Genomic DNA, 72,089 nt, shown 5'->3' with positions numbered 1-72,089 from the left:
ATTTGTGAACAATCCAGCAGTTTTGTTTTTAATCCACACCTATATCAGCTCCCACCTTCTCCCACTGCTCCTCTAAGAATAAAAGCAAACTTGAGCCTCTTCTGTCTTATGAGGAACTGATGGTTTTCTTGTTTGAATTCCTTTAGCTTTCCACGCATTCTCAGCTTTCTGGTGGGTTTAAAAACACTTAAAAAGTTATGATCTGACTTGTGTTTCTAGGAAAGATGGAGTAAAAGGGATCAGGTTTACCCTCTCACCTCAAACAACAGCCTTCAAGACACTGGAAATCTGGCAATGGAAGACAATGATCCCTGAGAAACAGGAAACAGACGAGCCCTGCTGTTTCACAGGCTAAATTCCTGAACGCAGTGTCCAGACAGCAGTGTAGATAGGAGGGATCCAGGTAGAGCCCTGTGGTATACATCAGTTGAGGATTAAATCATGATAAAAATTACTGTGTAACTTAAGAATAACAAAAATGCCACAGGTCAAAGCTGTGGAACACAGAAAATGTAATATTTTGATAAATATGTGTAGTCTTATATACTTATAATAGAAAGTAATATAGAGTGATACTTAATAAAGTATACTTCCAACTATATAACTTAAAATAACAACAGAATAAGTCTAAAGAAAAAGGTTGAGAAGATAAGAATAAAAACTAATGAATAGAACACATAGACATAACAGAAAGGTTTAATAAAAACAATTCAGTATTTGAAAGGAACTGATAATATAAAGAAACATCTGGAAAATTTGTTCGTAAAAAAGAGAGAAGACTCTTCAAATCAGCAATATTAGTTTTTAAAAAAGAATATTTGATAAAAACTCACACCCATACACACTTTTAAAATGCTTAGCAAACTGGGAATGGAATTATCTACTCACCTTGCAGATAATCTTATGAAGAATATCTATAAAATGTTTATAAGCTATTCTTTCAAATATTTCAAAATATTGCTTCAATCTCTAGGTGCATTCCCTTTAAAAAATTAGGAACACATTAAGAATCTACTTTTATTCTGTATTCTGAAAATCTTTTCCAATGTAACTGGCCAAAAAAAAAGGCGAAAAATTTGAAAGCAAAAATAAAACTATTTAGAGAACAATTTGAAAACTATCTATAAGGAAATTGTTAGAATTAATGCTACAGTTTTGCTTGGTGGCTGTTTCTACGATTGATGTGCAAAAAGCAACTAAACATCTATAAAACTGAATATATTTAAAGAAGAAATTATTTACTGTAACAAGAAAAATAAAATGTATTTAGAGACAATTGTAACAAAAGATATCCAAGATCTTAATATAGATAATTCCAAAATTTATTAAAATAAAGTTAAAAATTCCTAAGTAAGTAAAATATATACCTTGTTCATCAAAAAAAAGACTTATTATATTTAAGTTATCTATTCTGTTCAAATTGATCTTTAGATTCTATGTAATTCACGTCAAAATCTCAACAAAGTTTAAGGAAATTGATAAGCTGATGCTAAAATATATATGGAAAAAAATTTAAAAACTAGAAGAACCAGGGTTCCCAGGCAAGACCTATGTGCCACTCATCAAGCCATACCATGGAGGCATCCCACATACAAAATAGAGGAAGACTGGCACAGATGTTAGCTCAGTGACAATCTTCCTCCAGCAAAAAGAGGAAGCTTGACAATAGATGTTAGCGCAGGGCGAATCTTCCTCACCAAAAAAAGAGAAAAACTAGAAGAAGCAAGAAAATCTGGAAGAAGATTAAAATGATGTAATATTTTCCTGAAAATATGCAAAACATTATAAAGTTAGTGAATTTATACCATATGGTACTGGTGAAACGATAGCAAAAACTTATCAATAAAACAATCTAAGGAGTATAGAAACGGATCCATGCATATATCAATACTTCTATGAAGTTAGATTATATATTCCTGAGAAAGGACCAACTCAACAATAAATAGTGCTGAGCCAATTGGTTATCCATACAGAAAAAATATAAATTTGATACTAACGTACTTTCATATGCAAGAGGTATATCAAGGTTTTAAATGGAAAATACAAAACTTTATGACATTAGAAAGAGAAAAATGTTTAATAAAATACACAGTAACTGGAAAAGAAAATGTTAGTAAACTCAAGTAGAATTAAGGATATCTATTCATCTAAAAACACCATAAGGTCCAGAATAGGAATGATAGACTGGGAGATTTTGCAACTCACCTACTAAATTAATAATAATTAGATCAGTAAATGAGTAGAAAGTGGACTAGAAATAGAGCAGGAATTTTACAGAAGAGAAACACGGCAGAAAATAAATGTATGAACAGATAATCAGGTAATTATGAATAATCAAGGAAAAATAATTTAGTTCTAACAGTGAAATATATTTTCATATCTGTTAGATTAGCAAAATACAAAAGACTGGGAAATAGCTAGTATCTGTGAAACTGTGGAGGGTCTGGAACACTTACCCCATGCTGATGGAAGTGTGAATTGGCACAGTTACTTTAAACCTTTAACATGCACATAGCCTACAACTTGATATTTCCCCTACTGAGTATTTACACTATGCAAAAATTATGCCCTGTTTTACTGGAGAATATGTAAAAGAACATTCAAACTAGCATTGTTACCCAGAGCAATGAACTGAAAACAGCTATGACCATATACAGAAGAATGTATAAATAAATAGTGCCTGATTCTCTCCATGGAATATTATATAAATGAGAAAAAATAAATGAACAACCATTATGCAATAAAATAGATGAATCTTAGAAATATAATTATGTGTGAATGAGGCAAGGTTGGAGAAAAATATGAATTATACTATGTTAATAATTTTGAAAAGGACAAGCAATACAATAATATTTAAGAATAATTTGATTATTAAGGACCTATGCAGAATCCTATTGAAGGAAGCCCAGCTGGCCCACAAGGGAAATGGAAACTTATTAAGCAGTTAATATCTGTCTCATGCTCACTGGTGACTTTGGGACCACTCATGTTTTGTTGAAAAACAAAAAGTAAAATACTGATAAACACAAAATTCAAGTTAGCCAACACCTCTGGAATATATAGTAGTAAATAGGATGAGAACGAAGCTCACAGGTGTTTTTACTAGCCCTAGTAACATTCTATTTCCTAAAAATTGAAAGGTGAATTTATGAGTATTATTCTTGCTACTATTTTTTAAATTTTAGATAGGTTTATTTTTACATCCAAATATTACTTAATAAAATACAACATGTTCTAAATTATACAGCTAAGAATTAGAAGAGCTGGAATGCAAACCAGAAATCAACTTCAAAACAACCCTATTTCCTCTGCATCACTTTGTCTCATTGTAAAATTTGGAATCTCAAAGTATTACCTAAATTATCACATTGATAATCTATGCCAAATGGTTTCTCAATTAATCATTTGCCGATATATTAATCATTTGAATATACATTGTAAGTCAACATAGTAACAAATACTAAATTTCGAGTCAACCATGGTTTGAGTCAACACGAAGCCACATTAAAGAAAAAAGGGCTGCACTGGAATTTAGAAATTATTTCTAGACTTAACTCAGCCATACCTTAGCCATACTCTCTGTCTCTGAGACAACCCTTGAGAAATGATGCAAAAGGAAATAAATATTTTTTCTTAATGTTTTTATATTTAATAGTTCTTATAGAACCATTTACAGAAACAGCAATTTCCTAACTTAGTTTGCAATGTCTCAACTTGGCGTTGCTTCACCTGTTGGAAATGATTCCAAACAGCAAAGCAGAGAACCAAGGTCAGAGATTTACCTGTTTGACTGATTATTGTAGATTTAAGAAAAAGATAAAAAGTTTCAGTATCTCAGTGTGTCAGTTGCCAACGTACCGCCTCTCAGCTCAAAGTTCACTCCTCAGTGCCCGCTCTGCGACAATGAATTGGACGATTAAGCACATCTTCTTCACAGTGAGAACAAGATTAAGCTTTGTCAGTACAGGGTGCTGGAGGAACATTTCAGGAAGAAAGGGGTTCTCTTCATGGTTCTGGCTTCCTGAGTTGTGCTTTTTCTTCTCCCTGCTGCAGGGTCAGTCAGTGATGCAGGTGTGTGAGGACAGCCAGTGGAAGCTTGCCCCAGCCATGTCAAGAGCGCACAGTTCTTCAGTAGCCACACAGCTCTGGCCCAGGGCCAGTGACCGCCTGGCTACAGCTCTCTCAGCACAGACACCATGTCCTGCAGTCCTCAGGCCCACAGAGGTACTCTGAGTCCCTCTGCATGACTGCCCATCAGCTTCAGTCATCTGTACCCCAGATGACTGTTTCCTGCTTGCCTGGAAACTCTACCCCAGACAACCTAGTAAACTCCTCCACCACCAGTGGGAGGCAACCACATCCTCTCCAATGAAGTCTGAACTGCAGCCCTGGGGAGGGGGCTTCCTCTCAAGTTTGTTCTTCCTTGGGTGCTCTTCTTCAGCCCTAGGAAATGCGTTAAAATGATCTTTATATCTTTATAGTTACTCTACCATAGCTTAATGATTATTAAACTTCCCTCATTTAAATTATTGTGTGATTTCTGCCTCCGGATTGGACACAGAGTGGTACTTTGAGCAACTATAAAATTACCATCTCCATTTGATTTCAGTTTAAAAACATTTCTCCTCATTCACATAGCGTATATTTAATTTGTTTGATTTCATTGCTATTTAGTAACTCACAACAAGAATTGTGAAGGCTAAATGAATAATAAGCTGAAATACATATGTGGACAATAACGGACATATATAGAGGGAGCTAATGCTGTGGATAGCTTTTGTAATGTTAAGGCTAATGTTAACTGTTTTGGGTTTGGCAGGTGAAGGAAAAAATGACGCCATAAATGGTTTTAATAGGAGACAACAATCTAAGATGAAGTCTGGCAGAAGAAACCATTCCAAAGGATTTTGGAAAGAAAGGAAAGATTCCTTTTACGGATGCATCTTACAAAAGTTGTAATGAATTATAAATTGTCAAATAGGAAAGAGAATATACCAAATGTATATGGGTATATGTGTTAGGAAGTGTTGGTGAAAGAGATTAAGATATTAAAATGTCCCTGTGAGATAATTTCCAGACTTACCATAATGGGAGGCTCTTCTGTGTGGGTCCAGTGTAGTGCGGAATCATTTGAATCTTCTAATATTGGAATCCCTTTGGAGGAATCCCAGGACGGTTTTGACTCCTAATTAACCCTTCCCTACAGTGAGTAGGATTATAGGAGTATCCCACTCTAATTTCCCTGTAGAGTTGACTTTATTATTCATGAAGCAGTTATCCTGGTGATCTTCGTCCATTTTCTACCACTTGAAAACCAATTAAACCTTCTTGCATATTTTCTCCTGCAAGTCATTTGCAAATGACACTATCTGGGAGGGTATTTTACAAGGATTGGCAGTAGAGTGTCTTTTATTAAAAAACATAAATTCTCTGAAAGACCCAATATACCCCTAGAAAAAAGCCAATGCTGAAACACTTTAAAAATCCCTGCAGTTGACTAGAAATGACATTTAAACTAAAGGCCCTGAGAGATTTGACAGTGCTTTCTCGAAAGCATTATGACAGGAACTCCTTTAGTTCTATGAATTTTATATGAACCAACATTTTTTTTTCCTGACACTGACAGTTCAAGATAGATTCTGTTATTACTGAAAAGTACAGACGTGTCCTTTTCCTTCAAAATGAAAACAGCCATTAGTGATAGATAAATGTTTCTTTTCTCTTTTACCTCATCTGATTTTAAGTTACTAAACCTCAGAGTAAGTAAGCCTAGAATGTTAACAAAGTTTTTTTCTATAGCAAATGTTACTTATAATGGGATGGTATGTCAGAGATTCACCTAATTCGCTGTCAGGTACTTAACCTGTTCTGCAAATCAGTCATCACAGTGCTACCCTAGCTTATCATGAAACAAAACTAGAACAGTCCTCAACTCATCCTATATTTTTCATGCACTTCCCTAGTTAATAACCTTTCACACACCTTGCAGTTCAGAAAGATGTGACTGACCAAGCATGAGAAAAGAAAACAATTGACAAAGAAAACATATTATACTTAGAATATCTAAAATGAGGATCTAAATATCCGAAAGAAATATTTTTTAGTAATACATATTTTTCCCATTCAAAACAAGTGTAACAATATTCTGGTAAATAACGGCAGTAGACAAAGTGGCATTCCTTTGTCTGAAATGTGCATGAATACATTCCATAATTATTTTTCACCATACAAATAACTAGGGCAAAAATGAACACACCAAATAATAAAACAGGAATCGCCCCATTGTGAGAATGTCTGTGCAATGTTTGAGTTCTCACCATTCGGATGTCAATTTTTATGGTTTACAACCAGCATCTTTATTCCATTTGAGGGTTGATAAATGTATGCCAATCAGACTGACAGCTACTATTTTTATAAATGGAACCAATTGTTTTCTTTCGTGCTTTGCATTTTATATTTTCTAAGCTGAGTCTGTTTTCTCTTGTGAATTTTGTGAAACCAATTTTTCATTCTTGTTTGTAAAACCGTGAAGGTCTGATGAATTTTGAGGTGTGCATTATTGAATATCAATTCTAGATATTATCTTTAATAGGATAGGTGAATAGAGAAGTAGTTTGAAGAATTTCACTTCCAATGCATCTGAAATTTTATTTTAAAGGTTTCTAGTAAAGATATAGTTATCCCATTTGTCAGAAATATTAGGAAATAGTTTTTCATGATTTTAAAATGTGTTTTACTAATAAATAATATACATAACTCAAATATTGATAATAACTAACAAATGTACAGTAATTAAAATAACATATTCTTTAAAGCACACAGCTAATTCCACTTAGTTTACAATTAAAAAGAAATAGATGAACCTAAAATTTTCTAATGGCATTACATTTTCAGTGGATATGAAACAAATGGAAATAACTAGCAATGTAATGAATTCTGTGTGTATATTTCAGAAATAAAATTAGAAATACAGTAAAAGAAGAGACTTCGAAAAACCAAAGTTCAGGCTCCAGCCTGGTTGTTTATATGCTGTTGTGTTGATTAAGCTTTTGTAGAATGCAGCTAAGGTAATATGTAAAATAATGCCATTCAATTGTTTAACAAACAACATGTACTTACAAAGGGGAAAATTTATGATTGAGAACATTATAATTCAATTTGGAAAGCAATAAAATCAAAATAAAGCCTAAGGCCATAATATGATTAGCCATAGCACTGTATCTTTCACTGTTTACTTTAATTCTTAAAATTTCTCTTATCGTACACTTTAAAAATACATTTATGATTTTTCCCTTCATTAATTCCTCAAAAATTAACCTCTGGTTTCTCATCATTTTAGGGCCATAATTTCACCTGGAATAAGTTAAGAAAAAGAAAATTTGCTCATTAAAGATATTTTATGAAATTCAAATGAGGCATAGCCCGGGAATATTGGCTTTACTGCTTAATATGAACTAAGGAATGTCAAGCTTGAGTAGATCATCTGCAAGCCAGGTCAAATCTATTTATGTTTGCGAGTCTCTGGAGATTGAAATAAGTTAAAACCTGTAGAGGGTTGCAGTTTCTGAACTCCTGGATGAATGACCATTCTCAGTTCAAAAGATCTTCTCTTTCTTCCTTTTTTATTCTGCCTCTTTAGCCACATACATACATCAAGTCTCTCCTTCCTAGAAAAGTAACTTTTTACACAATTCTGCTACTGCCTTACCGCCTGTCATTCTCTGCTTTCATTTGATTGTTTTAAGCAAAGTTTGATATAGAGAGATTCAGCTTTCTCAGATCCCCATTTGGATGGGGAGTAGTCTACTGCAATCAGAGAAGACTTAGCTAGATAATCTCTAAATAAAACCTATTTGCATTAGTCAGTAAGCAGTTCTGGAAAAGAAGGGAATGAGCAGAGAATTCAAGAGTCAATGTCATGTGATGAACTGATGCCCAAAGGGAGGAAATAAACTTGGAGGTAATTAAGGCTAAATGAAATCATAAGGGTAGGACCCTAATCTGATAGGACTGGTGTCTTTATAAGAAAAGAAAGACACACCAGAAAAGCAAGAAGGCTGCTGTCTGCAAACCAAGAAGAGAGGCCTCACCAGAAACCACCCTGCCAACACCTTGATCTTGGACTTCTGCCTCTTGAATTGTGAGAAAATAAATTTCTGTTGTCTAAGTGACCTAGTTTGTGGTATTTTGTTATGGAATCCTGAGCAGTCTAATACACCATAGGACACTATGCTACTCAGCATAATTTTTTTGCACTTGCCAATGGACCAGGGAGCGTATTCTGGAATTGGTCCTGGAAATAAGCTCTTTTGTTCCAGTAATGATTACAGAGTGGTAGAACAGTGCTTGTGAACTTGGACGGTTTCTAACATGGCCTCCAAAGTGGGAACGACAGTCAGACATAAGAAGACAGTAAGGTAACAGAAGAAAACCATGTTGATGAGGGAGAATTTGACCACAGCTAGGATGAATAGGAAAACCAATACAGGGGAGTAAGCATGGTGTCAGATCCCTTCCTTCTCTACTACTCGAGGACCAATGTTACAGCATATCTCTCTGTCCTCTTTTACATCATTAAGTTTTCCCTCCACTCTTATCATTACCACAAGACACATACTGTTATTTCTATCACCTAAAATAATCATATAATACTATAAATAGCTTTTATTAAACCCATTTTATTCTCCAACTCCTTAATTGTACTTTCCCTTTATAGGAAAATTCATTTAAAGGGTTTCCTATATTTACTGTATATAGTCTAATATCTTTTCTGCCAATCTCTCTTGAACCTAGTCCTCTGAGGCATTCTTTCTCATCACTCTACTGTACTGTACTTTCCAAGGACACCAATAACCTGCATATTGTTAAACTTATTATTTAATTCTCAGTTCTAATTCTACTTGACTTATTAACAGCATTTATCAAGATTAACCTTTATTTGAGTTCTAGGATATAACTCTTGTTTTTCCTCTTACTCTTTCAGTGCTTCTTTGTCTCATTTTCTCATTTCTTCTATTTTCCTAGAACTTCTAAGTTTGAGGTACCCATATGCTTAGTTCTTAGACCTCTTTCCTTTTCTAATTACCTCCACTCACTTGTTTGGTAATCTCATCCATTCTTGTGTCTTTAAATGTCATCTGTATGCTAACAATGTACTAGGGTTCAAGTGGATCCTCGTCCTTGTCAATACTCAGTGTTATCAGTCTTTTTAGTTTCAGCCTAGTGGGGATGTGTTGGTATTTCATTGTTATTTTAATTTTTACTCCAAGATTATTAATAAATTTGAAACAAATGCTTCTATAAATATTTTCCACTTGTATATCTCCTTTTGTGAAGTATCAGTTTATCTTTTGCCCAATATTATTGTGTTATCTGCCTATTTCTTATTGATATGTAGGAGCTCTTTATATATTATGGATATGAGTTCTTTTTAAGCTTTTTTATTTGCAAATATTTCCTCCTGTTCTATAGCTTGCTTCTTCATTCTAATAATGTCTGTAATGAATACACATCTTTAACTTCAATGTAGTGCAATTTATCAATATTTCCCTCACTGTTAGTTCTATTTGTGTTCTGTTTAAGAAATCTTCACATACTACAAGGCCGTGAAGATATACTCACTATGTGATATTTTAGAAGTTTTACTATTTTACTTTTTCATGTTTAGTTTAAAATATAAATGTAAGCTCATGGATCGAAGTTAGCAAATACAAGCCACTCTTTCAAAAGTTTTTTTTTTTTTATTTTATCTTTTCTGAAAAAGGTAGCAGAGAAATAAGAAAGTAGCAGAAGAGCTAGAGTATCTAAAGGGTTCATGTTTTTTTGTTTATTGGTGTGTTTATTTGATTGGTTGATTGATTTTCCAGACATCAGAGCTTGTTGTAAGCTTATAGAAAAGATTCAGGGGAAAGAAAAAAATAATGATATACGCAAAAATATACACATAAGATTGAAGTCTTTGGGAACGTGGTGAAGGATGAGGAGTTGGGCCAATCACCCAAGCACAGGGATTTTCCACGGAAAGGAGGGCAATTTTAGTGGAGAAAAGATACTATACAGCTATTTTAAAAAATGGGAATGTGACTTATTGCCCTCACCCACTGTTCAAAGCCCCCTATATTTCATGCTTTCCTGTGGGAGTGTTTGAGTCAGTGTGTGTGTGTGTGTGTGTGTGTGTGTGTGTGTGTGTAGACTAAATGGGATAAATTTTAAAGAATTTATCTTTGTTTTCATAAATGATTTCTTACCCACTGTCTATAGCTGCACACACATCTTTCCAGGATAAACAGCACTTTTTATTCTCGAGAGATTTATCAAAGTAAAAATGATGGGTTGAAACATATATGAACTTAAATTGAAGGATAATGGTGCTTTTGACCCAGAACCATGCTGAAGAGCAATGAGAACTGGTTATGAATTACCACTATGGTGTAAGTCCTTAAACCATGACTTGCGGGACCACCCAGTGCTATCAAGTGAACCGTGGCAACAAGGTAATTTCCTACCAGTGTGTTAGTCACATATTAAAAAGGTCCTGGGCATTCTCAGTGTGACCGTACTGTAGCAACTAAAGTTCTGCAGCAGACAGAAAACATTAAGAAACATAAAAAGTTTTTTAAAAAGAATCTCCCAAGGAATTCTTAGACGTAAAAATTGTAAATTGCAACTCAAATGTCTTCAGGACTTTTAAACTTTACTTATTCTTGGGATACGTCGTGGATTATTGCTTTAGAGTTTTTTTCAATTTGTTTTTTTTCTTTAGCATTACTAAGCATTGGACTTATAAAATTACCCTAAAATCACACAATAGAAGAGAATTTTTAAAGCATAGTAAACTTTGTACAAGGAAAGGAAGGAAAGATACTTCTCTTCATATTGATATGAAACTGAGTCCAGAAATTCTTTTCGTTTCTTCTTTATTTTACTTTGTTGGAAGTTTTCTTGATTTCTCTCTCTCTCAATTTTTTTTTGCTCACCTCTTTCCCTTTCTTTCTTGAATTTTTGCTGGATCCCTTAAGTGTAAATCTATAGGTTAAATTTTTAAATACACTTTGAACCTTGAGAATAGGAAAATCAATTGCTTTCTTCCCTTTTTTCCCCTTTTCACACATTTATGTCCTTAATTCTTCATTTCAATAAATAATTTGGGCAAAATTACCCCTATAATTATCTCCCAGATCACCTAGTTAAAGAACATCTAGTTAACAAGTTCATCTAATTAAAAGTAACAGATGAATTACTATAAGTAGTTGCCCTAACATACAGACAACATTTTACTAACTTTCAAACACATTAATTTATTTGTCATATAAAATATTTACTGAGAGGCAACTACATGATAGAAAGAGCAATAATAATTGTTTTCCTACAGCCATAGCTGAGTATCATTCAATGGTTTGAGGCAGTAAAAATTCTGGTGATAACGATGACATCTTGAGCTAGATTGCCTGGGTTTGAATTTTGGCTTTCATATTTGTTTGTATGACAGTACACAAGTTACTGAGACCCTCTGAGACTCAGTTTCCTCATCTGTAAATAGAGATAACACTAGCACTTTCCTTTCAAAATTATTGTGCTACAATCAGATAATACATGAGAAGTCTTACATTGATGACTAACACAGAGTAAGAGTTGAATAATATTACCTAATATTATTATCGAACTGAAAGCATAAATATTTACTTCTTTCCTAAATATTTCCACAAATCATTTTCCTATTTTTTTTATTGTCAATATGGAAGGTAACAATAACAACATTTCTACGTATATTATGTGATTATATGTATTGTTTTTCAATCACCTATCTCTACACTTGTGTTGCTTTCTTTAATGGCCCTATAACTTGAAGTGTAAATAGTGATGAAATATTACTTACTCTGTGAAAGACTGTAAAATCATAAGAATTTCTAATGTTATAATGGATATTATGTTACAATGTGAATTAAAATATACAATTATACTAAAATATTATCTTTTTATGTTTATACAATATGGGGAAATACTGGAATAAAATATATTAATGTTTACACTGATCATTTCTGATTTATGGGAATATAAAAGTTTTTGTTTCCTTTTTGTTTCTTAATAGACTTTATTTTTTAGAGGAGTTTTAGGTTTACAGAAAAAGTTTGCAGTAATTACAAGTTCCCATATACTCTCCCTATCCCTATGTCTGCACACAGTTTCTCCTACTAACATCCTGCATTAGTGTGGTGAATTTGTTATAATTGGTAAGCCAGTATTGATAAATTACTATTAACAAAATTCTATAGTGTACACTATGATTTACTTTTTTTGTTGTACACTTCTAGAGATTTTGCCAAATACATGTCATAAATCCACTATTACAGTATCATACAGAATACTTTCACTGTCATAAGACCCCTGAGCTTCAGTATACATTGTGAAATAACTCCCACAATCAAGTTAACATGTCCATCACCTCACATAGTTAATTCTTTTTGGAGCAGGTTAGATCACTTAAGATCTACTCCCATACTTCAAGTATTATTGACGATAGTCGTCATACTGTACATTAGATCCTCAGAACTTATTCATCTTACAACTGAGAGTTGACTAACATCTCCCCATTTCTCTGATCCCTCAGTTCCTGGCAATCACCATTCTACTTTCTGTTTCTATGATTTGATTTTTTTTATTTTTTAATATTCCACACGTGATACCATATAGTTTTTGTCTTTCTCTGTTTGGTTCATTTCACTTAGTATAATGCCCTCCATGTTCCTCCACGTTGCTGCAAATGGCATAATTTCCTCTTTTTTATGGCTGAATAACACTCAATCGTATATATTTACAACACTTTCTTGATCTATTCATCTGTTGATAGACACTGAGGCCATTTCCATGTCTTGACTATTGTGAATAATGTTGCAATGAATGTGGGAGTACAAATATCTCTTCAAGATAATTATTTTGTTTCCTTTGGATATCCAGAAGTGGCATTGCTGGATCATATGGTAGTTCTAATTTTTGAGGAACCTCTGTACTGTTTCCATAATGGCTGTATCAATTTACATTCCCACCAACAGTGCACAGGGGTTTCCTCTTCTCCACCTCCGTGCCAACATTTGTTCTCTCTTGTTTTTGATAATAGACATTCTAATTGATGTGAGGTGATATCTTTGTGCTTTTGATTTGCACTTCCCTAATGATTAGTGATTTTAAGCATCTTTTCATTTACTTATTGGCCATTTGTATGTCTTCTTTGGAAAAATGTCTATTCAGGCTCTTTGCCCATTTTTCAATTGGGTTATTTGGGTTGTTTTTTTTGCTGTTAAGTTGTATGAGTTCCCCATATATTTTGGGTATTAACCCCTTATTGGATATATGGTTGAAAATATTTTTTCCCATTCTCTAAGTTGCCTTTTAATTTTATTGGCTGTTTCCTTTGCTGTGCAGAAATTTTTCAAAATTATTGAAGAAGAAACACTTCCAAACTAATTTTACTAGGCTAGCATTGCCCTAATATCAAAGCAAGACAACAACACTATAAGAAAAGAAAATCACAGGCCAATACCCCTGATGAACATAGATGCAAAAATCCTCACCAAAATATTAGCAATTCAATAGCATACTAAAAGAATAATATACCATGTTCAAGTGGGATTTATCCCTGGATACAAGGATGTTTCAACATACATAAATCAAATAATGTGTCACACCACTTTAACAAATGGATAGATAAAAATCATATGATCCTTTCAATAGATGTAGAAAAATCATTTTATAAAATTCAACATACATTCATGATAAAAAGTCTCAGCAAATTGGGTATAGAGGGAACATACCTCAACCTAATAAAAGCCATATACGACAAGCCCGTAGCTAACATCATACTCAACAGTGAAAAGCTGTAAGCTTTTCCTCTAAGATCAAGAACAAGACAAGAGTGCCCACTCTCACCACTTCCATTCAACATATCAGTGGAAGTCCTAGCCAAAGCAATTAGTCAAGAAAAATAAATAAAAGTAATCCAAATCAGAGAGGAAGAAGTAAAATTTTCTCTGTTTGAGGATGATATGATTGTATATGTACAAAAATGTATAAAGTCTCCACCAAAAAACCCTTAGAACTGATAAATGAATTTGGTAAAGTTGCAGAATACAAAATCAACAGACAAAAATAATTTACATTTCTATACACTAACAAGGAATTATCAGAAAAGGACGTTAAGACAGTAATCCCATTTACAATAGCATCAAAAAGAATAAACTACTCAGGAACATATTTAACCTAGGAAGTAAAAGATCTGTACACTGAAAACTATAAAACACTGATGAAATAAATTAAAGAAGAGAAAAATAAATGGTAAGATATCCCAAGTTTATAGATTGGAAGAATTGGAACAATTAATATCATGAAAATGTCCAACTATTCAAAGCAATCTATACATTAAATTCAATTTAAATGTAAGACCTGAAACTGTAAAACTGCTAGAGAAAACATAGGGTGATGTGGTATGTATACACAATGGAATACTACTCAGCCATAAGAAACGATGAAATCCAGCCATTTGTGACAACATGGATGGACATTGAGGGTATTATGCAAAGTGAAATAAGTCAGAGGGAGAAGGTCAAATACCCAAATACCGTATGATCTCACTCATTAAGTAGTAGATAATAACAACAACAAACAAACACATAGAGACAGAGATTGGATTGGCGGTTACCAGAGGGGAAGGGGGCAGGGAGGAGGGCGAAAGGGATAATTCAGCACAAGTGTGTGGTGATGGGTTGTGATTAGTATTTGGGTGGCGAACATGACGTAATCTATGCAGAAATAGAAGTATAATGCTGTACACCTGAAATTTATACAATGTTATAAACCAATGTTACTGCAATAAACAAAAAATAAAAATAAATAAATAAATAAAAGCATAAAAAAATAAAAATTAAAAAAAAAGCTCCTTGACTTTGGTCTTGGCAATAATTTTTTGAATTTTATACCAAAAGCACAAGAGAAAAAAACAAAAATAAACAAGTGGGACTTCACCCCTGTACTTTAATCTATCTACATTTTCATTGTTAAAGTAGGTTTCTTGTAGACAGCATAGAGTTGAGGTTTTTTTTTAATCTATTAGGTCAGTCTCTGTCAATTAGTGTATTTAGATCATTCAAATATAAAGTGATTATTGAACTAGTTGGATAGCTAACTACCGTATCTTAACTATATTTATTCCCTTGTTCTTTGTTTATCTTTTGTCTTCCACTCTTTTTCTGCCTTCTCTAGTTTTTAATTGAGCATTTTATGATTCCATTTTATTTCTTCTCTTAGCACATGAACTATTCTTTTGAAATTTTTTTTTATTGGTTGCCCTAGAGTTTGCCATATACATTTACAGCGAATATTAGTGAACTTTCAAATAATACTATATCACTTCACAGGTAGTGTAGATACCTTATAATAGATTATTCCCAATGCCTCCTTCCCAACGCTTGTAATAATGATACCATGTATTTCACTTATCCATAAACTATAATCATCCAATATGTTGTTATCATTATTTTTATCTGTTAGATCCATTAAGAATGGCATCCCTACCACACTAAAATTAAAATTCAGAATTCTTTTTTATTTTCTTATGTTGCAATATATTAGCATTTGTTTAAGTATTTTTTTATATGTTCTCTGGTTTACAGTTTCCTACTCTGATAAGTTTTATTTTAATTTTTAAGGTTTATTTTGTCCATATTGGTTAAGGAATGTTTCTCCCTTGAAGAATAGCATATAATAAAAATTTTCCCAAATGTAAAGGTGGTTCAAAGTAATGTTATGGCATTACATGTGTAAGAATCTCATCAAAAAGCAATTCTAAAAAAGAATTGGAGCTCAACAAAACATCTTTATAGACTGTCCAAAAAAGAACAAGCAAATTGATTAAAACCAGTTCTACAGAATATATGTTGGGGAAGAATGAGTGTGTTTTGAGGTAAAAATTGAGTTTGGATTTGAAAGAATTCTTACCACTATTCAGATTTGTAAACATACTGTGCCCATATTTGACATTTAACTTCTCTAGTAAAAAAAGGATGGTATTAAAATAAAATCCATTTTAGAGAGTAACAGTAAGGAATGGGCAGTGCTAGGCGTGTAACTTGAAGAGCTAACTCCATAAACCAAACTGATCACACTTAAGAATTTAAAGATGTGAAGAAAAGTCAAAATTATGATTTTAACAAGACAATGAATTTTGAAAGAAAGCCAATAAATTCAAGAAAACAAAAATAAAATATCAACCAAAGCAAAGTTTTGGCTGCCATCCTCTTCTCAATTAAGCAATTTAAAATCTATTAACATACAATTACATCTGTGTAGAATACTAAATGCTGCACAAAATAAGCAATAAATAGTGTAATTTATTACAGTATTTATATTCAACAGGATTTAAAGGATTACTTGCTTGTTTTCAGTTTCTCTGTTTTAATGGATGGTAATTACCGTTTTTTTGGAGGAGGAAGTATAGAGAAAAAAAGATCCTCTCTTCATGACAATTTTAAATACTCCCCGAAGTATTTAAACAAGGTCATGAAATCAGTCTAAGAAGAGGAGAAAGTTCACAGCGTGAGAGTTTCGTACGACATGTATGATGGTGGAGCAAAACGTGAGCGTTAGAGACTAAATAAATTTAAAAGTTGTATTTGAGGAAAGAAAATAAAATGATGATGCTAGAAAGACAAAGTTTTAAAGAGGAGGTTTTTTATGTAGTTTTAATTTCCTGAACTCATCGTGAACTAACATTTTTTGAGACTAACGTTGGTGAAGAATCTCAGTAAATCCTCAAACAACAGATGACAAAGAATTAACTAATTCATCAAGTATAGAGAGTATTAATTATATAATTGGGGGAGAGGGTATTGGTAAATGAATTTATCTCTTAAAACACTAAGGAAAAACTTTACCCAGCTTTTTTCACAAAAAAAGTGTTTCCATATTGATTGGAAAGATACGGTTTCAATATACAACATCATTCTTTAGTGTAGCAGGTCCCCAAACTGCTTGATCTTGAGTTCTAAGTGCCTAATAAACAGATCCGCAGGCTCCTTCCCCTGTAGATTCTGAATCAGCTGCAGGGTGGGGGTGGGGGGGCACTAGAGTTTGTCTTTTGAATCACACAAGTGATTTTTATGATCACACATTTCAGAAAGTACCATTTTATAGGGCAGCAAGAATCACATTCACAGGCCTATATATTGTTCCAGTAATGTCATGTTGCTCAGTTCATTTTTCCTTCTGAGACTAGGTCCCTTTCCAGAGCTATGTTCACTTGAATTTCTTTTTATCTTCCTAAAGCCAGATCAGACATCAACTCCCCAAACTCATTTATTCTATGATATCTGTACTTCACACATAATTTTGCTTTTAACGAATAAAACTTTCTCATAAACCGTTAGCTTATATTTGTTTTTATTAATACTAATATCTAATGTCTACTGAGGGCTAACAATATGCCATGAATTGCATATTTTATCTCACTAGATATTCACCATACCTCAATGAGAGAGTGTATCAGTTCAGAGCTCAGTTAGAGAAGCAGAACCACTAGGAGATATATTGAAGGACTTTTTAAGAGATGTATCAGTTACGGATTTATTGCTTGACAGCTCCAAATGCCCCCTTTGGTGTATGCTGTGTAATAAACAACAAAAATCTTTTTAGCATTTCTCCTTTAAAGTGAGCTCAATGTTAAGCTTTCTCAGCAGAGGGCGCTGGAGGGTCATTGCAGGAGGAAAGGGCTGTTCAGGCAATTTTCAGTGCAGTCTGGCAGTCAGTGAGCTGGTAGGGGTAGGAAGACATCCCCTTGGGTTAGCCCCAGCCGCTGGCCCTTGGACATTCTGCAACCATGCACCCTCAGTCTTGCAATAACCTTTCCTCAACCCCCTAAACGTGAAAACCAGAAACTTCCTCTCCCCAATTTTTGTGCTCTGAAGGCTTCCTACCAGCTCTGGCACCCAGACTCCCCAGTGTGGGCTGCAAGCAACTGCCTGTGGCCTGGAGGGTCACATACTGAGCTGCTACTCTTTCTGCAAGTCTCCACATCACCTGCACTCTCTGAAGATCTCTTGTCCCCACAATCTGTCCCCACAATCTTGTCCCCACAATCTGCTGACCAGCTGCACCCCAAAGGGTGGCCTATTGCTTCCCCAGCAACTCTAGCCCAGTTCCAATTCTGGCCAAACCAGTGAACATTTCATTACCCAGTGAAGTGAACCACACTTTCTCCAACAAAATCTGAACTCCTTCCAAGTCTGCCTTTCCTTGGGTACTCTTCCCTTAGCCCTAGAATACCATATAGGTTCCATATAGGTACTCTTGTTATGTTAATAATTTTTACATTGAACTTCCCCAGTTTAACCTATTGTGTGGTTTCTGGCTTCTGATTGGACCCAGACTGCTACACAGGAATTTGTCTTTACATAATTATGAGAACTGGTTATGCAGTAGCTATAAGGCTGTTGTCCTTGTGTCTGAAGCTGGAATTGGAAGTCCTTCGGACAGGCAATGAAAAAGGGAAAATGGATGTAAAGTGGGAAAGAATAAGAACGAGCCAGGACACAGAAGCACGTGTTGAAGTTCAGTTCTAATTTGCTCTGACGTTGATGGCACAGGTGTCCTACAGAAGTTGGGGACCTTCTTCATGGAGCCGGGCATACACATCTTGCCCAAGAGTTGGAGAAACTGAAGGACGATCCTGGGAAGGTGGAACAGTTACAGGCCATCTGCCACCTCATGCCAACCAGGTAAGCCAGCAAATAAGTGACAATGTGTGCAAGCTTCAAAAATGGCTGCTGCTTCCCTTCTGCCCTCCAAATCTCTCTTGTAGTCCACCCTAACCAATCATACAGGGAAACGTAGTTCTGGGAAATTTAGTCCAGCCTAGTCAAGTTAACACTTAACAAAGCCTTCATAGTCCATCCCTTGTCAACATCCAAAAACCTCTCCTTAAAGCATACTTATCTCCAAATAAAGACAAGAGCATAGTCATACTTCTGTCTAATATGATACAGCTATTCCACATACAAACAAAACCACCATACTAAACCTTTCCCGAGAAGACATATAGTTCCTTTTTTTTGTCTTTGGGTAAGGTTTATTCTTCTCCTGACTGATTCACACCATCCTTTTGATATTAAATACTGTCAGAGATAAACAAAGCCAGACACTAGTTAAAGTGATAAGGACAGATTTTGTTCAGTAATTGCTATTGCAATAGAGAAGAGAGTCAAGCATGAACCAAAGCCAATTTCACAGAAACAAAAGGCAGGAGAATTTTTAAAGGCTGGAATGTGCTGGCAAGGGCACTGGAGGGTTAAAAGTGGGGTTTGGTCCATGTGACTAGGCCATGAGGATTTGCTAATTGGTGCTTATTTGAGGAGAAACAAACTTCACCCATCTTTTTCACAGGAGGCAATGGTGCAAGTTGAAGCATGGTGCCCGCTGAAGTTAGGTCCTAACCCTTGCACAGGGTTATTTCCCTGAATGCTTGCATTTCAAAGAGACAAATCTCAGGTTCTTGAAGAGATAGTTCTTGCTGGTGAAAGATTTACAGCTCAAAGGGTTAGAGAAAGGATTTATAATTGTAAGCTTTCTAAAATAACTGTTCTAAGGGTGGTTCAGGGGCCTATCACCAGATTTAGGCTGGAACAAACAGTACATTTGCCTAGTAGCATTGAGCTTTCTTAAGCAGACATTTTAAAGGGTGGCTGGTGTCCTCCTAGGGACATGGCCTTAAGCTGCTAGAATATATGCTTGAGTATGGTCAAGTCTCTTCTCGCAGGGATTTGAAAGAAGTCATTATGTGCCAAGTGGTCTTTTGCAGTTCTCAATACTAAGTTATAAAGTTAACTACTTTTAACAAACATTATGTTAGATTATGAGTGGGGAGAATAAGTGAAGAAAACAAAAATATTTGGTTTTTATATACAAACATATTCTTATGAAAATTAGGAAAAAATACTCATAACAATTACAGTTCTCATTTCTGCAACTGGTCACCACATTGCTGTATTTGGAATTTATAACTACCTTCTTTTGCTACACATTCCACATTCTTTTCACCCTCAGCAAATAATTCATCTGGTCACGGTTCTTTTCTCTGTGAAGTGACCAGAAATTTTATTCCTGAAAGGTCTGGGCCATTAGCAGTCCTGCTTAAACTATATTATTGTAGTTTTCCATTCACTTTAATTACAGGACATAGGACTACTAAGAAGTGTAGAAGATTTTCTGCGTTCCAGACATATTCTTCCTTATTCACACTGTGCAAAAGCAATTTGTTTCTTCTTAATAATCAGAATCAATCTCACCAGCCAGTACAGCATCCCCTTCTTTGCCTGTTCCTTCACTGGCATGAAGAGACCAAGGTATCCAGGTACCATTCTCAAATTCCAATTCAATGGCATCATTGCTGCATTTCTACTCCTTGATTCTATATAATTTAAAAACTAAGTAAAGACATAGAAAATTTTTTTAAAAGACCCAAATAAAATTTCAAGAGATGAGTATTACAATGTATGTAATGAAAAATTCACTGGATAGGATTAACAGCAGAGCAGATGTTGCAAAAGAAAAGTTTAGTAAAATTGAATACATAGCAATAGAAAATATGCAAAATAAAACACATAAAGAAAAAAGAATTTAGAATAAAATGAACATATCATCAGTGACCTGTGAAAAACTTCAAGTAACCTAATATACATAAGTAATTAGTCCATAAAGGAGATGAGAGAGAAAATATTTTTGAAGAAATAATGGGAAAATTTTTTCAAATTTGTTGAAAATTATAAAAAACACAGATCCAAGAAATTCAATGAATCTCAAGGGCAAGACACATGAAGAAAATTACACTGACGTGCATCATATTCAAACTGATCAAAAACCATAAAAAGACTGTCTTAAAATAAACCAGAGAGATTTCTGGTTTCAGCTTGGACATGCAAAGAGCTTGGAAGCTGACATTCCTATTCTTACATTCAACTGTACAAACTGAAAAATCAACAAGAATTACAGCAGACGTTTTGCCACAAAGTATGTAAACAAGAATACAACGGAGTGAAATCTTTAAAGTCTTAAGAGAAAAGAAAAAACTCTTATATATCCCTATATACAGTGAGAATATCCACTAAGAGTAGAGGAGAATTACAGAAGACTTTCTCTGACAAACAAAACTGAGGGAATTAATTGCCAGCCAATCTGCCCTATAAGAAATGTTAAAAGAAGTTCTTCAGGCAGAATAAAAAGATATAGGTAGCAAATTTGGATCTATGTTAAAAAAGAAAAAGGATGAGAGAGAAGGAATAAATGAAGGTAAATTATAATAATTTATTTTTCTTATTCTAAATTGATCTAAAAGATAACTGAATGTTTAAAGAAATAATATAACAAAGTATTGGGTATTTAGGGCATATGTAAAAGTGAAATTAATGACAGCAATGTCACAAGGGATGAGAGGGAGGAACTTGGAGTATTTTCATATAAGTTTCCTGAACCACACATGAGCAGTTTAGTACTATTTTAGGTAGACTTAGATTACTTAACAATCTGTCTTGTATACTTTCTTGCTCCCACTAGTTTTCTAGATTAAATTAAAAGTAAAGAGATTCAGTAAGATATAACATGCTAACACTAATCAAAAGAAAGTTGAATAGCTATAATAATTTTCACATAAAGCCAACTTCTGGCCAAGGAAGATTATCAGGGATAAGACAGGACATTATACAATGATAAAGGGGTCAATTCTCCAAAACAGACATAACAATCCTAAAAATGTACCTACAAACTCTTTTAACCATATTACCTTGGATGAGGTATGGTGAGGCCAGACACACATCAAGAGAGAGAAAATGGAAAAAGTTTTACAGTTTGATATATTTACAGTTCCCTAGGAAGGATACAGTACACCATGCAGGGCAACTCAGATTTGTGTGGAGGGAAAGAGCAAGTCATGGTAAGCAGGTTTAGTAACAACTAATTTGAATAATTTCAGCAGACTCTGGGACATAGGGGCCATCCCTGGTTGTCAGGTACCTCGCCCTGGAGCAGTTAGGGCAGGCGCATAGTGGCCCGGAGTGTGAGAGCCGGATGACTGATAAAAGGGAAGTGGTTGGGAATGTGGACTTAGTTGGCTGTTCAAGAAGAAGGAGTGAGTGGTCTCTCACCAGGGCCTCAAAATTGGGTCAAGACAGTCTTTTAAAAAACTATATTACACCAACAGAGGGTCAAAATACATGAGACAAAAACTGATAGAAATGAAAGAAGAAACAGAGAAATCCATAAATATAGTTGGAAATTTCAACACTTCTGTCTCAATAATTGATAGATCAAGCAGTCCAAAAATAAGTGAGAATATAGATGATCTAAACAGCACTGTCTATCAATTTGACCTGATTGACATTTATGCAACACTCCAAGCAACAACAGCAGAATACATATTCTGCTCACACACAACATTCACCAAGATGGATCATGTTCTGGGCCATAAAACACAGCTTAACAAATTTAAAAAATAGAAATTATACAAAGTACCTTTAAGACTGTAACAAAATTAAACTTGAAATTAACAGCAGGAAGATAGCTGAAAAATTCCCAAGTATTTAGAAACTGAACAATACACCTGTAAATAATCCATAGGTAAAAATAAGATGACTTAAAAGAAAATAAAATTTACTTTAGAACTAAATGAAATTGAAAATATAACATCAAAATTTTTGGAATGCTGCTTAATCAGTGCTTAGAGGGGGTAAATTTATAGCATTAAACGTATATATTAGAAAAGGAAAGAGATATAAAATTAATGACCTAGTCTTCCACCTTAGGACACAGGAGAAAGGTGAGTGAATTAAGCTTAGAGCAGATAGAAGGAAGGTAATAAAAATTAATACAGAAATCAATGAAATTGAAAACAGAAAGAACATAGAGAAAATTGGCAAGACAAAACCTTTGTTCATTGAAAATAAAAATAAAAATCAAGAAACTTCTAACCAAGGTAACCAAGAAAAAAGAAAGATGACACCAATTATCAATATCAGAAATAAAATAGCAGTCGTCACCACTGATACCATGGAAATTAATAAGATATAATGGAATATTATGAACAGCTCCATGTCCATAAATTTGATAACTTAGACGTCATGGAACAATTTACTGAATGAGACAAAGTACCAAAACTCATTCAAGGAAGAATAGAAAAACCGAATACTATAATAACTGTTAAAGACTTTGAATTAGTAATTAAATACGTTTCAAAAAATAAAACAATAACAAAACAACACTAGGCCCAGATAGTTTTACTGGTGAATTTTGGAAGAAATCATACCACTTCTACATCATGTCTTCCAAAACAACAGAAGTGAAAGAAACAAATCTCAACTCATTTTATGAAGCCAGCATTACTTTAATACCAAAACCAGATAGAGGCACTACAAGAAAACTACAAACCACTATCTCCCATGTATTTAGACACAAATCTCTTTAACAAAATATTAGTAAATAAATTTTGCAATATATAAAAAGGATAATACATCAGCAAGTGTGGCTTATACAAGGAATGTCAAGCTTATTCAACATTCATAAATCAATGGATGTAATATATCATTACGAGAAAAACATCAAGAGTTTCTGGAAGGCTTACATGGTTTAGGGGACAAAAAGTGAAGATAATGACCTGCTGAAGAAGAAGGTCCCTAACAAAAGTCCAAGATCTCATTTGGAACTCCTGAAGGACTACATTCTAGGCAGAACTGTAAGCTAGAAATAGACCAGAACACTAAGTCCTATCAATTCAATCTTTGTTTGTATGAATATGACATCCCCATACGCTAGCTGCCTGCCAGAACAAAGTCAACACCAGAGAAAGATAATACTGTCCAAAGGCTCAGATTGTCAACACTAGAGAAAGATAATATTGTCCAAAGGCTCAAATTATTACTTCAATTTCCCACGTACAAACTCTGGTAGTGTGGTGTTCAAATCAAAATACCCCTCTCAAAAAAAAATTATTGAGGAGAGATAATGGCAGAGGGAGTGTAGAATCACTAGACAGCATCCCTCACAGACTACTTAGTGAGGAAATCGGAACTTGAAATGATTCTCACTCCACAGTCCACATATTTGTTTTCTTTATCATGTTACACTCCAACGATGTCCCCGTGGAGTGGGAGACTGACAAATAAGCAAATTTAACTTTTAGCCATGATTATAATTACAAACATATGTATAAGTGAAGAGAGAGACTTGCTTTGCTTTAGATGTCAGGGAAGACTTTCAGTGAATGGAGAGTTTGCTTTATTTGATTCTGCAATTTCCCTGAAAGCTGGCTCTCCAGCAGAATTAATATACTGTAGACTGTTTTCAGTTGAATTTTGTCCCTCAAAAATATATGTTGGAGTCCTAACCTCAGGTACCTGTGAATGTAACCTTATTGGGAAGTAGGGTCTTTGCAGATATAACGAAATTAAGGTGAAGTCATTAGGGTGGGTCCTAATCCAATATGACTGATGCCCTTATAAGAAGAAGAAAATGTCATGTGACAACAGAGGCAGAGATTGGAATGATGCAGCTGCAAGTCAAGAAATGCCAAGGGTTGATAGCCACCAGCAGAAGCTGGGAAGAGGCAAAGAAGGATCTATCCAGACTCTCAGAGGAAGCATGGCCCTGCTAACACCTTGATTTCAGAATTCTAGCCTCCAGAACTGTGAGAGAATGAATTCCTGTTGTTTTTAAGCCTCCCAGATTATGATAATTTGTTACTGCAGACCTAGGAAACTAATACATAGACTGACCAGGGACTCTAAGAATCTGAGACAATTTTATAATGTTGCAGAGGAGCAAAGTATCAATAATGACCAGAATTCTGAGTGGATGGAAGCAACCAGATAGGTCAGTACAGTATCCTGGCTACCCAAAAGTCTGATAGAAATCAAGCTTAAATTCGTGGAGAAGGTCATTAGTTCTCAAGGAGGTATGATTGCCTTAAGGAAAAGGAGAGACCCAACTCCTGGACACAAGTCATCTATCCAGCAGGCAGGATACCTGTGAGATGGGATTGTGGTGGGGGGGGGGTCTGTTTAAGGTAGTAGAGTGGTTTCCAGCACGTGGAATTCCCGGGAGAGAATAAACTGGTAGAAGAAATCCAGGAAGGCAAATTTCTTTCAATATTCACATGAAAAGCAAATATTGCCAACGTTTCCTGAGTGGCATATGTGATTCATTTCTTTTTTCAAAGGATAAAAATGTGTGCCCCCCTCACCCTACATATCTGTCATATATGGAAAAACTGGAGTTGATAAGTGCATCCCAGCAACCTAAGTGATATGCAGTGACAAGTATCACAAATGTTTGCTTTTTTTTTTCCCAGCACAAACCAAGGGCAGTGCCCTTAGTGTCTAGCATAGTGCCTGACACATAGCATCCGGTGAATGTTCACTGACTTAATGGGGACTTCTGCCAACTCTAGCACTCAACTACTCTACACACATAACAGAAATCTAAGAGAATAACTTACTGATTTATTTACCCTTACTTTGCCATTTTGAATTAAACCTAGTACATTCACAGAAAAACTGCAGTGACCATAGCTATCAGGTATATGATTCAGATTAACTGCTGCTACAGTCATTCATGAGTTTGGGCACTGTTTGTATTTGGTAAGCAAAACCAGGGGAATTTATTTTGGGCCATCTACATCAGTCTTTATTTGGACAACTAAATGAATCACTATAAAACCCCACTGTCAAAATGGTCAATGTGATTTGGTAACACACAGTCAGTGATTACCTGGCCATATAGTTCCTCTGGGTTTTCTACTGTTGAGACTATCACTTGCATCTTTTGATTTCAAGTATTTGAGGCATTGAGCCAGTTCCCATTTCACTACATAAAGCTGATCTGAGCACGCAGAAACCATACCAATCAGCACTTTTTAGAAAATGGAACAATCTGCAAGGTGCTGAATGATAGATAGCAATGAGGAAATGCATTGTACTGTGCTTTCAAAGTAAAATTTCAGCAGTAACTTTGCTTATAAGTATGAGGACCCTATATACCTGTTTGCCCTAGAAAGTCCTGGTTTATACCAGATGCCCTGCTGTAATTATTAAGAGCATTTATTTTTGCTCCCCAAATTATCCTTGTTTGATTGCAAATTATATGGTCACACTTACATGTAACACCTTCTTTGGAGTTTCATAAGTGGATAGATTCTAGCAGCCTGGGAGGAATTAGATGCGAATATTTACAGCCTTCTGGAAGTGACAAGACAGAAGAGATGTAGCATATATAACACAAGTTCAGCTAAGGGAACAATGGGTCAAGGATAGTGGATGAGTTGATGGAAGAATAAACAAATATAACATATTCAGGCAGAAAGCAGAAATGAGAGATCATAAGTTGGGAACGAATAAAAAGGTATCATGGTACCAGAGGGTTAGCAGAGCTAAAACATGGAAAGTCAGCAAAATTTTGGAGCAATGATAGTGTAAGCTGTTGTTTATTGCACATCTGTTATGTGCCAGAGCCTGGGCTTAACAATTTATGCACAAAAATGTATTAAATCCCCACATTCATCTAGGAAATAGACATTTGTGTCCATGTTTTATAGATAAAAATGGAGACTCAGATGGGGCCGGCCTGGTGGCATAGTGGTTGGTTCACATGCTCTGCTTTGGAGGCCTGGGGCTCACCGGTTTGGATCCCTGGCATGGACCTATACACCGCTCATTAAGCCATGCTGTGGTGTAGTCCCACATACAAAATAGGGGAAGATTGGCACAGATGGTGGCTCAGGAACAGTCTTCCTCAAGCAAAAAGAGGAAGATTGGCAACAGATGTTAGATCAGGGTCAATCTTCCTCACCAAAAAAAAAAAAAAAAGGAGACTCAGAGAGTTCAAATAATCTGCTGAATGAGTTATATGGTGGGATCAGTTTATGAAACCAGATCCACCTGGCTTTCAAAACCCTGTACTCAAATAGGGCACTTTATGACCTTCCTGCTAGTAGTGAGATTAGGACTAGCACTATTGTGAGTAAGGTTTTTAGGTTGATTGTTTGAGATGCCCATGGTAGAGGTAAGAGGAATGCAATTTCTAGGTTGAAGAGCAGAAATATAATGGCCACTGGGAAAAATTTTGTAGTGCACTGATCCCATAGGGTCGAAACTCCAGGCTCTATGACTGATAACTTCTGATTCCACAGCCTTATTCTTTGTGCTGCATGAAGATTGGCAAAATCTGACAGGATTTTGTGGAAAAGCAGAGAGGAAAAATACTGAAAAATGGCAGATAAATAATTTTCCCAAGGCCTCAGTGGGACAAGGCTAGGACCAAATCCAAGAGGTTTTAAACTAGAATAATACTCCGACCTAGTGATAGCTCATCAATAAAAGATAGAGAAAATACAGATTTAAAAAAATATTTTTTTTAATCATGATTTCAGAATTACACTAAATTTTCATATAGCAGTGGAATCTTTGTTAACCATTTATTCATTAAGGTTCCACTTAATGTATAGGGAGCTTCTATTTACTTGTCAGCTTTATATTTACTTTTAAAATATTACTTGAAATCACTTAAAAAGTTACGTTTGTGATTAATAGTTTTCAATAGGCAGAATAAAATGTGAATCTTTTCATGGTCATTTATTCCTTGACTGCTCTCAATGGTCTTCAAGTCTCAGTGCAAGCTGTCTTTGAGGTTGTCCCCAGTTTTCCCAGGACTCATTTGGGATCTGCCTTCATGTAGTTTCCAGTTCCTTTAGTGAACGTCTCTTACTCTATTAAATCCATAGGTGCTTGTCCACAGATCAAAAATCACTTGCCAGCAGTATCTCTACTTTAATATTCCCTGTAAATATAACGCAGAATTTTGTCATGAGAGGAAAGATTGTGGAAGAAATGCATGGCTCTAGAACATTTTTGAGGATGAAAGTGGTTCCTGCTGGAGATAATGAAGCTTCTAGTTACCAAGCAAGTACATTTATTGAATTTGTGCCATCAGCAGAGCATGCACAGTGATCATAGAATTTACTAGGAGGAAACTCCCTTTCCTCTGGGGATTTAGATCACATATTATCTAAAGTTCTCAGCTATTAGCAGCTACCACCGACTACGTCAGTAAAGCCTCTAGTATCTATGTGTGACAGAACTTTCCCTTATTTTTCCCTTCTTCACATTTCTCCAAGTGTTTATTCAACAAATCTTGTCAAGTCTATCTCACTCAATTAACACCCTCATCCATGCTTGCCAGAAGCATTGCAACAGTCTCTTCATTGCTCTGCTTGCTTCTGTTTTCTCTTCTCTTAGGTCAGCAAGCTTTTTCAAGAAAGAGTAAAACAGTAAATATTTTCAGTTTTGCAGGCCATTCATTCCCTATCACAACTACTCAAATCTGCTGTTACAGTAGCATGAAAGTAGTCATAGTCGATGTTTAATGAATAGGTGTGGCTGTGTTCCAATAAAACTTTACTTACAAAAATAGGAAGCACACAAGGAGTCATAGTTTGATGACCTACAGGTTGTATTAAGTTATGTCTCTTCTTGAAAAAAAAAACAAACAAGCAAACAAACAATATTTCATGGCTTAGAATAAAGTCATATATTTGGTGCATATTGCTCTGTGCAGCCCTTTGAGGTTTATTTCTAACATATCTTTTCCTGTTTCATCTCCTGATATTTCCACCCAAGTAAACTATATCCCAGTTACACTTCACTTCTAATTATTGCCCAAATATAGATGTTCAGTCTTTTTAAAGAACTTTCGTATGCTTCCCCCTCTGCTGTCATGACTATGCTTTTTCACATATTGGTCTTAATATTGATCAAGTCTCAGCATAAATTGTTCTTTGGGATCTTCCCAAGTTTCCCTGAATTTCCCATTTCCTCCCCTGAATGCTCAAAGCATTGTGTGTACATCTCCTGTTTTAGTTGTCATTATACATTCCAGTTATTTGTTTGTATCTAGAGACCTCATCCAAAGGAGCTCCTTCACAGGTCAGGAAATAATCATCTCTGACTTCACAACAATAGCGTAATACCTGGCAGGTAATAGATACTTTGTAACATAATTAATTCATAAGTCAATCAGTCATTCTGTAAATGTACATTGAGCTCCTTCCACGTATAGGCATTGCCCAAGGCTTTGGAAATACAGCAATGGACAAAACAAATAAAACTTCTGGTCTCAGGGAACTTATATTCTAGCTGGAAGGAAACAAGTAACAAGCAAGGAAATAAATACAGAGTATGTCAGGTAGTGCTAAAAATAAGGTAATAAAGAGTGAAGAAGAATGCTCTTTTATATCAGATCAAGAAAGTTTTCATGTACGAGTTGACATATGAGCATAATTGAAATAAGTGGGAAATTAATTCAACGCCACTACAATAAGTGTTGAATAAATGAATGAATTACAATGACAGGTGCATTTAAGTGTCCTGCAGTTTTCTGTATGCATTTGATTCTTTTCTCCCCAGGTTTCTGCTTCCCCCATATCGAGATAATAAGCCAGTCACAGTTAATTATTTTGGGAAGGGTCTTCAATATACCTGAGTGATATAACTTACTCCCATAAGTCACAGCAAATCAGTGTGGCCACGGGGAGTTATTTTCACTAATGGAAGAAGTACAGCATCCCTCCTCCACCCAAGAAGAGTAGCAGAATATTTGAGGCCATATATAAAATTTATCCCCTCCCTCCTCAAATGATCCCAATATGCTTTACTGATTAGACCTTGATCTCCTTAAAACAGGCCTAATTAATTCTTCAGCTCTAAGAGTGTTTTTATAATCTGCTCTTTTAACACTTAGTACATTGTTTTAAAGTTAATTGCTAATACATATATCTCATCCACAAGTGTGGGAGCTCTTCCAAAGCACAGACTCCATCTTATTCATTTAGAAAATTTATCAGGTTGCCTGGCACAGAGTTCTCATTAAATAAGTGTTTGTCAAATTAAATTGACGATTTGCCGGTTCCAAATTTCTCTACACCTGCCATAACATTGAACAAGCAAATAAATTCAGTGGAGAAAGTTCTCTTAGTTTTCATTCAAGGACCTCTTGAAACACAACATTTAGTTGAAGAATGTTTTTAAATTATCCTTTTTGTGTTTTTTTCCTAAAGTAAGAGTTTCAACAATGAAATGAATCTTACATCCAATTGGCATATAGTAATTTACAGGGATTTTTTGAGAATTGAAAGTTTGAAACACTATAATATTGCCAGGCTTTGGCCACTGACAAAGCTTCTCAATATTCTGAGATTATTTAAAAGAGGATATACTGCCCTGTCATTTCTTCCTGCTCTACTAATAGGGTTCTTAATCAAAGAGATCAATAGAGAATACTCTTTATTTTATTTAATTCTACATGAAATACATTTGGCAGATTGCTGATGGGAATAAAGGGAAATGGTATTAAAGAGAAACAACTTGGCTGAATTTTCTCTTTTCCTTTGCCATTAGATGACTTCTGGAAATATTTTTTTTTAGAAGTCTAAGGCTCAGATTCAGGCTGGCATGAAGTTCTCTTACCCAAAAGATACACACATAGAATTTCTAATAGACAAATATTCTTTTTGTACGTTTTACTAAAAGCCACTCATTCTGTGTGTGCCTTTCTGCAAATACATCCTGCCTATCCCATACTATCCAAGTCAATGGGGAATAAAATAAATTTTTGAAGAATATATTCATATCTGTTGAAGCAGTAAATCATGAGCAATTGTATTGTTTTCCCATTGTTCATGATGAGATGTAATTGACTCCTTCTTAGTATTGAAATGACAAAGAAAAAAGCATTAAATTCCTATATTAAAAACAAATATATCTTTCCTCTTGGTGTCAAGAGAAAGATAAATATTGAAGGCTCAAAGCCACAGCCATTCACCCAGGAAAGTTTTGGTGATCCACTCCTAGAGAAGATTTACTATGTAAAAGATTTAAACTTAAGAGAATGGACTTCTGACTAACATGTTTGATTGAACAGAATGGAAAATGATTTCCTGGTCCAAATCATAGAATATGCTGGATGATATACATTTAACATATTAAAAATATATCTCTGAGCCCACAGACATGGAAGGGAAATGCCTTAGTGCCCTAAAAACAAAGCAAAACAACAACAATAAAAGGCACCTCATAACCATTTTGTTAACCAAGAATCAAAGCTGAGGAACCCATAAGGTGCCATAACCAGATACGTAACTTATAAGTTGAAAGCGAAATGTCTACAAAGAGAGAATGAAGGACTGTGTACATTAAATAGTAAGAACAAGGATCCCAGTTTGAAGCTGGATTTCAGGAAATGATGGCCTCATATATAAATGCTGATCTAGAGTTGTATTCTGGAAGTAAGGAGGAATGAAATCATGAATAATCGAAACCCTTAGCATAAAATATAAAGTTTTGAGGTTCAACTTTGTATAAACCATATTGTACAGAAAACCTAAGTGTAAAATTCTCACGTGCAATGTATTTCAGAATCGGTGAACCCAGTAGAAAAGAGACAGAGGTACCCAGGAAACTGTGCTCTGCAAGGCATCCTCACACACCACACACATGAGACTCCTGAGATGTAATTCCATGGAATTTGACCTCAGTGACCACAAATATGTGCAACCAATGGACATATGAGAAAGTTCAATGCTAAGAAAGACACCTATAAATTGAATAACTGGGAGGATTTATGACTGGGAATTTGAGTAAATTGAGAGGGACTTTAAAATAAATATTTGATAATCCATTCTATATAATATGAAGAGGCTAAAAAATTAGCAATTAAAAAAATTCTGGCCTAGATTAAAATATTTTAATAGAAAAGTTGAAAATCAGAGAGCCAACGAGGCTGAAGGTCAATTAATAATATTGTATATAAGACTGAGGAAATTTCAGAAATTTTAAAAGAGGCTTAGAATTGGAAAACTTAAGAGAAAGTTTAAGACACACAGGATTAGTTCCAGAAATGCCAGTATATTCCTAACATAAATATAGAACAGAGAAAAAAAATGAGAAGAATTTATCAAAGAAATAATATTTTTTCTGATTTTAAAAGTTGCAGTCAGTCCTAAAGATGATTAATAAAATCAATCCACAATTGAACTGAAAATATAAAAAATATACAAAATTGCCTGAAAGAAAAAAGAGAGCACTTACAAAGGAACAGAAATTAGACTTTGCATCAGCAACAATACATATTAGAGACAATGGGATAATGTCTCCAAATTGCTGAAATAAAAATACTAATAATTACGTTTTTAAAAGCAGAATGGATCTAAATGATACCAGATCTAGTTTGCAATAATCTAAGCAGTGCCTCAACAGCATGGAAATTTGCCTAGTTTTCAGTCTTTTCTGGTACATTTATTTGGTCCTGTATTGCATATCTGACTAGGCATTGAGAGTTAAAAGATTTTTATATGGTCATTAGAGGTAAGGGGACCACAACATGCCCTGAAACTGAACATTCTTGGACATCAGTGTTTGATGATCTCTATTTTCTGAGAGTTTATTTTAATGGTCAGAGACAGACAGTAAACAAATGGTCACTTCACTGAGTATAAAATAACGACTACGCTAAATAATATGAAGGAAAGAGATGAATTGCTATTAATATATTGGACAGGGAAACCTACTGTGGTTTGGGAGTCAGAGAAGGAACTAGACTAAAAGTCTGGTTTGAGACTAGAAAAATGTGTAGCTGTTAGCTATGTGGGATTAAAATGTGAAAGAGATTTAGAGCTCCATATAATAGGATGAATTCCAAGTAGAGAAAGGGATAAATCCATCATTTATATAAAATATGTTACAATAAAAAACCTAATAAATTAATTCCAAAACTAACCTAATCCACCCGTGATACAGGTTAACTACCATTTATTTCCATATTAGCACTTTTATCTTTATATCTTAGTATCAAAAGGTGGCTTTATATACTTGAAATAGTCACTTTTTATTATTATTGTTATTATTTAGACAAGAATGAAGATTCTTCTTTCCTAAGATAAGGCTGGTAGAAAAGATTTTATGAAAATCCTCTTTGACCAACCATCATAGGTTGTCCCATTCTTGGTCTCTAACGTCTCATCTCAGATAGGCTACCAAAACAGCTAAGGAAATCTGATATCAATCTCTTCTCCTCAATGATTTCTGCATCTTAGTCTTGATATTATTTGAACCAAATTGTCCCTGTGTTTTCATCATTCAATTAAGAGTGAGAAGACAGGTGACTCCTTTTTCTACTAAGTCAGAAAGTCTCTTCAATAGAGTAGTAACTAAAGATTCTGTGCTAAAACTTAGTGGAGGAGAAAGACTTTATGATTATCTCATCACTATTTTATTCTGACATAAGCTTTCTATCTTATAATTCAAGTAACCTAATGGTGCAAAAATAACCATACGAACAAAGTCTCTCTGGGATTGAGTATAAGGCTTCAAGTACAGTAAAATTATTTTTGATTCTTGAGAGGTTTTAATGTATTAAGAAGTTATCTTTGTTTTTTGGTTTGCTTGTTTATTTTTGGATGCTAGAGACTTTTTCAATCAAAATGAAGACGAGAATAATACACCAAAAATGGAATTTGGTTGGGGGAGGCACTTACTAAGTGACCTCCAGGATTACATTAATGCTAGACTTCATACTCTACAGGTTACAATATAACTATACAATAATGACCAGTCTGTGAGCACTCAGAATCAAAAATCTTCTGTGTTCCAAGGTCAAGACAGGCCTGAGCATGACAGGTGTGGCCATGGTCTATCACATTTTACGTTGGAAAGGCCCTTACCTTCATATAGCCAACCCAATTGTCACAACACGAATTAATTATGAGCCAGTTCTTAATGTGTACAAAAGTGTATACTTCCTTTGCACACTTCCTTTCTTATCTCAGAAATCGGTTTCAACAAAATGTCATCATAGATGACCCAAATAATCCCTAAGGACAGGAAAGGGTCGGGGAGTAAATAATGACATGCTTCGAGGACACATTATCTTGGGAACTTCTGAGACAAATTCCTTTTCTATCATCGTTTTGTTTTCTTTATGTATGTACATAGGGTGTAGAGTGGCTATAAATAGCCAGCACAGATTAGAAGGGATACTTTTCTCCTTTGATGGAAAATTCTGTGAGTTCGTGTCATGGCTCACCATGTTTCTTGCTCATCTGAGAGGAGTCTAGCCCAATATTTCTAATACCAGTTAGGGCTATCCCAAGAAACATCCTGTTATTTTTCCCAGTCACTCACTCACAACTTCTGTAAGTAAATCTGGAGGAATGAGTTAAAATGTTGGAAGCTGGAGACTTCAGTAAGACAACGCTCAATTGAGTACCTGCAATTCCGGTTCTATGAGATGGGTAGGATACAATGGAGGAAATCGGAGAATAATTCCCACCTGGTCAATCTCTCATGAGTGTAAATGTATAGGGTTACAAGAAGGTAAATCTGAGAAGTTTTATGGAGAAATTTAAAAGAGAATTTTTAAAGATGATAAAAAAAAATTGTCTATGTACTTCTGGAGCTATCAATCTTACCTATCAATTTCAGAGCCCAATTTCTCTACTAGTACTTAAGTAATATTAAATTTGCTGCCAGAAGGCTGAGAATCAATTATATACCCAATCTCTGGCAAGTTTAGAGGACTTCACAAAATGTACTTGGTGCTTTAACCTCGTGTTCGTCTCCATTTTACATTGCTACCTCTATTTAATTACTTCACAGTAATGTGCAATCTGTATTTATGTAAGATGTCTTAAGTTCATTTTGAAAAAATTATTTAAAGTCATAATATTACATAATGTCTTTAAAAATCCTCACAGTGAAATTTATTTGCCTGCATTACGTATGAGATACGGAAGCTGATTTAAGGCAGGGACTATGTTTTCTTAACCACAGTATCCTGAACACCTAACAAAATAACTGGTACGTAGTACACACTCAATTAATATATTCTTTTTGCTCAATTTGGTTACTGACTTGCCACTAGGTACAACATACCATGCTAAGAATACATTAATTAAAAATATGCTATAAATATAATAATACTATCAGTGTGGTGGGAATCATTGAGAAAGAAACGGGGAATATCTGAGCGAAAAAACCCATTTGTTTCTTTCTTCTGTCCTACTCAGTTTTCAGCTTTTAGTTTTTCAGTATGGTTGAAATACTAACCATTTTTATATTAAACTTTGCCTCAAAAACACATTTTAATTTAAATACAATCCATTTGAATTGATATATTTCTTCCCTTTTAGGCCCAGTTCTTTTGAATTATTTAGCAGAATATCCTTAGGGCAATTAAAGAGATCCATTCAGCAGGATTTAAGCCAACAAATCAGTCAGCAGTTTTTGGTCACCTCATAAAGCAGTTCAGCATTACATCCAGTCCATGTATTTGATATTTCACATGCCTTCATAATAGAGCTATCAATTTTCTGATTTGCAAGCCAGCTGACAGAGTTAATACCCCAAAGGGCTATTGCAGTGTTAAGCTCCTAAAATTGTTTTAGACTCACCCATAAATTAGACTATAGCCCAATCATGTACAATTTTATCTTTGTGCTCCTTGAAAAAGCATGAGCTCAGTGTTCCAGAAACAATGCTCTTTAGAAGAATAGCTTATTGGCTCTATTTATCTTTTTTTAACTTTTGATGCTGACTAAGTATTCAGGTTCACCACAACACGCCTTAAGTTACACATAAAACAGTAGGACACTGGTTAGCCTATTATTTTTGAAGTTAGTGCTTTCAATATAACCAGAGCCTAACACAGCTCAGGACACATATGGAGTATTCAAAATATGTGAGTAGAAGATTAAATAACTGATCTGCCTATGGTCCTTTGCACTGGTTGGCTAAAAAGAAGGCCTATCTTTGCAAACAGATAGGCCTAAAGTTTTGCATGCTGTGAGTAAACCAGATGAAGATTTTGACCAAAAATTATTCCTCCCAAAAATAGGAAATCTCTGAAAAAATATAAAATATGACAGAGTATGTTTCTTAATGTTTTATATTTCACTAATAGGATTGTCTTATGCAGTATGTATTTGTGATTTGTTCAAAATCAGCTCTATGGCTGATAAGAGTTTGTTCCTGAATTAGCATGTTTGGTTAAGGCTAGTGATATCAGTGATGTAAAAAAAAAGGAACATATAAATTTTATATCATTACATCAAAAAAAAAATCCTTGCCCATAATAATTTTAATAGGACTCCTAAGAAGATTTTTCTCTAATTTAAAAAATGTAAGATGAAGAAGAATATGAAAATATGCATACATCTATCTGCCTATACACATGTGCACACACACAATTATAGTAGAAAGGATGACACTTTAGTCCAGCCCACTACCCCTCCCCTCCCCGCTTCCATTTTCATTGAAATAGCTCACTCTAGGGTCACCAACTGTATCCTAGGTACCAAATCTTAAAGATAGCTTTTAGCCCTTACTCTACTTGACAGCTTTTCAGTACTTGGTTTTATTGACTGGTCCTCGTCCCCACCCACAGACTTTCTTTTAGAAGAGCTCACTCTTGATGTGTTCTTTTAACACTAAAGTTTTCCAACTCATCTCTGTCTATCTCACCATGAGGTTTCCTTCCCACGGTACTGTAGTCCTGACTCTTCAATATTGATTTCCCTTAGAATTAGATCCTCTTCTTCTCTTTCTTCAATTTAACTCACTTCTCATTACTCCTCCTTTCCATGTCCTCCTCTCTTCTCCTCTCAGGTACTTCTGGAAGCTTTCCCTTCGCTCATACCAGTAGCTTTGACTGCTACCTACATATGGATTAGAGTCTTAGAGGGGGCCCAATAGACGACACTACTCCTTTCCAGCCGAATTCTGAACATATGCAGAGATATGACAGAAACTTAGGTAGATGGAAATAAAAATATCATTTATATTATTGACAAAGCCAATTTTGCTGAATGTCGCCTATATTTTTGGAAATATGGAATTCCAAATAATGAAGCCCGATATAACAGGGAGCTACCTACCCATTCATTGACAGCAGTGGACCACTGCGGTCTGCTCTGTGGAAACATGATTTTTCTCCACAGCACACAACATGACAAAAAACATTCATATGCATCTTTTCTATAGATAGAATGGCACCCAAGATAAAGAAGAATGAAAGACACTGAGTTTCATATATCCAGCTTTTCCTTTCAAGTAATCAGATATTAGTTAGAAAATGGATTGAGGCAGGGGTATTCCAGAAGTGATCTCCCTCCACTGAGAGAAAAACCTCTTTACTCCCCTAAATTTAATGATAGCTCTCGAATCTACATGTCCAATTTTATTCTCTATTCTGAGATGCAGTCCTGTGTATTCTACAGACTGAAGGATATTTTTACTTAGCTCTAACAGAACCTTTCAATTCAACATGTTCAAAATTGAACTTACCATATTCTGCCATCAACCTGCTCTTCTTCTGGTGTCCCCATCTCAATGAATAACATGTTATTCCATTGGTTATCCAAATACAGAAAAATAATAGTCCTTTCCTTCATTGCCATATCTACCTGGTCAACAAAACATATCAGGTCTACTTACTATCACTTGATCTGAACCTTTTTCTTCATTGCATTCTATTATTGACTTATTTCAGGTTTTCTTTATTTCACCCACTCTTTTGTGTTCTCTTCTTTTGTATTCTCCCTCTATCTTATGGCTGGCGTAGTAAGATCTTATCAGCAGCCTAACGTTCCTACCTAAGACCCACACTGAATTAGTAAACTCACTTCCATCTGAGCAGACATGACCAACTTGGGAATCTTCACTTTCCAGCTTCTAAGTTTGGGTCTCATGTGTTCCCATAACTGGTCCCTAAAAGTAATAAGAGAATTATCTTGAATTCATAGGACCAGATTTTGAATCATGGCTTTAGAGTTTATTAATCATATAGATGTGCAAGTCATCTACCCTCCACACCTTCAGTTTTCTCATTGCAGAATGTTCACAGAAATAATTCTACCCTATATAGCTATTTTGAAAATTAACTGAGATAGTATATTTAAAAGCAAACAACACATTGCCTGGCCTATGAAAGGATCACAATATATGCAAATTGCAGCTGAGTATATAAAATACACACTTAAGTATATAGTACTATGCACAAAATGAATCAAAATGATTCAGTGAATTACTGAAATAATTAAGAAATTCTCAGTCAAATTCAATTTGGGGATATATTCCATTATCTTTGTTCTCAAAATATTGAAAATCTAATTTTGATAATGCCCTTTGTACAATGGAGTAATACTTTAAATGACTTTGACTAGAACAGTGATACTTCATAAATGTGGGCATAATTCTTAATAATCTTTCTCAAAAAATGGTTTGTCGTCTTATCATTTGGTTTCTGGAGGCAGTAACATTTGCAGGAGAAGAGAAAAAAGAGAAATAAGAATTTGAATTTAGACTAGCTTTTCTCAAATATGGCATTATTGACTTTTGGAGCCAGATTTTTTGCTGTTGTTGTGAGGGCTTAACCTGTGCATGGAGCGTATTTAGCAGCTTTCCTGGCTCCACTATGAGATACTGGTAGCGGTTGAGCAGTCTTCCATTTGCGATGCGACAATCAAAAATTTTCTCGGATATTGCCAAATGTCCAGTTGACAACCACTGGTTTAGATCAATCCAGAATAATTAATAAGTGCCCCTCGTAAAGGAATTTGGAGCATTATTGATAAGTGTCAAAGTACTGCTAACTTTGAGATCAAGTTACCAGTGTGGTAACTATATCATTGTCAATGTACTCCAGAAGAGTGCTCTGTTTTCTATTTCCTTTCTTATTATGTAACCTCACAATAGCAATCTCTCTTATCCTCCAATCAATTTAATATCAACATATGCTGTGCTCTGAGTAGGCTATTCCTAAACTTAAAGGGATAATGTGAAGAGAATAGAGCTGTCTTCTTTTTTTTTTTTTTTTAATTTTTTGTTTATTGCAGTAACATTGGTTTATAACATCGTATAAGTTTCAGGTGTACATCATTATACTTCTATTTTTGCATAGATTACATCATGTTCACCACCCAAATACTAATTACAACTCATCACCACACGCATGTGCCGAATTATCCCTTTCGCCCTCCTCCCCCATCCCTTCCCCTCTGCTGTCTTCTTTATTTGAAGTAACTGAAATAGATTAGCTCATAAAGGTCTCTGGGTAGGGCACCTCTACTCCAGTCAGTGGAATTTTTGCAAGGCCACTTAAGGCAAAATATCATTTTAAAAATGAATAGAATATGTGCAACTGAAAGACATTTTCAAATAAGCACCTGACACTTCCTTTCTTTTCTTTCCTTCTTTCTTTTTGTTTTTGGCAATTGTCACATGAATTCAGCATTGGGTGTAGGGCAGGACAAGTTTTAATAATTAGTCACCCGGTCAGGCACGGTATTGGCAAATTTCACTGACACATAAATCCTGGCCCGCATAGCCATTTTGGGGAAAACCTGCCTTAGAATAAAATCATTCCATATGTCTTTCCATGAAAGTAGTGCACACGTGCATAAACCAACATATGTATGAACATGTCCTCTCTATCTCTCTTTTTTCTTTAGCCCCACATCCTGGTCAGCTATACAGTGTGTGGAAATGACAGGCACTCCATGGAACCATCTGAATTTGAGATTTGCATTGCAACTAAAAAAATGAAATTTAATAAAGATAAATTAAAACCCATTATCAATAAATTAAATAAAACAATCAAAAACTTATCCAATGAAAGAGACTTCAATTAGCAACATTTTATGCAAAATCTGATGGTTTACTTAACTGTGATTTCTCTTGAAGCTCTCAGTGTGATGTGGTTGCCTGAAACACTAATACAATTGTAGACTGCGTTGATAGAAATACAAAGTCCAATCTATGGGAGAGAGGATATCTACGACTTGGTGCCAGTCAGCATACAGCCGTGTTGTGGAATTCTTAAAGAGTAATAATAATAATGAATCTCAGAATTATAATGACCTCTTTCTTAGTGCCAAATTTGCTCTTTAAAATGTCCATCTTTCTATTCTTCAAAATTAGCAATATTTCTGCTTCCTTTCTTATTTCTTTAGGTAATGTTAAGCCCCTAAATTTCATTAGTACCTATTAAATTGGACCATCCCGTGATAACCTTCATTCCATTACTTTTTTTATCTTTCTCTTAATTATTATACAGTATTTGTATAATTCTGCCAATTTTTAATCTTATCATCCTGAAAATTTGGGAAGACTCAAGACAAACCCACAGGGTTTATATTTGTAGTGAAGTAAAGAACAATTATTCAGTGGTTAAGACAGGGAATTCAATACCCCTTCCTGCTGAAACACACAATGATTTAAGAAGACCTCTAAAAACCTCACCCCCTAACTGTGACAATACTCACAATCAACGCTTCTTTTAATGATGATATCCTCCCAACTCATCCCATCTCTGCCCACTTCTTACCCATAAAACTTCTCAGAGTGTTAAAAAGTGAAGAGGAGAATAAACTTGGGAGAAGGTTGTAAAATTCTGCAAGCAGAATGGTTGCCATATGACCATACATATCTTGTTTATTCATTTCTGCATGGTCTATTAAAAAAAAGATCTTTTTTATTTATCGAGGCTTTCTCTTTGGAAAGTATAAAGTCAATTTTTTGAAAATGTTCCACATGCTTTAGTACAGTTAAAGTATAGTGCTTAAAACTATAGTTTCATCTAGAATTGTTGGATACAAGGTTGCCTAAATATTCATTAGACCAAATATGATTATTTTACTGTTCAAATTTTCTCTTTCTTTGCTAACTTTTGTCTAGTAACTTCAGATAGGTATGTTAAAAATCTTCATAAATGATAATGGATTTATCAAACTCTACTTATAATGCTGTCACTTTTTGCTTTATATCTTTTGAGTCTGGTGTTAGTGCCTATTATCACATAATAGCATGCCTACACTAACTCTCGCTTGGTTATTATGCATTTGTCTGGTATGTATTCTCCCATTCCATTATTTTCAACTGTGCTGACTTTTTATGCTTTAGGTTAACAACATAAAATATAAATTTGGACTTACAGTTTCCACTCCAATATATAAAGAGCTTAGAGGTTATCATTCCCATCCTCATAAGAATAAAAAAGTTTAACAAACTGAAAATAAACAGTTCTTCTTAGATCCATCAGATATTTGAGGTCACAGGGGAAACTGATAGCTTTTATTATATCAGAAGATATTTTGTTCATTAAATTAGAAAAAACTGCTTTAAAAAGGTACACTTAGAAATGGTTCATGGAAATGAAAAATACGGTTGTCTAAAGAAAAAACAATTCTACTGATATACAGAATAAGAAAAATAAACATAGCTAAGTTCAAATTAGGAATGTCAAAGATAAAGGTGAGAACATTTTCTAGAATTGAGCAAAAATTCAAGATGATCAAAAATGTTAGGATAACATTAATCATGTACAGTATTTGTCTAATATAACAAATTCTAATAATAGACGTGAAGGAACAGAGTCAATAATGACCTCTTCTCAAGGCAAAAAAAACACAATATACTTCTTTAAATTAGTGAATTCTTCCAATGGTAGACATACGAAGACTATATAGGATTACAAAATGTGATTAATGAAAATGTACACAGACACACACACTTTCTCTTTCCAGGCTTCCTCCAGTTCAACAATGTCTCTTTATTCCTTAACATTAGGATGACTTCTAAAGCACCAGCCTCAAAACTAATGTTCCAACCAATAGGAGAAGAAAAGAAATATCCATCTTTCAAGGAGAAATCCCAGAAATCTAATTTCAATGGTTAAGTCCTCAGTCTCTTGTATATTTAACAAGAATAATTGAAGTGAGTAGATTTACAGAAAAAATGGAATTAAAATGTTAGACATATCCTAACTGTAACCATAGAACAAAACAAAACTCTAACCTAGCTCAACTCCTAATTAGATTGTCAAATAATGGCCTGACAAAGGAAGAGACATTTTAATTTCCAAACATGAATACTATTTAAGCTCAGTCTATGTTGTTCTACATATGATGTCCAACACTCAATAAAAAATTTAAATGTACCAGAAAAGCAAGGAAAATAATCCATTGTCAAGAGGCAACAAATCAGCAGAACCATACTCACAGATGACCAGGAAGTCGGAAATATAAGGCAAGGACTTTAAAATAACTATGTTATGATATGTTAAAGGATACAGTTAAAAAAGTAGATGATCTGAATGAACAGACAGGAATTTTCAACAAAGAGATCAAAAATATAAAAAAGAGTCAAATAGAAATGCTAGAAATATAATAGCATGATATCAGAGATGAAGAATTTCTTTTTTTTTTTTTTTGTGAGGAAGATCAGCCCTGAGCTAACATCCATGCTAATCCTCCTCTTTTTGCTGAGGAAGACCAGCTCTGAGCTAACATCTATTGCCAATCCTCCTCCTTTTTTTCCCCCCAAAGCCCCAGTAGATAGTTGTATGTCATAGTTGCACATCCTTCTAGTTGCTGTATGTGGGACGCGGCCTCAGCATGGCTGGAGAAGCGGTGCTTAGTGCGTGCCCGGTGTCGGAACCGGCTGCCGGTAGTGGAGTGCACACACTTAACTGCTAAGCCACAGGGCCGGCCCCTGAAGAATTTCTTTGACGGACTCATCAGTAGACTTAACTTAGGAAGAAATCAATGCTCTCAAAAGATATCAGAAGAAATCAACAAAATTGACTCTAAAGGAAACAATAATAAGAAAAAACACAGAACAGAGGATCTAAGAGCTACGGATTGTGGAACAATAACAAACGGCTGAACATAGGATTAACTGGCACTCCAGAGAAAGAATAGACACAGAATAAGGCAGACAAAACATAACGCGCAGGAATTTTCTTTTTTTTTTTTTTTTAATTTTTTGTTTATTGCAGTAACATTGGTTTATAACATTGTAAAAATTTCAGGTGTACATCATTGTACTTCTATTTCTGCATGGACTACATCATGTTCACCACCAAAATACTAATTACAACCCATCACCACACACATGTACCGAATTATCCCTTTCACCCTCCTCCCTCCCCCCTTCCCCTCTGGTAACCACCAATCCAATCTCTGTCCCTATGTATTTGTTTATTGTTGTTATTATCTACTACTTAATGAAGGAAATCATACGGGATTTGACCTTCTCCCTCTGACTTATTTCACTTTGCATTATACCCTCAATGTCCATCCATGTTGTCACAAATGGCTGGATTTCGTCGTTTCTTATGGCTGAGTAGTATTCCATTGTGTATATATACCACAGCTTCTTTATCCATTCGTCCCTTGATGGGCACTTAGGTTGCTTCCAAGTCTTGGCTATCGTGAATAAGGCTGCAATGAACACAGGGGTGCATGTACCTTTGCAAATTGGTGTTTTCAAGTTCTTTGGATAAATACCCAACAGTGGAATAGCTGGATCATATGGTAGTTCTATCGTTGATTTTTTGAGGAATCTCCATACTGTTTTCCATAGTGGCTGCACCAGTTTGCACTCCCACCAGCAGTGCATGAGAGTTCCCTTCTCTCCACAGCCTGTCCAACACACGTTGTTTCCTGTCTTGTTAATTATAGCCATTCTGACAGGCGTGAGGTGATATCTCATTGTAGTTTTGATTTGCATTTCCCTGATAGTTAGTGATTTTGAGCATCTTTTCATGTGTCTGTTGGCCATCTGTATATCTTCTTTGGAGAAATGTCTGTTCAGGTCTTTTGCCCATTTTTTAATTGGGTTGTTAGTTTTTTTGTTGTTGAGATGCATGAGTTCTTTATATATTTTGGAGATTAAGCCCTTATCAGATGTATGGTTTGCAAATATCTTCTCCCAATTGTTAGGTTGTCTTTTCGTTTTGTTGATGGTTTCCTTTGCTGTGCAGAAGCTTTTTAGTTTGATGTAGTCCCATTTGTTTATTTTTTCTATTGTTTCTCTTGCCCGGTCAGATGTGGTGTTTGAAAAGATGTTGCTAAGACCAATGTCGAAGAGCGTACTGCCTATGTTTTCTTCTAGATCTTTCACAGTTTCAGGTCTTACATTCAAGTCTTTAATCCATTTGGAGTTAACTTTTGTGCATGGTGTAAGGTAAGGATCTACTTTCATTTTTTTGCATATGGCTATCCAGTTTTCCCAACACCATTTGTTGAAGAGACTTTCTTTTCCCCATAGTATGTTCTTGGCTCCTTTGTCAAAGATTAGCTGTCCATAGATGTGTGGGTTTATTTCTGGGCTTTCGATTCTATTCCATTGATCTGTGTGTCTGTTTTTGTGCCAGTACCATGCTGTTTTGGTTACTATAGCTTTGTAGTATATTTTGAAATCAGGGAGTGTGATACCTCCAGCTTTGTTCTTTTTTCTCAGGATTCCTTTAGCTATTCGGGGTCTTTTGTTGTTCCATATAAATTTTAGGATTCTTTGTTCTGTTTCTGTGAAAAATGTTGTTGGAACCTTGATAGGGATTGCATTGAATCTATAGATGGCTTTAGGAAGTATGGACATCTTAACTATGTTAATTCTTCCAATCCAAGAGCACGGAATATCTTTCCATTTCTTTGTGTCTTCTTCAATTTCTTTCAGAAATGTTTTATAGTTTTTGGTGGACAGATCTTTCACCTCTTTGGTTAAGTTTATTCCTAGGTATGTTATTCTTTTTGTTGCAATTGTAAATGGGATGGTATTCTTAATTTCTCTTTCTGCTACTTCGTTGTTAGTGTATAGAAATGCGACTGATTTTTGTATCTTGATTTTGTATCCTGCAACTTTACCATATTCGTTTATTACTTCTAAAAGTTTTCTGGTGGATTCTTTAGGGTTTTCTATATATAAAATCATGTCATCTGCAAATAGTGACAGTTTCACTTCTTCCTTTCCAATTTGGATCCCTTTTATTTCTTTCTCTTGCCTGATTGCTCTGGCTAGGACTTCCAATACTATGTTAAATAGGAGTGGTGACAGTGGGCATCCTTGTCTGGTTCCTGTTCTTAGAGGGATAGCTTTCAGTTTTTCACCATTGAGGATGATATTAGCTGTGGGTTACTCATATATGGTCTTTATTATGTTGAGGTACTTTCCTTCTATACCCATTTTATTCAGAGTTTTTATCATAAATGGATGCTGGATCTTGTCAAATGATTTCTCTGCATCTATTGAGATGATCATGTGATTTTTGTTCTTCATTTTATTAATGTGGTGTATTACGTTGATTGATTTGCGAATGTTAAACCATCCCTGCATCCCTGGAATAAATCCCACTTGATCATGGTGTATAATCTTTTTAACGTATTGTTGTGTGCGATTTGCTAGTATTTTGTTGAGGATTTTCGCATCGATGTTCATCAGTGATATTGGCCTGTAGTTTTCTTTTTTTGTGTTGTCCTTGTCTGGTTTTGGTATCAGGGTAATGTCAGCTTCGTAGAATGAGTTAGGAGCTTCCCCCTCCTCAAATTTTTGGAAGAGTTTGAGAAGGATAGGTATTAAGTCTTCTTTGAATGTTTGGTAGAATTCACCAGGGAAGCCGTCTGGTCCTGGACTTTTATTTTTGGGGAGGTTTTTGATTACTGTTTCGATCTCCTTACTGGTGATTGGTCTATTCAAATTCTCTACTTCTTCTTGATCCAGTTTTGGAAGGTTGTATGATTCTAAGAATTTATCCATTTCTTCCAGATTGTCGAATTGGTTGGCATATAGCTTTTCATAGTATTCTCTTATAATCTTTTGTATTTCTGAGGTGTCTGTTGTAAACTCTCCTCTTTCATTTCTGATTTTACTTATTTGTGCCTTCTCTCTTTTTTTCTTGGTGAGTCTAGCTAAAGGTTTGTCTATTTTGTTGATCTTTTCAAAGAACCAGCTCTTGGTTTTATTAATTTTTTCTATTGTTTTTTTGGTCTCTATTTCATTTATTTCTGCTCTGATTTTTATTATTCCCCTTCTTCTACTGATTTGGGGCTTTGTTTGTTCTTCTTTTTCCAGTTCCTTTAGGTGCATTGTTAGATTGTTTATTTGAGATTTTTCTTGTTTGTTGAGATAGGCCTGTATTGCTATAAACTTCCCTCTTAGAACTGCTTTTGCTGTATCCCATAAATTCTGGCATGTCGTATTTTCATTTTCATTTGTCTCCAGGTATTGTTTGATTTCTTCTTTGATTTCTTCGTTAACCCAGTCGTTGTTCAGTAACATTTTGTTTAATCTCCATGTATTTGTGGCTTTTCTGATTTTCTTCCTATAGTTGATTTCTAGTTTCATACCATTGTGGTCAGAAAAGATGCTTGGTATTATTTCAATCTTCTTAAATTTATGGAGACTTGTTTTGTGGCCTAATATGTGATCAATCCTGGAGAATGTTCCATGTGCATTTGAAAAGAACGTGTATTCTTCAGTTTTTGGATGGAATGCTCTGTATATATCTACTAGGTCTATCTGTTCTAGTGTGTCGTTTAAGGCCAATGTTTCCTTATTGATCTTCTGTTTGGATGATCTATCCGTTGGTGTACGTGGAGTGTTTTTAAAGTCCCCTACTATTATTGTGTTACTGTCTATTTCTGTTTTTATGTCTGTTAATAATTGCTTTATATATTTAGGTGCACCTACATTGGGTGCGTAGATATTTACAAGTGTTATATCCTCTTGTTGGATTGTCCCCTTGATCATTACGTAATGCCCTTCTTTGTCTCTTTTTACAGTTTTTGTTTTAAAGTCTATTTTGTCTGATATGAGTACTGCTACCCCAGCTTTCTTTTCATTGCCATTTGCGTGGAGTATCTTTTTCCATCCCTTCACTTTCAGTTTGTGAGTGTCTTTAGGTCTGAAGTGTGTCTCTTGTATGCAGCATATATATGGGTCTTGTTTTTTTATCCAGTCAGCCACCCTATGCCTTTTAATTGGAGCATTTAGTCCATTGACGTTTAAAGTAGCTATTGATAAGTATGTACTTACTGCCATTTTTAACTTTTTTTTTTCCTCAGTGTTTTAGTAGTCCTTCTCTGTTCCTTACTTCTTCTATACAGAATTGATGGTCACTTTAGTTTGACCTCTGTCTGAAAGCTGTACTCTTTAACTACCCTCCTCCCTCCTTTTATGTTTTTGATATCATATCCAACCTCTTTTTTGTGCATTTGTATCCATTACGTTCTAATCGTGGAAATAGATAATTTTTCCTATTTGTGGTCTTCTCTTTTCCCCTTAAATCAGTCCCTTTAACATTTCTTGTAACACTGGTTTCTTGGTGACAAACTCCTTTAATTTTTGCTTATCTGGGAAAATTTTGATCTCTCCTTCCATTTTGAATGATAACCTTGCTAGGTAGAGTATTCTTGGCTGTAAGTTTTTTCCTTTTAGCACTTTAAATATATCGTGCCATTCTCTTCTGGCCTGTAAGGTTTCTGCTGAGAAGTCAGCTGATAGTCTTATGGGGTTTCCTTTGTATGTAACTTGACATTCTCTTGCGGCTTTTAGGATCCTCTCTTTATCTTTAATTCTGGACATTTTGATTATGATGTGTCTTGGTGTGGGCCTCTTTGGGTTTATCTTGTTTGGGGCTCTCTGTGCCTCCTGTACCTGGATGTCTGTTTCCTTCCTTAGGTTAGGGAAGTTTTCATCTATTATTTCTTGAAATAGATTCTCTGCCCCCTTGTCTCGCTCTGCTCCTTCCGGGACACCTATAACACGGATGTTAGTGCGCTTGATGTTGTCCCAGAGGTCCCTTAGACTGTCCTCACTCTTTTTAATTCTTTTCTCTTTTACCTGTTCACCTTGGGTAATTTCTTCTTGTCTTCCTTCCAGCTCACAGCCCGTTCTTCTGTATCCTCTACTCTGCTTTTGAGTCCCTCTAATGAATTTTTCATTTCCAGTATTGTATTCTTCATTTCTGATTGGTTCTTTTTTATATCTTCCATCTCTTTGTTGACATTCTCACTGAGTTCATCTATTCTTCTCCCCAGATCAGTGAGCATCCTTAACACTCTTAGTTTGAACTCTCTGTCGGGTAGGTTGCTCATTTCTGTTTCACTTAGTTCCTTTTCTGGGGTTTTGTCCTGTTCCCTTACTTGGAATGTATTCTTTTGCCTCCTCATTTTGCCTCTTTCCCTGTGCTTGTGTCTACGTATTAGGTAGGTCAGCTACGTCTCCTGCTCTTGGATAGGTGACCTTATGTAAGCGATGCCTTAGGAGGCTTCCAGTGTGCTTCCCTCAGTTCTCAATGTTCCAGGGGTGACCCCTATGTGGGCTACGTGTGTCCTATTGTGGCCTGTTAGCTCTCCCTATAGGCGCCCAGGGAGGCTGAGTTATGCTCCTGGCCAGCTGTTGTAATGCTCAGCTGCTTGTAGTTGTTGTGGGCCCTTCAGTCTCTTTATCAGCTGTGGGGAGCCCCAGCACAGTTGGCTGCAAGTTCTAATACCACATTTGTGTTGCAGTATTTCTTTTAAGTGAGTAGGGCCCCAGTGTGGCAGGTTGTTAGGCTCAGGGCCTTACAATTGCTGTAAACCTCTAGCCTATTAGGTCTCTTGTCAGCTCTCTGAGGATTGCAGCTGGGTGTGGCTGCCCTCAGGCACAGGAGCACCCAATTGTTTCAGGCTTTGGAAGGTGGGGCAAACCTCCTATTTGGGTCTTTGAGATTCACAAGTCTTCTGCAGCTGACAAGCCCTGTTGCCCACAGGTCCACACACACAGTCAACACAGTCCTGCCCCGTGTGAGCGCCCCGACCTCCCCCAAGCGGACCCAGTCTCTCCAAAGCAGGAGCCCCACACACTCTGCCACCACCCCACACTCTCCACCCGCTCTTTGTGCACACCCTGCCCCGCTCAAGTCAGCTCAGTTGCCAGGCTGCAGAGAATCCAGTCACCAATCTATGCAGGCCCACACGTTGCCTGAGGGCTTGTTGTTGGGTGGGGCCAGTCTCTAGGGTGGGCTGCCTGCCCTGGCTGAGCTGGATTAAATCGGTGCTCTAGCGGGTGGAGCAGACCCTGGGCTAGCAGGTCTCAGGGAGAACTCCAATGGCGTCTGTGTCAGCAGGCTCACACCAGGCCACAACAATGGCCGCCGCCAATGTCCCAGTCCCTGGAGAGGTCTCACCCCTCACCGAGATGCACTCAGGGCCTATTAGGTGAGTCTCTTGTCACCGAAGCACTGTGTACCTTTCTTTCTGGTGATTTTAGGATGCTTTCTGGAACGGGTGAGTTTGTGTGCGGGCCCTTTAAGAGCCAGTTTTAGTTTCTTTGTGAACCGGGTTTTCTGGGGGTGCTCCCCAATGCTTTAGTAGCAGGCAAAGTCAGATATTATGCCACTGGTGTCGATTGTGCTGAATCCACAATATGCCCACAGCGGGGGCGCTCCCCGGCTCAGGGCCCCACGCCTCCAGGGAGGCTGCGTACTTGTGAGCTGCTCCCCGCGGCCGTGAAGCTGGCGGCTTGTGAAGGCGGCGTTTTTCCTCTCCAGAAGGGAGTCTCTGCCTCTTCTACCCCAGTTAGGATTGTCCGTTGTTGCAGGAGTTCCTCTTATCCAGTTTTCAGCTCTGTCTCAGGGGTAGTTTTTCCACGAGTAGTTGTAAATTGGCTGTGTCCGCGGGAGGAGGTGAGTTCAGAGTCTGCCTACGCCGCCATCTTGACTCCCTAAGCCCAGGAATTTTCTGAAATAATGAAAGCTATCAAACCACGGAACTAGGAAGCTCCAAGAACACCAAGCAGGAAAAAAATAAAACAAAATGCATCTAGACATATCATACTTAAATTGTTACAAACCAAAGATAAAGGAAAGATCTCGAAAGCTGACAAAAGAGAAAAAAAACATATTACATACAGAATAACTAAACTAAGAAACACAGCAGATGTCTCATCAGAAAATACGCAACTAGGGGGCCGGCCCCTGCACGGGCTCTGCTCTGGCGACCCCAGGATTCACAGGCCCGCACAGACGCACCACTTGTTACGTCATGTTAAGCCACGCTGTGGTGGCATCCCATATAAAGTGGAGGAGGATGGGCATGGATGTTAGCTAAGGGCCACTCTTCCTCAAGAAGAAAGGGGAGGATTGGCATCGGATGTTAGCTCAGGGCTAGTCCTCCTCACCAAAAAAAAAAAAAAAAAATACACAAACTATAACAAAATATGTGGTGCCTTTTAAAATTTGAAGGAAAAACACCTCTCTGTTAACCCAGACCCTAAACCCAATTAAAATATGCTTTAAAAAGAGGTGAAATAAACAATTTTTTAGAAAACACAAGAGACAAGATAATTCATGACCAGGAGACATGTGCTATAATAATTTTTAAAGGAAGTTCTTAAAGAAAAAACTGAAAATGACACCAGATCAAAACTTGAATCTCCACGAAGAAATGAAGAAGTCCAGAATTGATAAAAATTAACGTAGATATAAATATATTTTTCATTATTTGTATTACTCTAAAAGATAATCACCAAAATCAGAAATAGTAACAATATATTGTGAGATTTTTAATATGTATAAAAATGAAAAATATGTCAACCATAGCATGAAGGATGGGAAGGAAGAATTTGGATAGGTTGTAAAGAGATTACACTAATCATGAAATGGTATAATATTATTCTAAGGTAGACTGTGATAAAGTATATTGCAAACTCTAAGGGAACCACTAAAAAGTAGAGAAAGAGGTATAATTAATAAACTAATAGTAAAAATTAAATGGAACAATAAGTAATGTACACTTAGTCCAAAGTTATGTAGAAATAGAGGGAAAAGAAAAACCAGAAAGAGTAGATGAACAAATAGAAAAAAAAATCTTGTACGACTGTAGATTTAAATCAACCATATGAATAATTACATTAAACAATTAAAAGATAGAGATTACAGATTGGATTAAAAAGCAAGACCCAACCATAGACAGGCATACCTCAGAGATATTGTGGGTTCAGTTCCAGACCACCACAATAAGGCAAATATCACAATAAAGCGAGTCACGTGAATTTTTTGGTTTCTCAGTGCGCATAAAAGTTATGTTGACATTACACTGTAATCTCTTATGTGTGCAATAGCATTATATCTAAAAAAACAATATACATAAGTTAATTAAAAAATAACTTTATTGCTTAAAAATGCTAACCATCATCTGAGCCTTCGGTAAATTGTAACCTTTTTGCTGGAGGGTCTTGCCTCAATGTTGATCGCTGCTGACTGATCAGGGTGATGGTTCCTGAAGGCTGGGATAGCTGTGGCAATTTCTTAAAATAAGACAACAATAAAGTTTGTCGCGTCAATTGACTCTTCTTTTCATGAACGATTTCTCTGTGGCATGTGATGCTGTTTGATAGCATCTTACCCACAGTAGAACTTCTTTCAAAATTGGAGTCATTCCCCTCAAACTCTGCTGCTGCTTTATCAACTAAGTTTATGTAATGTTCTAAATCCTTTGCTGTCATTTCAACAATCTTCACAACATTTCCAGCAGGAGTAGTTTCCATCCCAAGAAACCGCTTTCTTCGCTCATTCATGAGAAGCAACTCCTCATCCATTTAAAGTTTTATCATGAGATTTCAGCAATTTAGGTACATCTTCAGGCTCCACTTCTAATTCTAATTCTCTTGCTATTTACATCACATCTGCATTTACTTCCTTCACTGAAGTCTTGAACCCCTCAAAGTCATCCATGAGGGTTGAAGTCAACTTCTTCCAAACTCCTGTTAATGTTAATATTTGATCTCTTCCCATGAATCACGATGTTCTCAATGGCATGTAGAATAGTGAATCCTTTCTAGAAGGTTTTTAATTTACTTTGCCCAGATCCATCAGAGGAATCACTATCTATGACAGCTATAGCCTTACAAACCGTATTTCTTAAACAATAAGATTTGAAGCTTGAAATTACTCCTTAATCCAAAGGCTGTAGAATGGATGTTGTGCTAGCAGGCATGAAAACAACATTAATCTCATTGTACGTCTCCATCAGAGCTCTTGCATGACCAGGGACATTGTCAATGAGCAGTAATATTTTGAAGAAATCATTTTTTCTGAGAAGTAAGTTTCAACAGTGGGCTGAAAATATTCAGCAAACCATGTTGTAAACAGATGTACTGTCATCCAGACTTTGTTGTTCCCTTTATGGAGCACAGACAGAGTATAATTCTTTAGGGCCTTAGGATTTTCAGAATAGTAATGAGCATTCGCTTCAGCTTAAAGTCACCAGCTGCATTAGCCTGTAACAAGAGAGTCAGCCTATTCTTTGAAGCTTTGAAGCCAAGCATTGACTTCTCCTCTCTAGCTATGAAAGTCCTAGATGGCATCTTCTTCTGATGTAAGGCTGTTTCATCTACATTGCAAATCTATTGTTTAGTGTAGCTACCTTCATTAGTGATCTTAGCTAGATCTTCTGGATAACTTGCTGCAGCTTCTACATCAGCACTTGCTGCTTCACCTTGCAATTTTATGTTTTAGAGATGGCTTCTTACCTTAAACCTCATGAACCGACCTCTGCTGGCTTCAAACTTTTCTTCTGCAGCTTCCTCACCTTTCTCAGCCTTCATAGAATTGAAGAGAGTTAGAGCCTTGCTCTGGGTTAGGCTTTGGCTTAACGGAATGTTGTGGCTCGTTTGATCTTGTATCCAGACCACTAAAACTTTCTCCATATCAACAATAAGGCTGTTCCACATTTTTATCATCTGTGTGTTCACTGGACTAGTAGTTTTAATCTCCTTCAAAAACTTTTCCTTTGCATTCACAACTTGGCTAATTGTTTGGTGCAAGAGACCCGGCTTTCACCCTATCTCGGCTTTTGACATGCCTTCCTCACTAAGCTTGGTCATCTGTAGTTTTTTATTTAAAGTGTGAGATGTACAACTCTTCTTTTTACTTAAACAGTTAGAGGCCATTGTAGGGTTATTAATTGGCCTAACTTCAATACTATTGTGTCTCAGGGAATAGGGAGGCATGAGGAGAGGAAGAGAGATGGAGGACCAGCCCATCAGTGGAGCAGTCAGAACACACATAATATTTAAGTTCTCTGTCTTATATGGGTACAGTTCATGGCACCCCAAAACAATTACAATAATAACATCAAAGATCACTGATCATAGACCACCATAACAAATATAATAATAACAAAAAAGTCTGAAATATTGCAAGAATTACCAAAATGTGACACAGAGACACGAAGCGAGTAAATGCTGTTGGAAAAAATGGCGCCGATAGACTTGCTCAACACGGGTTGCATTAACCTTCAATTTGTAAAAAACGCAATACCTGCAAAGAGCAATAAAGTGAAGCGCAATAAAATGAGGTATGCCTGTACTGTCTACCACAAATGCACTTCAAATACACAGGCATAGATAGGGTAATATTAAAAGAATAAAAAAGGGAATACAATGAAAGTAAAGGAAATAAAGCTTATATCTGCTGTAGCTCTTTTCTTTTGTACACATGGATTTTTAATTATGATTCTCCCCACTTATTAACAAGTCATCATGCTCTTATGTCTTCTCAGTTATAGAAATGTATTAAAAATTTCTAATCCAAGGAAATCATCTTAGTTATTTTCCATCTTGTCATAGATTTCTTCTATAAATATATATATGTACCAAATATATATATAATTTCAATGAAATTTTGGAGTAAGGGAACTAAACTAATGGATAAGATCTACTTTCTTAAAAAGATATCTAGTTATTACATATTTTACTTATTTTATGAAATAGAATCAATTGTGTAAGTATTTGATGATTCAACATGGCCTTTTAACTCCAATAATTTCTCCACTTTCGTGGCAATTTGTGAAGTTATTGCATAGCAAGATCCTAGAGCAGTGACTTAAAAACCAATTCATCTATCTTTCTCTTTCCTATCAGAGTAAATTCCAAATAACTAGTGTTAATGAATTAGCAAAATAACAAAGGTTATGTGTTCATTTTATTAAAATTCAAGGTAAATATTTTACTACCTTTCCTTAGAAATAGTTATTTTTTATATGCAATTATTATCTATTTTATGTCCTGTAAACATGATCTCCATCAAATTTTGTCCATCATGGAAAGTCTTATGAAAATGTCGTCTGCAAAACTGGGTAGCCTAGAGAGTTGTTCCTGCCTTGATGTGTTGCTGTAACTATAATATTAACAAACTTGATAAGATATACGGTACAACTTGTTATTGAAATATTTTGATTAAATTGAGTGTTTATTTTTCAGTATATCTTTTCCGCTAAGATCTAACTATTAAAAAAACTATACATTTGATTGAAGTGGGGGAAAAGTTCACAATAAAAAGACAACTGTCAAAAAACTTGTGGTTTTGTAGAGCAGAAACCATAGTGCTTGGAAGAAAGAAAACATCAATAGATGGACATGCCACTAGTATTTCTATTAATAACTTGTAATTTCTAAAACCTCCACAGATGATAAAAAATTCAGAATTCTGCAGATAACTTTAATCTTTTATTTAATGTGAACATTTACATTCGAAACGTAATTAAATCCAGTTTAGTGGATGCTGACACACAATGCTCAAATGATCAGCATGGAATCTAAAGACTCACTCACTATGGCCTCATCAGCTGCACTGTAGAATTTCTTAAGACTTACGTTAATTCGTAAAGTTTTATAGGCCTTATTATTGCAATCATCAATTTTGGTGCTAAAGGATTGTGAATTCTACATCTTATTTTGCATTTTATTGAATGTCATTGTATTCTAGCATTAGAATGCATTTAGTTATGTTTCTGAATGAAGCATATTGTGACTTAAAATTATAATTAATTGATACATAAAGCATTGAATTCAGGGAGAAATTTTAAATATTATTTATAATAAGTGCACCCTTTAGTCAAAGTATTTAAGAAGATACTAAATATATAAAATATTTAAATTGCAATGTTATTTTTAGTGGGAATTTTAACACACATTAGGGAAAGATCTGTTTTTCTACAAACGTGCATATTAAATATATATAGTTTTTTGCATTTGTAGGGAATTTGGATCATAGGTATACTAAAGATAGTGAAAGATCCTTCTCCTCTATCATATATTATTTCAGATAGAACTCTTGGGGGATTTACTACGTCTCAAGGCAGATGTTTCCTTCATTAGATGAATGTGACTATGACCAATACCTTCCTTATAACATGCTGAGAGTCATGTCTTCCTAAGTCACACATTAATCCTGATTCTGCCTTCAACAGTGACAAAGAATAATTCTATGTTCTTTCTCCGTCCCTTGACAGTGCTTCAAATATTTGAAGACAGCTGTCATGTCTCCACTGAGACTTCTTTTCTCTGGGGAGAAAGTCTCTAGATTTTTTTTTTTTTTTCTCTCTCCTTTTCCTTTTCCTCATTGTGCTTCATGCAACATTTCCATCAGTTCACCATTCTGGTTGTCCTTCACTGTCCTCTCCCTTGTTTGGCAATCCCTCTTTTACAATGCGGCACTCAGAATTTAACAGAGCACTAGTTTATGTAGTTTGACTGGTGTGAAACAGAAAAGTAATAGTTTTGTGTTCTGTTCTCTGTACTTCTATTAACACAATCTGAGTGCACACAACTGATTTTAATACTAGGTTACACTACTGGTTTATTTTAAGGTTTTGTTTAAAAAATTGGTAAGCCAATGATAGCCACAGGTTGATAATATTCGGCAAGGTGAAGCAAGGATGGAGTTGTTACCGAATTAGGCCAGTACCAGTGCACAAATTGGACTAAATGGCCTATTACAAAAATCAGAGGATCAGAGAAAATTGTCAGTGGCAGAAGCTAGATGAGAGGTGGTAGTAAAAAGGACAAATACTGAAGAGGGCTAGGTCTATTGTAAAGCCAACATTTTCACAATCAATGAGGGATCAAGAAATCTTCAGGTACTAAAGAATCAGAATACTTTCAAGACATTTGGAGAAAGTACCATTCTTGGAGTAAATGGATGATCCCAGTATTAATAACTAGAGTTCACGCCCTAAATTTGTAGTGTGAATTTCAACACCTTACTTGAATCCATTTTATTAATGAGAAAAAATTGGGATAAGTTAATATAATAACTGACGGTGGGTTTTTAATTAATACAACCATTTTTGGCAGCAGTTTAGTGATTCGTACTAAAGTCAAAAAAGTACAAATTCAAACCTGACAATTGTCAGAGTCTACCAAAGACTTCTCTCACATACATAAACAAGGATGTGTGTTCAAGCATGTTCAATACTACCCTATAATGGCAAAAAAAAAAAAAAAAAGGTGAAATAATCTCTTTCACAGTAGGGGAATAAGCAACAGGTTATTAATTAGGGTTAAAATGACTGTACTGGATCTTTATATACCAATATGCTAAACGCGGAAAAAATGGTCACCAAAACATGGTAGAAATACTACCAAATATGTCTATAACGAAAATAAGTACAGAGTGCATAAATTCATCTGTTAAAGAAAGAGGGACTCTCAGATTACAAAACAATAACAAAAACATCTAAATGTAGTTTAAAAGAGACTTACCTAAAATATAACAAAGTAGAGTTTAAAAGTAAATGGGAAGAAAACGTGTACTAGTGAATGATAAAACACAACAAAAAAAGTAGAGTAGCTATTTTAACAATATCAGACAGAATATATTGAAAATTAAAAACAATAAGGGCAAGAGCTACCACATATTGAGGAGAAACAATCTGCCAAAAATATATACTAATTCTGAATGGATAACATGATCAAAGAGCTGCAAAATATTTAAAGCTAAAAATGATGAAATTATAAAGAGAAATTAAGACAACATATCATATTAGAGATGTTTTAAAACATCTATCTCAGTAATTGAACCATTAAGCAAAAAAAAAAAGATGATGATGAATGATTAAAACAATAACACAGAGGACTGGAACACCACATTCTTTTAAATGTGCATATATAGAATCCTTCAACCAATGATATTTTCCTAAATAGAAAAACCAACTATGTACTGGACCCTAAAGAAAGTAATAAAAACCAAAGAATTAATAACATACATATAATTTTCTTTAAATACAGATCAATAAAATCAGAAATCAATATAAAATAAATCATAAAAAGTGATTTTGGAAATTTAAAGAAAATCCTGTTAAATAATTAATGAATTAACTAAGAAATCATAATGCTAATTAGAAAATATTTAGAACTGAATAATCTGCAGAATATATTAGGGCCAGTGGATAGGAAGACTCAATATCATAAAGAGGTCATCTGTTCCCTAACTAATGTTTAACTTCAATGTAAATGTTGAACACTTTTTCCTAAAACTTTGCAAATGGTTTATAAAATTCATACAGAAAATAAAAGGCCAAAATTTCCAATGCAGTTTTGAAGATATTTAAAAGGTTACTTGTCCTCCAGATACCAAAACCTCTCATAAAGCTAAAGTAATTAAGATGGTGGGGTGTTGGCAAAAAAACAATAACTCAAATAGGAAAAAAAATGCTTACGAACAGCCCATTGTAAAAACAGGAAATTTGTCTATGATGGAGGAATTTGCCTAGGATTGCTTATCATCATTTACAGATGAAAAAAATAGGCATAGAGAGGTTTAGTAACTTGCTCAAGATTCTGTAGAAAGGAGGTAGCTCAGTCCACTTTGACGCCAGACTTTCTGATGTGAGGATTTGAGATCTTGACCTCTTTGCTGCTGGGAGAGAAAGGCGAGTATATGGTATGAGAAACGTGGTTCATTGGTGCTGATCTTCACACGTTTTCGGTGCTCTGCCTTCTAGTGCATATGGTAAGTTGCACTTCTCAATTGATTTTGAAGTCAGGCATGGTAATGAAAATTGCTTTGGACAACAAAATGGGAGATTAAATCAGGTATCTCACTTCCACGTGAAGGGCTAGTAGTGAGCGCATGATTTGGATTTGCTGCATTTCTTTCCCACTGCTGTGATAATTGGGACTGAGTAAATTTGCTGAACCATGTTATTCATGTAATTCGAGGAAAAAAATCCACGTTTGTTATGTGAATCCACTAATGTTTGGCAGCATAATCCAGCCCAACCTGATAAAATACAATAGTTATGAAAAAAAAAGAAAAGGAAAGTGAGATTGAGAGACATATGACCTTATCTTTTTACCTAAATTAAATAATGAGATTTATTTTTATTTCTCTCAATGTCACACTTTAAGTCCCAGAGACCGAAGTTAATCCAGTGGAAGAATCTGTTCAACCTAAAATACTAGGAAGTAATAAATTAGTCTCCTAGATTCAAAGTGTCACGAAGAGAGACTTGGCTTAATGGTTAAAGCTCTGTATGGTTAAACTTGTGTTTCAATTCATTCTTTTATTAGAGAGACCTTGAGTGTTTAAGGGCCAAATCAGAAGGGAATTAAATGGTGTTGGTGTAATTCTTCTCAACTTGTCTGGAAAGCAATACTATAGAGTGATGCTGGCTTCCTGCATTTAGATGATCTCCTGGGAAGAGGATGAATGAAGTGTTTAATTCCTGCATGCGATTCAAAACCGTGAAGCCAAATCCCAATCTGTGTTTTCAGACTCAACTGTCAGAATAATTTCTGGCAAGAGCCCTTCTTTCTTTTCTGTTAATACAAAAAGTGTATGAACTATTCAGATTAACTTCCCGACTTGATGCAAACAAGGAAATTGCTTAAATTTCTACTATTCCTCTCTACAAAGAAACTGCCTGTGAGCAATTTGCATTTTTCATTCATAGAACATAAAAAATTAGATTTTGCTTGTTATCAAAAGCTATAGCTTTGTCATATATGTAAAGTGTCAACTAGTGTTTGTAAGTATCTAGGTAAAAGGAAGGAACTATTTTGGGTAGTGCATGGAAAGACAAAAATATAAGCTAATGTATACTAAGAGAAAAATTTTATCAATGAAAGTTTTATTTTTTTTCAGGTTAAGGAATGGGAATCTTCCCACTTTATGATATGAAAAATATTCATTCATTCATTCAAAAAATAGTTGTTAAGTATTAGTGGGAGGTGAGGCCCACAACTTCATATGGAGATAAAGAAATGTATGCTACGAGTGCCTCTCCTCAAAGAGCATAAGTTCTTTGGAAAATATAAGGCCTCAGAAAGAAAGCAAAAAAGTAAAGGAGCTACAAACCCAGCGGCAGACCCTCAAGTAAATTTTAAGACTTGAGTGATTCCACCACAGCAAACAACAAAAACCCTCAATCTGCTTCTTCCACATTGGCTGAAATCTTTATTTTCATTTTGCTATATTTACCGTAATTTTAGCTATTAAAATATTTCCTCTTTTAGCTTTTTAAACATAAAGAGAATAAGATTTGAAGTCAGACAGAACTAAGTCTGAACGCCAGCTCTAATAGTGACAATCTTGGTCTAGTTTCTTGAACTCATGAAGCCTTAGTTTCCTGATCTAAAAACTAAGATGACATTTACTCCATAGATTTTACTTTAATTTGAGAAAATTTATGTAAAACATCTGAAGTACCCAGGACAGAGTAGATGCTCAATATATGTTATTCCCCTTAACTTAAATAAGTCAACTCCTTTAAAAATGAAAAACCATTTAAGGCAAAAATCTCTAAAAAAATCATTTTATCAGATAATAGAAAATATTAGATAAATAAGCATTATTTGAAATTAATGCATATTATTAGATATAGAATTAATAGATACTATTGTTATCTATTAAAACCATTATTGAATACATGCTAAGTAATATCTAAGTAATATCCAAGTAATATCCTAAGCAGTAGAAGACAATAAAAGAATGAGAGGGCATAGTCTCTACAGTAGCTTGTATCTATGAGTCTTTCACAGACTAACTGAAGTGAATTTGACCTCTTTCAACCTTTGGCTGAATTATTCTTCTTAGAAAGACAAAATGTTATGATTGAAGAGAATAGGAATTTCAAATTGGAGTGGGAAGCATAATGCAGGAGAATGGGGCTGATGTAGGGCAGGCCCAGGCAGTGTAGGGGTGCACATGGGTCTGGGAAAATGAGGTTGAAGAGATGAGAGTGCAGTCCTTAAAAAAACAGAACAAATTATCAAAATCACAGTTCTTGGTTTTCAAAATTCTAATTGTATTTATCCTAGAAAAAGTTGATCTCTCCTCTTTTTCATTCTCTTATACACTTTAATATCACTGATCTCAGGATATAGAACTGACATTAGTAAAACCTGACTGGGGACCACAATTTAGCACATTGATTATGTGGGAAAATTTACTCTAACTTCTAGACAACCAACTTATAAACGAATTCTTGAGACTGGCTTTATTGACTGTCCATATACTCTTTAGACAGAAACTAAACAGTATGTGGAATAAGTTATGAATCCATGTCATATTATCTAACAAACAGACATTTCTTCAACAACAACAAAATGAATAAAAGAAATAACATGCTCTGTGAAAGTGAGAAGGAGTTAGACTGTCCCAAATATTTAACTTACAAAATATCACAAAATATGCAACTGAGTCTTAAGTGAGAGAACATGCCTATTTCTGAGGAACTGTAGTCGCTGTGGAATACATATAAACCTTTATGACACCCGCAGTACTGAGTTTGATTTAGAACAAAAGCATTTGGATAAATAAGCTGTAGAAGTTAAGGATAAATTTACCACATGACTTCATATAGGAACGTGTAGTTTCTAATTCAGATTCCAGGGAACTGTGATGTGTCTGTCAGGCAGGTTTTGCGTGCCATTAACGTGGCACATGGCAGAAGTTGGGAAAAAGGAAAGAAGTGGACTTCAGTTTTTCTCATCTATGAACCTCCTGTTCAGCAAGGAATGTCCATTAAGACAGGGAACCACAAACGTAGATCAGAGTGAAAGTATCTAACAAAATATCTTGGAAACTATCCTTTTGAGGATGAACCTGTTTTCCTTGATTTGATTAATCCTGTAACCAAAAGGCAGACTTTTTATTTCCTACTCTGATATTCACCACGAGATAACTCAGCATTTAGCCCAGTCTGGACTCCCTGGTCCAGACCCCTCCTTTCAAACAGAACATAGAAAAGGTGAAGCTGTGATTTTATGTATTTTATGTATATTAACACAAACACTACCTAGGATGTTTACAATCTATTAGAAACAAATGACTATATCATATGTCCAGGCAGTGCAGAGAATGGCTTGCTATCTGGGCCATAGGCTTAATAAGATGAGGGGAAATGATTAGGGGCCTTCAAAATAGTTTAAGAGAGCTGGCCTGTGCAAATGTCATTTGAAAGACTAATGGTAATAATTATAGTAGAAACTCACACTTAATAAAATACAAAAATAGCCTTCGTGATAAACAAAAAGAGAAGCCTGTGTAGAATTATTATCTTCCCGCTGAATGTGACACTTACAGCCTGCAAATATTTCCATCATTACTTGAGGGTTGATCTGCCCTGGAAACATATCCATTGCTTTCAATTCCCTTGAGTTAGATTAATATGTGTTATACCTTGTAGCAGAGGCCTTTTTGATTGCCATGGCGAATGTCATTAGAACACGACCTTAACTCAGTAGTGACTAGTGACATTACTTTAGTCATCAATACCAACTCTTATTGGCAGAACAGCAACCTATTCTTATTCACAATCCATCAACTTCTTCTGAAGTCACTTAACTCAGGCTGTGTGACAGAAGTGAATAGTAGAGGCATTGACCTTCAGCAATTTTGTATGAGCATGGATGACAGGTATAATGGTCATAGGAAATGCAGATAATTGGATCGAAAAAATGTTTCACTGTACAGCAGTATACTCTACTCTCTGGTTTCACCCTTGATGAGTTAAATATAAATTTTGTTGGCTTTTAAAGGCATTTTGCCATCCTGAAATATAATAGAAATACTTATCCAAAATCCCTCAATAACTAGAGGATAATTGTTTCATGTTTATCATTTTCTTTTAAAAGAAGGCTAACACGCACAGCAGAGGGCATGGGAAAAAATATTTTCAAGCAACAATTGTTTAATAAATAAGGAGAGCCTTTTACACTACAGACTGAAATACTCTTGAAGCACACAATAGTGAAACTTTTGCAAAATCATTGTGGTATTTATAGAAATATTCAACCACATTTTGCACTAGTTTACAATTTGTGGGTATTACCCACTGAGCAGTGGAGAAACAATTACTATCATTATGTGATCTTAGAGTCCTCACTCCATTTCAGACACTTGGGTTATTTTATATATATATATATCACTAAAATATTTCCAGCTATCTGATTACGTTTATCATATAATATTTGATAAATTAATTACCTGTAACCATATATTGAGCTTTTGTTAAATATATAAGCACAAGCATTGCTAAACAGATAAGACTGTGAACATTGTAGTCAGACAACGTATACACAGATACCAGCTCTACTATTTCCTGGTTGTTTGATCTTGGAAATGTTAATTAACAAGTTTAAGTTTGTTTACTCACCTACAAAATGGGAATAATTAGGTATTATATTGCAGCATCGCTGTAAGGATTAAATGCGCGCATGCTTGTAAGCAGTAAGTACCGTGCCTGTCCCATAGCATCTATTCAATATGTGTTGCTTTGCTGCTGCTGCTGATGATGATACTGTATGTAGTATGTTTACCCTTTGGTATTTCAACTTCAAGGTTAAGAGATCTAGTAAATTAAATAGGCTGATCTAAGCACATGGAGAAATTTAAATTTGGCTTTCAGAGTTTTGAGGAATATAAGTTCTCGTCAGTCAAAATTAATCGTTCACAAATATGTGAGGTCAGTTAGAGCTATCTTTGAAGATGCGGATCTGTTTATCTGAATCCTTGGAGCCTTTCGATCTGAAGCTTGAAGCCTCTCTTTTCAGAGGCTTCTGGATTTAAACTGTCTGTTTCGTACATGCTAGGATGTTGAGTATTTTGTGTTACAATTCCCAACAGTGGAATGGTACAGTATGGAGAAATATCTAGATTTCAATTCCAATTCTTCTAATAAATACCTGTATTTTCATTCTATCAGTTATTGAGTCTTGTTAAACCTCCCTTTCCTTACAAATACAATAGTAACTTTTGAAGAATTATTTTTAAATATTTCAATCATCAGGCCTTGGATTCAGACAGATTTGGGTTTGAACCCAGACTCCACCATTTCTTGGCAGTATGACAATGAATAAACTAATTGAACTCCCTAATCATCAATTTCCTCCCACTATAAATTGGGACAGTAAGCATAACTACTTCATTACTTCAAAGGTTTTTTTGAAGATTAAATAGAATAATACCTGAAAGAATTTAGAAAATGGTCTCACAAAGATATATGTTCAATAAACATTATCTGTTATAAATAAGTAGCAGAAAATTCAGCTGAAAGTAATTGATTTTCTTCCTTTTTCTTTCCCACTTGAAAAAAAAAAAAAGGCATAAGCTTTGGGAATGCTTACATCTAGCTTGGTGAAATCAGATCCTCCAGTGGTCAAGATATTCCTAGGAGACCCCTCAAATCAGAGCCAGAGACAGTTGATGACTCTCCTCGCATGTGAAGAGAGCCCTTATTACAAACACTGACAATATACTTATTAAAATTGATTATCTTTGTGTGTGGTGCTCTTTCCATTTGAAAAGATACTTTCTATAACTATAGGTATCATTTCTGTCAAATGAAATCCTAATGTTATTACCATTAGAGTAATAGAGTCACTATTCTTTTTATCATCATACACATATTTCTGACAAATAAATAGAAGGTGTTTTTCCTTTCTTAATTTTTGGTGTTAATGAGGCTTTTCAGCTGTTGCAAAGCTTATTTTCTATCACTGGTGTTAGAAAGTAAATTTTAAAGGAAAAAATGAACAGATTTATCTTAAATGGCAATGTTGTTCTCTCTCTGTATATATGGTCAAAGAAATATTTCAATTGCACATATCAATTTATCAATTGAAGGGATGATGGCTGTATTCAAGCTAGTTTAAGACCTAAAAAACAGGCTCAATGTCACTCATCAGAGTCACCCATCGCAGGAGTCAATGGCCCCACTCTGTGACAAGCATCTCAAGGGTCCATGATGCTGACACCAGCTCAGGAGAGTGACCTTCTCTTTTCCAGTTGCTCCTGAGGCATCTCTAAAACTGTAAGTAAGGCTTTGGGAGATCACAACAGGTTGCAAGCCTGATTTCCCAAAATAATTTCAATTGAGTTTTGAGTTGCTCAAATTATATGTTCGATTTGGGTAAGAAATCAAACTTATCATACCAATTAATTTATCACATAATTTCAAGTGTCTGATTTCAAATTTATATTGCTTGACACTTCTCACTAGTGACAAAAGAAACAATTTCTACAAGTATGTTAGGTAGTTCTATCATTACACTAAGTAAAAGAAATGTACAATTAGTGGAATAGCGTCATAAACTCATATAATTAGAAGCATGATACAATTTTCTGGAATCTCAAACAAGGCAATACTTAATTTGAAATAAAAGCTAGAATTATACACTGACAAATAAATTCTTATGTTCTTTTGATTCTGACACATTTATTCTTCAGTAGCTGTTCCTAAGTTTTTCTCTCATCAAACAAAACACAGTAGCATTTATTCACAGTGTTCTGGTCATCTTCCTATTTGTTCTCGGATCTATTCCCAGCCCTTTTTTGTTCTGCTGTATATTACAGAAAATTATATTTCCTAAAATCTCTTGCCTTCTGGCTTTTAGGAAGTTTCAGCTAATGAGAGCCCCTAGCAGAAGACAAAGTTGGGAGGTGGGAAAACACAGTATACTTCTCTTCTTTTCTTTCTCTGAGAGCAGCTGAATCTTCTCCTTGGTTCTGTCTTTCACTAGATAACTTTATCCTCTGTGACCTCGGCTCCAACCAGAAGGGCCCAATGTATTTCTAGTTCCCACTAGTGGACACCAGCTCCTGGGATCTAATTACATAATTTCTTCTTTGTCCTTCTAGTCCTAGAAATGGAGACTTACTTGCTATTTCTAATCTTTTGGTCATCTCATTGTCTTTAATTTGGCTCCTCAGTACTTCCGGTAGCTGAATAACCAATGTCCTGTACCTGGAAAACCTAGAGTGTATGTATTTTCTGACTGAGTCTTAATTAATACACTTAAGTCAAAATAGAATATATCTAGTCCCCACCCACAAGAAGCTAGATTCCTTCTTTCTGAGATCTTTTGGAATTTAGTTATTATGGGTCCCTTATATGTTCTATACACATATATATATGTATATATTATATTATACCCTATATTCCATTATAGAGCTTGTCAGAACATTTTAGAGGAGAAGAAAGGCCTAGCAACATATGCTATTGGTTATCTCAACTGGATCTAAACAATATGCAAATTATAGGTAAGGAAAGAGGCAGGCTACTAAAGTAGACCATATATGGGTCATATAACAAACAAAAATGCATTTAATACAATTGAAATTATGCAAAGTAGGTTCTTAGACCATAATGGAATTAAACTAGAAATAAATAGCAGAAGGATAATAAGAAAATCTTTAAATGCTTAGAAATTAAACGACATACTTCTAATTAATTCATGGGTAAAGAGGATGTCCTAAAGGAAATTAGAAAGTATTTTCAATTGTATTAAAATGAAAACAAAATATATCAACATTCGTGGAATTTACCTAAAGAAGGGCTTACATGGCAATTTATGGCATCAAACACTTATGTTGGAATAGAAGAAAATTCTCAAATCATGAATCCAGAAAACACCTTAGGAAATTAGAAAAAAAAAAGTGAAACAGTCAAATCACGCAGAAGGAAAGAAATAATAAAGGACAGAAATAAATAATATTGAAAATAGAAAACTAATACAAAAAAATCAATCAAACCAAAAGCTGTTAATAAAAATTCTTGTTGACCAAAAGGTCAATAAAATTGATAAATCTCTGGCAAGAATAACAGTCTATAAAATAGATTACACAGTTTACCAATATCATGAATGAAAGAAGAGATATCACTACACACCCTGCAAATATTAGCGTGAAACTAATAGAATACTAAGAACAACTGTATGAACATAAATTTGACCACTTAGATGAAATGGACCAATTCCTCAAAACTACAAACTACCAAAACCCACCAAAAATGAAATAGATGAACTTAATCGTCCTATAACTTAAAAATTAAACTCATTGTTAAAAATCTTTCCAAAAATCATTTCAAGGCCTATTTGATTTAAATGGTGAATTTCACCACACACTTTAAAGAAATAACACCAAATCTGTGCAATTTGTTCCAGAGACAGTAGAGAAGGAGACATCCCTAAACACATGGGGCCAGCATTACCCACACTGATACCAAAATCATGCAAATCCATTAAAAGCAAAGCAAAGAAAAAAAAATGTATTCTTGTTTAACCTGAAGTTACTATTTCAATGGAAAGTGGAAAATAGACAAAGATGGGGGCAATTATTCTTCTTTACCCTTCAGTGTATTGTTTAATTTCCAAGTATTTAGAGACTTTTCTATTATCCTTCTGTTATTGATTTCTAATTAGGATCGGAAATAAAGAGATCAAGGTTATATATTTGACTTTGATAATTATAAAATATGTTTTTAAAAATAATCCATCATTTTATTCTTCAGATTGATAAACAGCAAAAAATAAAATAGAATGTATGCATCTTAAATTAAGTAAAAAGGATGCAAGTCTATACATTATAATAAATGTATAATATAAATATAATCCAGGATAACGGACAACTATTTGAGTGCATTAATACTTATTTCATCTCTTATTGGACCATTTGCCTGAATCACTTCTTTCTGAACAATTTGCTGTTTGATGAATTTTAATAAAATATTGTGATACGTCTATAGCGCATAGAGTTTGAGTCACAATCTCATGTTGTTATTAGTCTACACCTGAGGTTGGCTCTCAAGCCTCCATTTATCTAAAATGGAGGCTTATAAATTCTAAGCACAAGAGTCTTTTGTCTGTAAAGTAACATCTGATCATGCTGGGTTCCATTAGAATGTACAACCTCTAATGGCCTTTGGTCATTTGTAACTCACTCAAACGCACCTGCAGCTGATATATCTACATTTCTCTTTGTTTTTCAGATGTCAAAATTGTGTTGGTCACTTCCTCCTCCTCATGTATATCACACTTTCTCAATTCTTGGTGGTATAATGAACAGTTAAATCTTCTCCCACCGAAGAAGATCATGTGGTCAAGCCTCAGACTAAATTTGCCTGCTTAGGGATTGCCAACATGAATATTTTGCTTCTGCTGTACCATGTTGGACAAGGAGATTTCTCTATTAGACTTGCTGGCTTCATGGCTTTCTCCCAAGAAATAAATCCTCTCTTCTTTCAGATCCTACAAAACTATCTGCAATTTCTAATGACAATCCCCAGTCGGAGTCCAGGGAATGAGACCTAGGTCCTTTCCCAGAGACATTAACCCTCACGTTTCATTGAATCTTTTTCTTCTATCAGCTAATCAAACTTTTGTGTCTCTTTATGCAAGGTAAAAAATTGGTTTTCCATTTTCACACTTTTCCATTCTATGGAATATTATTTTCTGAAACTTCAATATACTTATTCATTTGGAACCTAAAAATAAATATATATGTATGTATATATATATATACGTCTTCTGCAAGAAGCTCTGATTACCTCTATAATGAGTCTCGAGAAGCTATCTTTGAAATCGAAGAAAAGAATTTACATCTATCTTTCAGTCACATTAGCTCTCTCTCTGAGTGTAGTGTACAGAGACAGCTATCATTGCTGCCTTAATATTTGATGAAAGGTATTGGGATCAAGTAATTGCAAAGCTAAGAATGTTGGGGAACAATCTTGCTTAATATCTGATAATCTTATTCTGTCAAACATCTATAAAATGATATCTAATATTATTAAAATTAGGTTTTGAAATAATACTTAAATGCAAAATATTTATGCTATATTGCAATATAAAAAAGAAAATTATTACCGATACCTGTTTCTGTTGAAATGCATTTATACATATAGATAAAAATGCTACACCAAATACAGAGTATAAATTGCCCTTACTTGAGGGTTTTGGGTAATTTTTCATTTCTTAATTTTTGCTTATTTGTGCTTTATAGAATGTCTATTTTAAAATATTTATTTTTATATTAAATATTACTATTTAGTATGTACTAATTAAATGTTATTTAATCAATATTATATATCACATATTATGGAAATAATAAACATAATAAATTGATTCAAACACAAAGGATGAACAAAATGCAAGAAGCATAAAAAAAGATGATGACTATAACATTAAATAAGTCCATTGTCAGCAAATGTGTAGTCATATATGAACAGTATAAAATGGAGAGAGATTATAAATTCAATCAGAGTTTCAAATGTATCTTTGATCTCCAAGAGAGATTAACACATTTCCCTCTAGACTGCATTAATTCAACAATACAGATGTGAAAATTTTAAATAAATACTGGTGACTCAAATTTCCCTATATTATACTTGAGTAATTTACCACAAATAAATAGTGCTTAGCCCAATAAAACAATGATGATTTTGCTTCTAACTATCTCTGCCAGCCATAGCTAGAGCAATCCTCTTGTTTTCACAAAATTTGAGCTACAGTAACTGTCTTTCTTTTCCTTTTGGAGAACAGACACACTCACACTCAATCACTCACTCACACACATGGTTTCTGTAATCTGGATTTCTTTTGCTCAGCTTTTCAACTCACTAAAATCTTACACATTCTTCAAGTCTCAGATTAAATATCACCTCTTCAGAAGCAGTGCTCCTGTTCCACCTACAATCAAACTTGGTCCATGCTCTATTCATTAACACAAAACCATTTTTATCTTATAGCACATTTTTGTATTTCATAGTGGTGATTTTCGTTTAAAATCAGATTCATCTACTGTGGTTTTAATATCCATGAGTCTATGTTTGGATACCAAAGGCAAATTCAGTGCCAAAAGAGTATGAATGAGTTATATAAAGATGAATTATATTGAAGTAATTAATTATATTAAGGTATATATTAATATAATAATGCACATCAATGTGTCAATTGGTATAAAGTACATCAATGTATCAACAAAGGAGAAGAAAAGTATATGATTATCATAACTTCAAACAAACAACACTTTTTTTTAATTCAAATTCAATACCCATTCATAATTGAAAACACACACACACATATACACACAGCCTGGAAACCTTAAGGCATAGTATACTTCCTGAACATTAGAAATATTTGGTTTAAATTATAAGACAAAATATATATAATGGTAAAATAATAAAAGTATTCCTACTAAAGTCAAAAGAAACATAAAAATGTCTGCTCCTATATGATTACATAATTTTAAGTTTTTAATCAATCCAATGTGACTTGAAACAGAAATAAGAGTTCTAACATGAATGGAACAGAGACAAAATTTTGACCATCTTGAAAACCTAAGAAAATCAACCAAAAATAACAAAGATAATGAGTCAACTAAAGTCAAGGCAAATATATGTAAAAATAATTAGTAGCATGTATTCCTGTAATAAGCAGTCAAAAACATAAATGGAAATAGAAGTCATTCACAAAGGCACAAAATATGAATTTTAGAATCATTCTAACAAAACATAATGCAAGACACGTGTGTGTATGTGTGTGTGTGTGTGTGTGTGATTACATGGGAATACGATGTATTCTGATAGTATAACTTAATATTCTTCCTAAATGTGCCCTACTAAGTATTAAGATATATTTCAGATATAAATATTAAGATATATTTCATAATAAGCAAAATAATGTAATACTCAGAAAACATACAGATTGAGTAGAGTCTCAATTAAAAGACTTTAGATTATGATCGTAACATATTAAATAGATCTTCCTGAATAACCTGGGGGAGTGAAGTATTTAACAAATAGTACCATAATCCAAAACATATCTTAAGTTTCTACCTTCAGATTTTTCTCTTTATATGCTACATTTCCTTTTGGGTGATCTCTTTAATTTTCATAGCTTCATCTATCACCTCTATGAATAAGGCCACCAAATCTATCTTTTTATTCCTACTTTCTCTCTCTTGATAATGAGATACATATTTCCACTTGTTCCAATTTATCTAAAACACAGCGTGTCCCAAACTATGCTCAGCCTTTTACCCACTTCTTTAAATTGTGGACCTATTGGGGGCCATCTATCCATTCCATTCCTGTCTCCTCTATAGTATTGAACACATAAACAGATAAGTAGCTCACTCTGCTCTGTGATGAGGGACATACCTTCCAGAAATGACACTATAACCATGGATACTAACCACCTCTTAGTATTTACGTGCTAATTATGTACAATATTAGTCTCTCTGAAAGATTTGTTAATTTATGCATTCTTTGTGTGTGTGTGTGTGAGGAAGATCAGCCCTGAGCTAACATCCATGCCTATCTTCCTCTACTTTATATGGGACGCCACCACAGCATGGCCTGACAAGCAGTGTTGGTACACGCCCAGGATCCGAACCTGGGCTGCCAGCAGTGGAGCGTGCGCACTTAACCACTACGCCGCGGGCTGGCCCCTAGTTTGTGCATTCTTCATGGTAACTTAATCTAAATAGGTTTTTAGAAATGTAAATTTAAAAAGAGGCAAATCATATATTCTTCCCAAAGCCAACGTGTAAGTGTAAATGGTCATATTCACAGTAACAATAAATTCTTCTTTATTATGAAACACCTATTTATAGAATTATTTAGATATTATTAACATATTGGAGTACTACATCAACATAAATTTTTCTAAGGAAAATTAATTTTTATAGAGCTATGGCTTGCTCTCAGTGTTTACAAAATTAGATGATGTTATTTCTTACAGTGTTTTAAAATATATACTTTATTTAAAAACGACTTTCTTTAGAGATTTATGATATTTTTAGAATTTTTGCAAACTTTTAAATTTTGTGGAAAGTTGTCTCATTTAACAATCAAGCAAACTAGGACTTCTACTTTGAGATAGGATGAGGGAGCAAGCAAAAGACTTGAACATGACAACAAACAATAAGCAAAGTCGTAAGAAAGTCAGATCAGTTGTACGAAAGCAGTGGAGAGTTACCAAGGCGAGAAGAACTAGAAGAGCTAAGACTGTGGAGAGGGGCACGTATTAGAGAGGTGGTTTTAATACCAGTCATTTGGTAATACTAGATGTGCAAAGGAGGCTGAGAATTCAGGGTTTGTACAAACTTTCGAGGAGGGAAAATATTGAGCAGAACTTTTGGTGGGACCAGGAGTCACTGTGCTACTAAGGGAATTCAGTTTATTCTGAAATTGCACAGGGTCAGAGAGTGAAAACAAGCATACAATCTTGGAAAAGCAGAGTGGAGCTTTCAGAAGCATGGGGAATAAAGAAAAGGGATCTAGACTTGCTAGATGAAGAGACCACAAAATATATATCAAGATTTCAGTTGAAATCTCTGGAAGGTGACTGGTAACCTAGCCGTAAACTGAGTCTCACCAAAAATGAAATTCAGTCTCAGCCCATCGCATCCCTGATTGGATTAAGGTGGTCAGCCATCACTGTATTTGCTTAATATGGAAGAAGTGGGGAACCCATTCTCCAAAAAGATAATATCATCCTGAGCCTGTACAACAAGTTAATACACATTCAATAAAAAATTATTAGGTATGCTTGGAAGGAGCATACCTGAAATAGATTTCAGCATCCTGAAATCTTCTCTTTATCTTTATTGGGGACATCCTGGATAAGAAAGAAGAGATGCAACCATGCTAACAATAGCCCTCCCAGCTATTTACCAGCAAGAGAATTCTTACTTGTGGAATACTACCAGAGGAAAGTACTTGATCCGTGTAAGTTCTTTTTTGTAAATAACACTGAAATTTATGAATGTATGGCTAGGATCCTTTGAAAATGTCAGGTAGGCTATCTAATTAAAAGGATATAAAGAATATAGTTTATAAATTAATTGGCTCACTCTATTCAAGCAATATGCTCTATGCATTGCTCACACCCATCTTCAGCTTTCTGTTTAAATCTAAAGCAGAATCAATCATTCAGTGGGAAAAGAATGATATTTTTTGAATCTGATAGCTTCAGGCTTCTTCAAGAAAAGACTACTTAGCTTGTGCTTTACTAGTGTCAGTATGCTTTGAATTATTAGGAAGCTTGATACTGGTTAAAATCTATAATTGGTGTTGAGCGATTGTTGGATTGTTGGATTGTTGTTTGACAATCCAAACTTTCGTGTTATCTCAC

General features: G+C 35.0%; 1 long non-coding RNA gene across 1 annotated transcript; it reads left to right on the top strand.

The window, feature by feature from the left end:
* Positions 1 to 48,920: 48,920 nt before the first annotated feature.
* Positions 48,921 to 67,429, top strand: LOC147915993 (uncharacterized). Its single transcript, XR_015553578.1, has 3 exons — positions 48,921 to 49,105; positions 63,876 to 63,985; positions 66,941 to 67,429. It is a non-coding gene; the product is annotated as an uncharacterized LOC147915993 (long non-coding RNA).
* The last annotated feature ends 4,660 nt before the right edge of the window (positions 67,430 to 72,089 follow it).

Source organism: Ceratotherium simum, chromosome 11 (assembly GCF_057802395.1).
Source record: "Ceratotherium simum simum isolate JZ-2026a chromosome 11, ASM5780239v1, whole genome shotgun sequence".
NCBI lineage: Eukaryota > Metazoa > Chordata > Mammalia > Perissodactyla > Rhinocerotidae > Ceratotherium > Ceratotherium simum.
This window is presented reverse-complemented; position numbering and strand designations above follow the sequence as displayed.